Genomic DNA, 72,089 nt, shown 5'->3' on the forward strand with positions numbered 1-72,089 from the left:
CCACTTGGATATTTTTAAACCAAGTGTACATTTTTTTGCCATAAACAGGCATATATATATATATATATATATATATATATATATATATATATATATATATATATATATATATTTATATTTATATTTATATTTATATTTATGTATGTATGTCTGTAAATCTTACCGCAAGTAATACTACATTTGTTGCGTCTTACATCCCCCTTTTGAGAAGAAATCTATTACTTCTAGATATAAGCACATGCAATATGCATGTGAGAGGATGTACGAATTACTGCAATTACAGCTGTCCATGATATGTTTCTCTTAAATAGCAAAATAATAGAAAGATGATCCTTCTCCAGAAGAATCACCAGACACCATATGGACAATTTTAGCCTTTACGAGTATCCAAGGGATCACCAAATTTGATGTGAATTATTTTGGCCACTACAATTATCCAAGAGGATCACCAAACTTGATGTGAAATACTTTGCCCATTACGAATATTCAGAAGGATCACCAGACTCGATATAGACTACTTTGGCCACTACAGATATCCAGAAGGATCACCAAACTCAATGTAAACCATTTTGGCTACTATGAGTATTCAGAAGGATCACTAGACTTGATATGAAACACTTTGGCCACTACAAGCAAGGCTGGACAGGATTTAGGAGCGAGATCTACCATATCGGGAAGTCGAGTTGCAGACCAAATTTTTGGAGGCCATAACTTAGTCATACAATACTCGATTGAGATTACCTTTTTTTTAAAAAAAATAGGTATCTTTTCGAGATCTATAGTTGGTTGAATTGGGATAAAATTCCACCGTTTATACTCCAAACTTTGATCAGGCGTAGCTCTCTATCCGATAAGAATCTGACATAGCGACAAAAGAAAGAGTTGATGTAAAAGTTGAGATCTACCTCCTCAAGATTTTTAGCTTTTTCTAGTCTACTAGTAATGTCTATTTTAGAAAAAAGAGTCCTACTAAATTTAGGAAAAGAAATTTAACCCAAATTGTAATAGGACAGACCACACATTATAAATAAGGCTATGTACCTTTTTTTTTAAAGAATTAATAAAAAAAAGGGACTTAAGCCCTACTTTTAATATTTTTCCATCTTCTTCTAGTTTTCTTTCGAGAGATTCGAGTTGAGCGGGCTGAAGAAAATCTTCCTCTCCTCGATTAGATCAAAGAAACATAGTTATACTCCAAGGAATAATTAGGACATAATTGTCAATCGCTGTATGTTACAGTACCTAATTCTTAAAGTCAAATTAGCAAAAGTATATGGGGGGGAAGAAAAACTTTATGACAATGAGGGTTGACAAAGAGAGGGGTCCTTGGTTAATGATCTCACCAAGATGAGAGATGGAGGGAATTTGGATTCCACATGCAATTTTGTGGTCCCATTTCATGTTTATGACGTGCAGTTATCATCAGAAAGCAGCAAAATTTGAAATGCCGAAAGTACATTAACTTGCTCCCTGGCCTTGATGCGGCTGTCATCTTAAACCCATTAGTCCATCAGTACAAAAGTTATCATTGACCTGGCCTTTAATCAAGATTATTTCCTATAGCATTATTCTTTGTTAGGTTCATTAATTATTGAGTGGACAAAGGGAAATGTGGAGTAGGATACATTCAAGTACAATGGTTGGGTACTACCCAAGGAGGTAAAGTAACATGCATAAAGGAATTAAGTGAGCCCCATAGATTAAATGGTATTATTTTTTTCTCAAATGTCTGTGGACTTTTTTTTTTTTTTTTGGGGATTTCGGTAACTCACGTCAACCTGATGTGAGTTCTACCATTAGAGTCAAAAGAAATAAGAGTACATAAGAGTGGGGGATCAGAGTCAGTCCTTGTTCATAAAACCTCTTACGAGTGGTGAGCAGCAAAAGAGACGACCGAGTCTGCTGCCGAGTTCGCCTTCCGATACACATGGGCCACCTGAAACAATTTACAGCCAGCCACTAAGCTCTGGATATCCTTGAGTAGGGGGTGACCATTGTCATGTTGTCTGGCATCGCGAATCCATTCAGTCACCGTAATCGATCAGTCCTCCTCCAGGATGATATAGTCTGACCCTAGGATTCTTCTTGCATAGGTGACTCCCTCCCACGTTGCTCTGATCTCTGCTCCAATAGCGGTCATGTCTTTGGTGCGCCTATCGCCTGCCACTCCCTTCCACACTGTTCTGAGCTCTGCTCCAATAGCGGTCATATCTCCAGTGCACCTACTGCCTGCCACAATCAACGATAATGGCTTGTGAAGATATATTGATGACTATTATTTCTAGATTGTTGAAAAGGTTCATTATTATTTTAGATCAACAATGTCACGTTCTCTCTCAATTGAGAGTAGCCTTATTCATGGCTTATCTACTGTAGGTAATAAGTGCCTTTTCCAAACTTGGTTCGTAATAAGTAAAATATTTATCCTCAAATGGCAGCTCAAATGCAGCAACTTGAGCTATGCCAAAAACTATAATTAGCTTGATCTATAGCAATTAAGGGCAGTCGATGAATTTGTCAAAGTTTAACTAGAGGTTTTGGGTTCCCTTCTTGGATGATGCATCTCCAAAAATTTAAATCTGAATAATTATAGTGCAGTCTTTATAAATAATTTTCTTTTAGATGCGGTCTATAACTCCATCTCCAATGCAAGCAACTTCAATCACTCAGAATTAATTAAAACCTTCGACTCCAATAAGCTACCCTTTGTATCTTTTTACTTATGGGAGAGGTTACAAAATTGTTCATCATTTTTGTTGTCTAAACAAGCCATATCTTTCTCATGATTTTATTATACGAAACTAACAAGCATTAACCATTTCCAATCCTTGTCGAGGAATCATTCGAGTTCGGCATTTGTTTCTAGGAGAGCCTTCTTTCCCATTCCTTCACTTGCGTTCTAGTTTGAGTGAAAGCTTGGCAGGAGGATTTAGAAGTAACCCCAACTCTTTGTTTTTTTTTGTTTTTTTTGTTTTTGGTAGAAGAAGTTTTTTTGTGTTTTTGAGTCCTGTGATAGCTGATGGAGAAGAAACCAACACGACTAAAACTCTCACCCGTGACCGTTGCATGTGGCGAGAAGATCGGTTATAATCAGGGCATTGTTGGACCACCAAAGGGCCCCAAAGACTGACTCACTCGTCTTTGTTTGCCTTACAAACTTGAGAAATATATAACCTATGCTAATAAAACTTCATGGAACGCAAGAAAACCCCTAATTACGAGGAAAATATTTGACAACTTCCAAAAAAAATAGTACAATAGTATAAACAAGGAATTTTTAGGACTACTATGATTAAAGAATGGTATGTAGATCCAATACTAGTCTTTGTTTCTTTTTGATGAAAGTGTAATTATCGTTTCTTGTGATTTCTTTTACAAGCAAGAAATAATTCTGAGAAGATACTATTGCCAACAAGTGAGTCTTATAAAATGAGATATTTAATTAGCTTACTATAAAATACTCGCACTCGTAGGTGGGACAACTAAAACAATTGTCGCCAGTTGCAACAAAAGAAACGAAAGGTTTACATCCCAAGTACTTGAAAAATGGGATCACAGAAGCAAGAGGTAGGAGGGGAGCAAAAGGAAAAGTACAAAGAATTCCTTGCAATTGTTGAACTTCTGGAGTGGTTATGAGGGAGGGAGGGTGTGCAGGCTGTGGCTATTTAAACCCAGCCTCCCCTCCTTCCCTGGCAACTCCATACAATAACACAAGATACGAGTACATAAAGATGAGTGGCTTCACTTCAAAAGGCCTCATGGTCCTCTTCTTCCTTGTGTTCCTAGTTATGTGTCCCACCTTTGATATCTGTGATGCAGGAAGAGGATGGGATTGGAGGGCAGGCGATAAAGGGCAGTCCGGCGGAGGGTTGAGCCCCACAAGCCCAAGCCAATCAAGAGAACCAAAATCGAGGCTAATTCTGAGTTCAACACCTAAACCAAAACCACAACCAAGCCCGAGCCCGGGTCCACCAGCCCTGCATGGGACGACATTTGACGTGCTAGATTTTGGAGCTAAGGGTGATGGCATCACCGATGACACTAAGGTTGTCGCAAAATCATTATTTCTATTTCCACCTTTCGTTGTTTTAAGATAATTGATAGAGGATATGTAAATATAATTGAGAAGTAGTCATAAAATAATTTTTTTAAAATTAGAATTATTAAATCGATCTCCTTCTATCAGGATCTTGGTAGCTTAGCAATATGATTTTGTTTGATGCAGGCTTTTCAGGCTGCATGGGCAGCTGCTTGTAAGGTGGAGGCATCAAAGATTATTGTTCCTTCTAAATATGAGTTTCTTGTGGGGCCAATCTCGTTCGATGGCCCTAATTGTGGAGACAATATTGTGTTTGAGGTGAATATTATTTTGTTTAAAAAGTATTGTACATGGAATTTTACCTTTCAAATAAAAAAAACTTAAGGAATCTCGTCATAAAAAGATTATCTTGAGATTAAAGGCCCTAGGATCCAATCAGCTAACATATTGGATTTTTTTTAGGATAAAAACATATGGAAAATATTTTAATTTTATCATGGAAGCGTCTCTACATTAGCAAGCCCTTGGGTCCAATTAGCTTTCTACCAAATGGGAGAATACTTTGGTATATAAGATCTCTTTAAGGAAGCCTAGCTACCTTGTTATATATTGATCAGAACGTCGTTTGAAGTTTCATGCATTTATTGATTCGAAGTCAATTCATAGATAAAATATTGGGAGAGAGAGAGGTGGGGTAGGAAGTGCCCTATTGCTTGGTCAATGCCGCCGTTGTAAGGTAAGCAATTGTAGAGGAGTATACGAATCCATATAATTTAATATATATTTAAGTTTTCTTAACTTGGTTTAACCAACTTAATGGTTGCCCTAGTGACCTACGGCCAGGTTGATAATTAGTTTAAATTTGATAACTTTATTAGGAGATAATTAGTATAGCAATTAACTACAAGTTATTTTTCTGCTAACACTTTTTATGTCACTCCATGATGGTAATCAGACTTATGAGGTGACTTCTTTAAACAAGAAAAATTACAAGAGATCAATTGCATACCTGTTCTTTGATGATTTTTTTTTTCTATAGCTCCATGGTGGTAAGTTAAAAAAATGCTTATAGGTTCCCCAATATTTCTTAATTTACTTCAAGATGGATCTTTATCGAGAAAAGTTATTTATTCATCCCTTTCAATTCTTCGTTTATCAAATCTAATAAGATAAGGAACAATTGAGAGGAATGCAAAAATAGATTTATATTAGTATCAATTTAATACAAGAATTGAAAGAGATGCATAAATAAATTTACTTGACATGGTGGAACAATAGAAAAAAAAAATCATGAAAATAGACATATTAATAATTGATCTATCCCAATTTTTTGTTTTAAGAAACTCATCATTAATTTGACAAAACTAGACAAAAATTATCAACGAAAAAGATTTGTCTTGTATTGTTGCTCCAATTGCCATACTTTTTGAAGGCGAAATGCAGACCGCCTCAACCAAGAAGTTGAATCATTGCTACATGTCAATTGAAAACAAAACCACCAATGATCGTGCTTTCGATAGATCCCGTCTCTTGGAGAGAAAGGATTTCAAATTAGATCACTAACTTCCTCTTGTGTTATAAGAAATAAAAAATGGGGGAAGAAGAAATCTTTTAAATAAAACTAAAAAAGTTAATTATAGCACAAGAAAAATATACTTTAGATTAATGAATTTTTAGTTTTTATAACTACTAAATCATGTAGATCTACATTCTATTATTTAGTCGTAGAACAAACAAAATTAAGAATCATCTATTTTCTAAAAGAAATTATGTAAGAAATATCATGACTAAAGAAAGGTATGTATAATTTACTGATACTTTTAGTTATTTTAAATAGTAAAGTTTCAAAATACAATGATAAAACGAACTGTATTTCCTTTTCTTCCATTTCCTAATAGAAGAAAAAAGGATTGTTTTTTAACTAATTAAAGAAATACCATAACTCCCTCTAAATAACTGCTTTATTAATAATAATAACTATTATATATTATTTAAGTCAATAAACTTATATGCTTCAACTGTGTTCGAGTCCTTCTGAGCTAAAACCATGGTCTGTGGCTCAAACCCTTTATGGAACCGAGACTCATCCAATCTCTTGCAGTTGGATGGCGAAATCATTGCTCCAACAGACCCCAAGCCGTGGGGCTCAGGCCTCTTGCAGTGGCTCGAGTTCAAAAAGCTGAGAGGACTCACAATCCGAGGGAAAGGCATCATTGAAGGCCACGGCAACGCCTGGTGGAGTAACAAATCTCAGTTCGACGATGACGCAGTTAAGCATCTCTCCCACCCCCTGTTTCTAAATTCCACGTAGTTTAGAACTGCATGATTTAATCTTTAATCACAACGTCTCTCCGTTATGAATACAGCAACCGAGCAACGAGCTCAGTGGAAAGATGCCGAATGTCAGACCCACGGTAATAATCTGCTGAAGCTCGTTTCCAAAGCATCAGAACTCGTTTAAACACAGCTAAAAATTGTTCTTGCGACTCATGACAGGCTTTGAGGTTCTATGGAAGCAACAATGTAACAGTCACGGGCATCACAATTCAGAACAGTCCACAGTTCCACCTCAAGTTTGATAGCTGTGAAGCAGTCGAGGTTTCTGATATCGTCGTCTCTTCCCCAGGTGACAGCCCCAACACCGATGGCATACATCTCCAAAACTCTGTGGATGTTTCCATTCATGATGTCGACCTGGGCTGCGGTAATCCTCATTCCTTCATTACATTAGTTGAATCTTTATGCTTCCAATTAGTTGAATCTAATTTTGTTCAACCTTCGTAAGTACGTACTTAGTAGAATAAACATTTGCAATGCATCTGGCGGTGAATTGGTGATGCCAAGTGGAAAGACTACTCGAGTCACATGAAGCTATTCCATTAGCATCAGAATTTGCAAAAAAGTCTGAAAAGCATTCCATTGGCATCCTTCCAAATTTTATCTCATGAACTATATTTCTTTTATCCACTGAATTCAGTAGCTTCTTTATGCTCCGAGTTTGCTCAATTTCATCTCTCTAAGGCCATTGCGTTAGCTGGATACCGGAACACTGGGTTGCCTAACATAAATCTTAAATACCTAAGAATAAGAAAAGATATTTTCAAGAACCACAAAAATGAGTACTTCTAGTTTTCCTAATAGTATACTGTAACAGACAAACAGACATGCGAAAGGTATGGCAAAAAGTAAGAAAAATATGCAATACCAATTTGTTTAATCTTCTTCTTGGATAAAACAAGCTTCTTGGCAACACTTTATGAATTCTCAAATGCCATAAATTTTGCAGGTGATGACTGCATCTCCATCCAAACAGGATGCTCCAATGTCTTCCTGCACAACATAAATTGCGGTCCAGGCCATGGAATCAGCATTGGAGGGCTTGGTAAGGATGACACTGAAGCTACTGTCTCCAACATCACAGTCCAGGATGCCAATATAAAGAACACAATGACCGGTGTTAGAATCAAAACCTGGCAGGTAAAGAAATTCTCTGATATGTCCAAAATTTCTCTGAATATTCTTGAATTCTATAGAAAAAAAAAACAAAGTTATCTCCTTAATTTTGTGCCAGTTTAATTGAGTAATATATGAATTTCTGGCAACTTCAATAATAACTCATGATTTTCTACAAAAAAAAAAAAAGAAAACAAAAAGGAATCATGAATTCATATGATATCCATACTTTCTAATCCATTTCTGCATTTACTAACCACTACATCTTTCTTTGCCATTCTAATACATTGCTGCAGGGTGGTTCAGGCTATGCTAAGAACATAAGATTTGAAAACGTGATAGTCTCCGGGGTACAGACACCCATAATCATCGATCAATTCTACTGCGATCGCAGTCGATGCAAGAATCAATCATCAGCAGTGGCATTGTCAGAGATCACGTATGAGGGCATCAAAGGGACTTACACATACCAACCAGTGCACCTCGCATGCAGCGATAGCGTACCATGTTCAAACATTCACTTAAATGATATAGAACTCAAACTGCTAAACGAAGATGAGCACGCTTATGAACCCTTCTGCTGGCAAGCCTACGGGGAGCTGCAAGGCCCGACCGAACCTCCGATCAACTGCTTGCAGAGTGAAAAGACAAAGATCAACCAGATGCATTCTGATCAGGGTTCAAACTGATAGGACCTCATTCCCAGCTATATATGTATAGATGTGTGGTCCTTGTGATTCTTCCGGCCCCCTTCGCAACATTGCTTAATTTCAAGAGACATATGCAAGTCATACTGGATTACCAGGGTTAATAGTGTATGCAATGAGCTCCCCTCTTTAGGGACTACAGTGATCCTTCAGGTTGTAATGGTTCATCCTCATTGCAGTGATTTATGGAAGAATATAGTTTAGTATGTTGGATGCATGCGGCGTCTATGTGGTGTTGTAGGCATCTCTATATACGTATCGATTCAAAGACAATCGAACACATGATCATTTTATGGTTCGGTTGATTCACTATCTATAGCGCACCAAATTGGATTAGTGTTATTGTGTTCGGTACGCTAACATAAACAACAAAGTCTTTTTTTTTTTTTTTTTGTGCACAAAAGGAGGGGTGAGGGGAATTAACCCCACCTGCGTAACCGCCTCCCCCCCCCACTAAAAAATATTCGATGCAGGTAGAAAGTTTCTCATGCCCTCCCCACCAGCACGGGCGAACCCGCATGTGAGTGCTACCACCTCGGTGGTCAAAGTCTCTTTTCAAGAATCCACACAACTAATATAGCACTGTCATTTATTATTTTGGACTTTCAACTGTACCTTGCCAAATGCCTCCTATTAATTTGACAACAACTATAGTTATACTTTTATTACAAGAGAAATTATAGGGTGTCTATTACCGATGCACATCAGCATTGTTGACACCTTTGATCACCTAGGCTAAGAGGTTTGTTATATTAGCACAAACAAAAAAGAGAAGAGGCGAATAGGACGGCTGATTGGGTTGCTTCCTTTGCTGCCCATCACTCCGGAAAGATCTCATGGATATGGTTTGAAATTATACTTTCATTTTTTTTGCTACCTATTGTATCTTGACTTAGTTAGTTACACTCACATCAGATTAACATGAGCGACTATTTTAGCAAACACACACACAGAAGTGGAGGTACCAAGGTAGTTACACTAGTGAACTTAAATGAAATATTTATCTTGATAGGAAGTTATATATATGAATATGCTAACGTTATATTTTCAACTGGTGCCGGCATTCGGGTGCAGGGACTAGTTGAAATTAAGTAATGATCTATACTTATGTGCAATATTCCTTTTGATAGGGCCTTATGTGCAAATTACTCATGTTAAAGCATCAAACTAGTCTCGGCACCATGCGTGCCGAGATTGGTGGCACTTTTACAGTGGGCCCTTAACAATTTAGTACTATTGAAAGGTTTTCATGTGCAATGCACGTGATGATTTTGCAGCCCTCCATATGTAAACTTATGTGAAATATTCCTATTCGATAGGAACTTACGTGAAAATTATTCATTCTAAGTTTCAACTAGCACAGGCCCAACGTAAGCACTTTTACATCATACCCCTTTACCAAGATAAATATTACTTCGAACATTACATGTGCAATGCACGTGATGATTATTTCTCAACGGCACGCGAAGGTGGGCTTTTCCTCGAAGTATTTAAAGAGATGGTCTTCTCTCTCTTCTTCCCCTTCGCTCTTCTCCCTTCTTCTCTCTCCGTGACTCGACCGTTCCTAAATCCTAATGCGATCGCGATGACTGGAAACGAGTTCCGATTCTTCCTATCTTGCGATATAAATCTTCCAGTTACCTTCCGGATCGAGAGATTGGAAGGGAACCTGCCGCAATCTCCAGCTTCATCCGGTAATTTGGCAACGGTTCCTCTCTCCTCTTTCCATATATAGGGTTTCCACCTTCTTTTTATCCTCCTCCTCCTCCTCCTCCTCCTCTCACCTGAAATTATGGTTATTGAAATATCTTTCTCACACTGTTTCTTGTTTTCAGCGATTAGGGTTTATTGAAATATCTTGTTCACAGTGTTTCTTGTTTTCAGCGATTAGGGTTTGGTCGTTGCTGTACCCGGGTTTTAGGTTTTGATTCTAATTCACTCGTTATAGTGATCCTCCTTGGGCGCTTTAGGCGTTTTTTGGTCTGATTAGGATGAAAGGGATTTTGTTTCACTGCCTAGTTGAAATCTTTTGTTTGATTCGCTGGAGTTCACGTGATGGGTGCTTCTTTGACGCATTGATTTGGTATTAACTCGTTATTGAAGTGTTTAATCTTCTTAGGATGAGCGGGACTTGGTTTATTGTCAAGTTGGAATCTTGAATTTCCATTATTAGCGCTATTTGTGCCTCTTTGATGTGTTTTAATTCTTACTCACTCGTTACAGTTATGCCTAGTTCAATATTTTTGAGATCTTTGATATTTCTAGTATGGATGCAATCTTGTTTGATTGCGAAATTGTAATCTTTTGTTTGATTTGCTGTTCGCTTGCATTGTAATCTTTAATCGTTTGTTATAGCGATGGATAAGAGAACCCTACTCACGTCTTTAGTCTTGTGAGGATGACGGGGATTTCATTCCACCATCAAGTCAAAATCTTCCGTTTGATTTATAACAGTAATGATGACGGGTGACTCTTTCATGCTCTTGGAGAATTTCAAGTTGAGATGAATTCCCTATTGATGAAGTATTTTGTTGGTCGACATTCTTTGACTTGAATTATTGGATAGTTTAGGAAAATAATTATATCTGGGAGCTGCAGTAGCAGTAGAGTCCATGCAAATTGCAACAGTTCTACACAGATTATATATATCATTAGGGTAACAGAATCTAATTTTCAGTTTTATTGAATCTATTCTTGAGTGTATAAGTTTTCTTGCTTTGTGATGGTCCACAGAACTTGGCATGGCCACTGGGAACAGAAATGCAGAGCTATATGTTGAATGCACCCTATACATTGATGGGGCCCTTTTTGGGTTGTCCACGAAAACAAGGTTTGCTTATTCCTGATAACATACAAGCAAGGCTTCCTTGGATATATTATTTGGTCTTTACAATCACTGGGACTTGATATAGGACTTAGCTATTTTCTGACCTTTTTGAGATCTTATAGATTCACGTGATCTAACACTTCTTGGTTGTACTCTTGCCAGGCTGGAATCTTCGGGATACCCATATTGCTGGAATGAGCTTATAACATTGAGTTCCAAGTATCGAGACTTAACTTCTCAGGCACAACTGGCATTCACTGTAAGTTATCGGGATCCTCTGTGGATGCTTCTACTGGTACTTTAGAATTGGGTAGCTTTGATATTTTAATGCTGCAGTTCGGTGTTTAGTTGTGAGAAACCTAGAATTCTTCTGAAGGATCCATATATCTATAACTGGAAGTTGGTACATCTGTAGAAAATTTTATCATATAAAACTTCTGCCCGTAAATTTTAATGCTGAAGACTGATAAGCAGTTCTCATTAGTCTGGTCCAGCAACCATTGTTGTTCTTTCTTTTTTCATCATGTGCTACATTCGCTAAAATATGTGATGTGAAAGCACGTTATCAATCCTTTGCATTTATGATATATATTCTATTGGAGACCTTGTCTGAATTAGAAAGAAAAAAAAATCACTGTTGGAAGAACGGCTGCAATAGCTATACCCTTTTTATACTTGATTAAAGCATTTCCTGTTGTGTTTACTAGAAGAAATTATCATGCAAAACCTTCTCATAAAGCTTAATGCTGTATGCTGAGAAAGCATTTTCTATTTCAGGTTATTCAATGATTAAAAGTTGATATTATTCCATTTGCTTACCTGCTTTATTGTTCAAGTTTGTCTTTGGAAAGTTAATAATCAGATCTGTGCATTTATAGTAAAGATTAATTGAAGCTTTGTGTGGAAAAACAATTATTGTCTGTGGGAAGTGGGAACAACATTTGCAATAAGAATTACCTCTTAAGCATTGTTTATTGTTTTTCAGCATAGCAGATTTAAACCATATGATGTATTTGAAACTCTTAAAATTTATGTCGTGTTGATGGCTTGATGCCATCAAGGTTCTTCATTCTCATGCTGAGGAGTGGGGCGTGTTGGGTTTGAAATATCATTTAATACTAAGGTTGAGGGGGTGGCAGCATGTAAGATACATCAAAGCATGCTTGGTTAGCATGATATTTATATGTACAAACTTCATGATCTTGTGATTGAAAATCCTTATCAACAGCTCAATGACGCTTGCTGCTAAGACATCTCTGCAATCCATTGCATTGTTCTGCATCAACCTTGACTGTAAAAATCATTACTGTTTTGTCTCTTATAAATTGCACAGACATTTGTTCAATGTAAAGAAAATAAAAGATCCTGCCTATAGACTATGAATGCATTGTTTTACTTAAACAGTCCACTTTTATGATTGGCTACCTTGTCTGAAATGTAGCTTTATTTTAAGCCTACATTTAATATTTCTCTTTGGGCATTGTAGGTGTGGGATGTCTCATGTGGTAATGGTGTTGGTTTAGTTGGTGGAGCAACTGTTTTTCTTTTTAATAGCAAAAAGCAACTAAAAGCAGGAAGGCAAAAGCTTCGACTTTGGCCTGGGAAAGAAGCAGATGGAACGATCCCAACCACTACACCTGGAAAGGTTTATGAGAGACCCTTATATGAATCCTTTGATTCATTTAGTCATGGCAGTGATGACTAATTTCTAATTGCGACCATATCTTTCCTTATGGGCCTATTTATTTTGCACAATTGCTTGCAGAATTGAATTTTTTTTTAAATGTGTTAATCGACAGGTTCCTAAGCATGAACGAGGGGAAATAGAGCGTGTAGAGAGGCTTGTAAACAAATACGAGAGGGGGCAGATACAGCGTATTGATTGGTTGGACTCTCTCACATTTAAATCTGTGGAGAAAATTAAGGAAAAAGAAAGCAGTAGAAGTGACAGTTCTTGCCTCAGCCTGGTTGTTGACTTTTGCAGTTTTGAGCACAGAGTTGTTTTCCAGGTTAAATTACCTCTATCAAGAACTCTGTTTGAGTTGTATTTGCTATATAGATTTTCGTAAAAAAATAATTCAGTTCTTATATTTTAATAGATTAGTTTTTGCTCTGCATTAAAGGTGTAATCTGGACTATTGTTTGCTTCCAAGTCTGAGAAATTGCTCTTGGTTTGGTTGGACCAAAATAAGTTACATTTTCAGCAGTTTCAGTTGTTTTGATCTAGTTTTCGATAATTTCAGTTGAAGAAAAGCTATCAAGAAATTCTAAATTGTCACGTAAAATCAAGAAAAATAAAAACAATGAAGAAAAATAAAATCAGTCAAAAAGAATTGATATCAATTCAAAGTACGTTATATTGGTTAGAATATCTAAATCTATTGTATTAATAACTTTGCTTGGAAAATCACACATGTAATGTTCAGAAACCTATATTTAAAAGTTTACTAAATATTTAGCATGAAGAACCTCTATATACATTGAATTTGGCTTCATAATTTAGTTTCAAATGAACTGACAATGTTGGATTGAGATTGGGCCTTGGTATGCCAAGACTAGTTTAAGCATTACATAAAGAAAATTTGATATCATCAAACATAAAGTCTTTCCTTATTAGTGATTGATGCCAATTCTATATGTTTCCAGAGCAACATTGTATAACTTCTGAATGAGAATATGTCACATTCAGTTTAATGTATGTTGATGGTTGGTAAGGAGATAAGCAAGAAATGGAAAATGTAGAAAGATGGGTAGATCTTTCCTCTTGATTTGTACCCATGAGTTCCAAGGAAGTTGCCATGCTTGCTGCATTGAATATTGTTTAAAAAAAATTTGAAAATCGATCAGTTCATTCCTAAATTGGTTTTTTGTTGCAGTGCGTACTTGCTTCCTGAATGAAGTTGATATATTTGATGATATTCTGCAAATTTACATGTTTTTTAATTTTAATTGCAACTTAATTTTTTCAATATTTTCATTGGATAATTGGTGTTTAAATTAGTGACTATGCGGTGAGAAAGACTTGCCTACTTTAAACAACTCTGCTATGACTACTCTCAGTTATATGTGTCATTTTTGGCTTCATAAGATTGTGGAAAGCTGCACCATCTGAACTAGCAGCACCAACTGCTTTTGAAATGACTTTGCCGTTCATTATTTATTGACATCTAATGACTAGGGAATGTTTAGAATCATTCATTCTTCTCTATTATGGTGAAGCCTTTGATTTATTTCATGCTGACTCCATCTATGAGCAAGAGATTACCATTGCCTAGTTCAAGCTGCTAGGTTGATATATGCAGAAAACTTCAGTCTTACTGCTAACATTTGGATGTAATTTAATTTTTCTGTTTGGTATGTAGGAGTCTGGAGCAAATTTTTATGCACCATCTCCTGTATCATCAACAAATGAGCTTGTTACCATATGGGATCCAGAAGTCGGAAGAAAAAATCCTTCAGAACACAAACAACTGAAGCTTGCAAGGAGCTTGACTCGTGGGATAATTGATAGGGATCTAAAACCAAGTTCTAATGAAAGGAAGTGAGTTCAAAGTGCAATCCTTCCTTCTGTTGTATCTTGCAGTGTCCATGTATCTATAGCTAAGTATTATGTAACTACTAATTAAGATGTCTTTTCTTTTCTTTTTGTTTATCTTCTGAGGGTCACCGGTGCTATTCATACTGGTATAATACCATATTGTACTGACTCAATTGTACATCTATTGGCACCAGCACAACAAAAATGGGATGCATACCATGTATCAATATGGTACTTTAATCGGGGCATAATAGTACTGTTAGATACAGTGCAACTGGTATGCATTGATAAAATCCTTGCTTCCTGTTGTTTCTAACATAAAGTTAAAGATGCAGCAAACCTGAATCCTAAAATTTAATACAGCTATTTCTTGGATGCTATAAGGGTATTTATGTTGATCAAGTTTAAAAATCCATGCCTTGGAGGGCGAAACTGTAGATTATTTCTAACAATATGATTTACCAGTAAATTAGGCTTGCAGTTTCTGAGGGGCATCTTAATTATCCCGTAGTGGTTGGGCCTTTGTTAATTTTTCCACTTTAGTTTTAAGGCAAAACTGTCTGGAGAACCATGAGTAGTGCAAACAAACAGGAGAAACTTTGAAAGTAAATAAATAATTAAGTAAATGCTTTATGGTATACGGAAGTGAGCAATTTACAAAAAAAATGTTCTTGGTTAGGGAGTATATGCAAGTTTGTGTGTGATGGCTTAATCCTTCCCCCCATTTGTATTCACCTTCTTGTTGGCAGGATTATGACTCACACTTTTTTTTTGTAAATAACTAATAGGAAAGTTATTTAAAAGTAAATAAATACTAAATATCTAAAAGTTTAGATTGTCATGATGTATGGAAGATAGCAATTTCCAAAAGTGTTTCTAGGCTAGGGATGATATGATATAATATGTATGACGATGGTTTATTGACATAAACACGAACACGTGCACATGCATTCATGTTAGTATCTCCCTTGTCTTGATGACATTAACCTTCTTCTTGATTTGATTATTGTATACCTCATGCTTTTTTTATGTTACTTGAGGAGGGCTGTTAAAATCCTTTTTAGGATTCTTTTTTTTTTTTTTTTTTTTTTTGAGAGAGGCTTAAAAGTTTGTTCGAGATGGCAAATATGTATGGTCAATGATGGGGCAAAGTGAGTTCTATGAGTTGTCATGGGAATAAATTTCATAATATTGTTGCTGCTAATACAGATAGTTTGAGATGGTGAATAGGAATGATGTTTCGGATGCCACAATCCTTTTCCTGTTGTTTTGAAGTTTAGGGAAAAAGTTGATTGCATGATATGTGCATGAACATGCATGGGTGCTTGCACAATGAGTCCTTTGGTGGAGTTATCAGTTTTGGACTGTAGTTACCTTTTAGATCTTTGCATATTCCAAGCCCTATCACTCTGAAAAGCCACTAACTTGTGGGCACCAATCTGGATGCTCATCGGTGGCTATTAAGCTATCTCCACGACAACAATTTGACAAAATTGTTTGTGCATGCTTGTTCATGCAAATTTGCATTGTGCACATCATAAATCATAGTCCACATTGTCAATTGCATTGCTATATCTTGAAACTTAGACGCTTTCTGACTGTTCTACAGAACAAAACGTTTATCCTGTTATTTAAACACCATTCATCTTGTGACCACTTGGTTCATGGATAAGAAGTTCCAAAATAATTTGATTTACTAGGCATTCTAGTTTCTACATGACTTGCATAGCAGTGAATGATTTGTCATTGATGCAAATGACCCATGCGTTTTCTTGCATTTTCCACGATGACATTACCTCAGTAAGTCAATAACTCTGCCAGAGGAAATAAGAACATTGCATCCATCCCTACGCATTTTGTATGTATGTATGTATGCATAGCCTTGTTTATATGTTTAGCTAATTTATTTTTCTCTGATTAGAAAGCTATGTAATTGTTTATTTTTAAATCTTATAATTTCAGGTCAATACAGAGAATCCTTAAGTACCCTCCAACGCGCACTCTGAGTGGTGAGGAGAGGCAATTGTTATGGAAATTCCGTTTCTCTTTGATGTCAGAGAAGAGGGCCCTGACTAAGTTTCTCCGTTGTGTTGAGTGGACTGATGTTCAGGTTAGTATCATTATATTCTACTCATAACTTGTATTGAGAAGTCTTCATTGCTTCCTTTCTTTCTTCTTCTTCTCTTTTACATCACTACTGTAGTTCCTTTTCTTTACTGTCTTGCCATTGTCTGGTTCCACTACTTGATTTTGTTATGTTTTGTCCACCACGAGGGAGGTTAGTTGATTGGGAACATTAATCGCAAATGGCACTTGCAAGAAGCCTTTGCATGTATATACACATGATCCTTTTATGTTATTCTAGTATGTTATCTTGACATTATCATCCTGTAGTCAGTCATTTAGGTTAACTGAAGATATACAGTTAGATCTCATTTTCTTCTAAGTTTTGGGAGATGGTTAGTTTGTATCTCTGTCGGTAATATTACTCTGGCATTTATCAAAACAAAAGGGAACAATTGGATAATACAATGTTAAATAAAGAGCGGGGACTGATTGTCTTGCCACTTGTGATAATTTCCTGTATCCGATTTTCTCATTCTAGTTAAAATTCTACTATGTTAAAGTTTTCCTTAAGCACTGTATATTATCAAAAGCTTTATCCTTTGGACATCCTAAAATCTCTCTCGCTCTCTCTCTTGCATGTGCGATCTCAAAAGCTTCATCCTTTGGACATCCTGTAATATATTTTAAATGCATGCTCTAATAATGATGTAAAGTAATAGTATATTATTTTGTATTATGTTTATAATTTCAAAGTAGCTTAATCTGCACAAACACTCCCAGTTGCAGTTTATTGAATGGGCCCTCAAATTTGTCTTAGTTTGATTCCTTGCTTATTTAATGTGCTTTTGAGTTAACGTCTACAACTTCTGTAAAGCCTTATAATTGGACACATCCATTTCTTCTTATTGACAAGTCTTCCCGACACTTTTTTTGGTCATTGTTTGGAATTTATGAGGCTTCCCACGTTCTGTGGGTAACAATCCTGTTTGGTATTTTAGGATAAGATTTGATAGTAATTTCTAAAGGCTGGTTTTCACATGCTTGCAGACTCAAACACCATGACTTGCTTTATATTTGTAATATATTTATTCTTGCAATATTTCTTTGCTAGTTTGATTCATGTTAAAATTTTGTATAGGAAGCAAAACAAGCGATTGATTTGATGGGGCGGTGGGAAACCATTGATGTAGCTGATGCATTGGAACTTTTGTCCCCAGTTTTCGAGAGCGAAGAAGTGAGTATAAGAACTTTTACATACTGTACGTGCTTATATGTTTTTTACATGGATGGCATATGCTACTATCAGAATGACATCATATAAACTGTAAGGAAACCTGGAGTGTTGTGGTGCCAATGGTAAAGATGATATTTAAACTTTGCTAACTTAATGTCTTCTGGGTTGTGTCAGTTTTATCAGACATGGACAGGTCTTGCTGATTCAATCAGTAAACTGACCACTTGTTGGGCTGGTTGGCAAATTGGACCACACGGGCTTAAAACCTTCTTTAAGCCAATCAAATTGGCCTATTTTTCTCTGAATTGGCATCCCAGGCAGGTTTTAGTGAACCATCATAGCAGATTCTGTAACAGAGTTGATTCTTCTTGTCTACGGTTAAAGGATAAATACTACAAATTATGACCATAAGTTTAGAATTTAATATGACCTGATCTTCTAATGATTAACTATTTTTTATGTTGAAAGTGGTTTGATCAACAGTCAAGTTTCTTTGGACTTCTTGTTGGAAGACCGGGACGTATGTTGGTTTGACCTGCTAAGTTTTAATATGGGCTTGTTCATCTTATTCATCCACCAAGTGTTTTTCTTTCCTTAAAAAAAAACCTTTGCTCAACATGGCTATGTGAAGACTTGTCTGTCATCTCTTTGGGTAAACGAGTCTGGAGATTTTTCCATGATTAGAATTATGTCGTAGATTGACCGATCGAAAAAAACCAATTCTTCTTGTTTGGAAATACCGTAATGAAAGGGTGATAAAGACATATTGACACCCTGGCAGTGCCTATTCTTGAAAGACAAGTGCAAGATAAAGTTTGGTATGATACCTTTGCAATTCATCCTGAATTGTCATGTTTCATTTGCTTATACAAAATTTGTTTTAAAAATTTATCATTCAATAATTGTCTCCTGTTGCAATTTACTCCAAACAGGTTCGTGCATATGCTGTAAGTGTTCTCGAAAGGGCTGGTGATGAAGAACTTCAGTGTTATTTACTTCAGCTGGTACAAGCTCTTCGGTTTGAGAGATCGGATAAATCTCGCTTGTCACTTTTTCTTGTTCAACGATGTATGTTGTCCTTCCTATTGAAAATAATTAAATAAATCCCACTTGATGCTAAGACTAATTTCCTGTCTGTAATTTGATATGAGCATATTTTCCTTACCGTCATTAATGCTGCGATCTTAGTATTGCTATTGAATTTTCAACCAAGATAAGTTGCTTTTCAGAGATTAGTTCCTGCAAAATGAACGGAACATTAATGGGTTTTGGTTGGACATAATCGGGTTTGGGTCATAAATGGGCCGACACAGCTAATCATTAAGTGGGTTGAGCTTTGGTTCAAAGGCTTGAGACACTTTAACCAAGTTGACCCATTTAATAATTGGGTTGGTTGACAAAATTACAACCCGAGCCTGAAAATGACCTATTGTTAATCCATTTAACTTTGTTTGCATTTGGTATGGCACGCCCGGTATACACTGGTACTGACTGTTACAGCGTACCATGCTCCACATTGCCTTGCATCTTAACCATCAAAAAACAGTTTCTTCTCACTAAATTTTCTGTTGATGGCAAACTTTAAAATTACTTTTTAACTCTGTTCCTTGTGGTTTCATTACTGCTGAACTCAGCATCCATACTTTTTTGCAATTGTAGTGTGTTCTGGGCTTTTTGTCTTGACTGACCTTACCTTAGTATACTTGCTAGAAGTTGCACAGTTTTTTACATGAAACGTGCAGAAGTTGCACAGTTTTTTGTATGAAACGTGCATTCTCCCTTTTATTTGTACTCGTCCCAAGTATTGAACTTGGGTAATCTTGGAGGCTTGTGTATCTGTATGAGGTCTAATCTTGTACTTCATAAGGTAGTTTTCTTATTTTGCCATTGGGCCTTCTACGTGTATTGGAAGGTCCCATATATTGCCCAGGGTTGCCTTTGGTATGAGGTTGGCACCTCACATCAACATGGCAGTTGCAAATATTCTTAAATTTTGATGGGTTATTCTTCAATCCAACAAAGACTGCTCCATATTGATTGGATAAGGTGTTGTTTAAATTATTTTTTGAATCACTGTATGTACATTTTGCATTCGGGCTGCTTTTTATGTTTTGTCACTGGTGAGACTTCTGACTTTCTTTTGTTTCTAGTGGTTGCACTTACGTTCATTATAGTGTGTCATCCATTTTTTGTAAGAAATGGTACCTCCTCATTTTAGGAGGGGGGGGGGGACCTTATTACCAATATGGGTTTCAATTTCCCCCTCAGAAGCTGAGTTGTTGATTTTGCTCAAATATCATCAATCTCCAATTTTCTTCTTTCATGCACTTTTTTTGTTGGCTAAAAACATTTTTGCGCTTCTACAATTTTGTTCTTCTGTCTTTGACATTTTGATATACAGATTTTGTTTTTTATTATGAATAACACTAAGGCTAAAAGGAGCTTGATGTTCATGAGTAAGTTAAGCTTCCTTCATTTTTCTCGTGAATGCAAAACTATGGATAAAGAAACTTGCATTAATTTATTTTGATCTATCATTTTTCAAATTTTGCAGCATTATCAAATATTGAGATAGCTAGCTTCCTTCGCTGGTATGTAGCTGTGGAGCTTCATGATCCTACATATGCAAAGCGTTTTTACTGCACCTATGACATGCTAGAAGATAGTATGGTAAAAGTATGTCAGTTTTTACTTACGATGTCAACTTTAAATTAAGTGCTTTTATCACTTTGTTGAACTAGATTTGATGTAACTTTGATATATATATGGGGATTGTTGTGTTCTTAACCTATATTGACTCTTTATGCTTTCTTGCATAAATTATTCAGTGTTCTGGTTAATGGTGATGCTGCAATTGCTTTGTAAAAATAACTTGAATTTCTCACACTTGCTGTCTTGAAAATTATGTAATTGCACTTTGTTCCATCAGCCACAGCATTTTGGTTGTTCTCTGAATTATGAGAATATTTATGCAGCCTTGGACTTATGATGCATTTGCAGCATATGGACTATTACCTTCCTATCATTGTAGATAAGGAAGTTCATGCATGTCCTTTTGAAAATTATCATGCATTAGGTTGATGCTACGGAGATCCCAGTCGTTAAGTGGAAGATGTAGTTTTTGATCCTTATCGGCCTCATTTTGCTAGAATTTATTTTGATTTTTGATCCTTATAGGCCTCATTTTGCTAGAATTTCTTCTGACTATTACACCTGAGATGGTGGTCATAGAGCCCAATGAAATGCTTTTGGACCTTATCTCTAAAATCAGCTGGTGGTATGTGCGAATAGACTAGAAAACTCATAGGGTTATCCATTTAGAATAAATGCAAATGCAATATTCCTTATCTCTAAATTCAGCCGGGAGTTTCTGTGGGAAGGTTAGCAAAAGGCATAGGGGAAAATCTATGCAGCAAATGCAAACACTCTATTGCTCCGAGTACTCCAAGAAATATGCTCAAAGCATGAAGCTTATTGCAACTGTGGAAGTTAGGAACTGATGGATGGGGAGCTTGATCATGCATGGTGATGGTGGTTTGATTTTGCCATCATTTCATCAGGGTTTTTTTCATAGATGTCCTACATACTTGATGGTATCTTGATTTTCCGAACATATGACATTCTGGTTACCTGATTCCATTTATGTATTCATAGATTACATCACTGTTACCTATAAACGAGCCTTGGCTTGTCTGTAGTACTTGGTGCTTGGTAGTATAAACCACTAGGAGTTAGAATATATGGAACTTTGTGCAGCTATGGATTGATTGCATCACAAGTGCATGAGTTGGAATATCATGCTGGTATGTCTACATGTCTACGATCTCTACCACAATCACTGTTTTAGAAATCGGCCGTAGCCACTGGTATAGCGGTTTTGGACCTAAACTACTATGCAATGTGTTGTAGTGGCCTCTCGTAGTGTTTGGGCCTATAGAACCACTACATTGTTATTTTTTATTTCAGCGGGTACTGTGTGCCAGAACAGGTTTATATGGGCATACATTAACTATTGGCGTTATGAGAAAGTTTACCAATAAAAGGGATTTGGTGTGACTAGGAAAGGCTTGGTTTGCTACTTTTTTGATCTTGCAAAGTATGATGAGCAAGATGAAGAAGCTAGTGATGGGGAGAATTGTAAATGGTAGAACAAAAATTAAGAAGGAAGATCCAAGACGTAGCTTTGAGCTCCAAATTTTGGAATAATATGGCATTTGCTTTGAAGTTCCAGGAGCCCTTGGCATGTGCTTAAGGCGTGGCCATGGGTTATGTATGGGGCGATTCGATGAATGCTAAAAAGGAGATGGCCTATATATGGGGTGATTCGTTGAATGCTAAGAAGATAGCCTTACATTTGAATGAAGATGAAAAGAAGTACCTTCCAATTTGAGAAATTATTGATTCAAGATGGGATGTAAAACTTAAAGGCCCATTGCATAGGGTAGACTAGTTCTTTAACCCTTACTTCTTCTATGCCAATAAATATAAAATTGAAAACGATGGGCAATTATGGATTACCTGGTTGATTGCATTTTGAAATTCCATCATAATGATCAAATTTTGCATGATGAATTTCAAGGGAGATTCCCTTATATACAAGTGCTACTAGATCATTTGGAAGGGAGATGAGCACTAGACAAGGTCTTGGCCTCAGCTTACTAATGTGTTTATTGTTAGTGATATATCTTTGGGTTCATGTGATATGAATAGCCTATTGAGAATAATGGATGTTTTAATCACCGAATGAAATATATGAATGTATAACTTGCGTAAATAACTTATGATGTTAGATGGTGATGTTTTATATGTCCTTGCTTTTTTTCTCCATTTTTTGCATGAAGTTGATGCAAAGTATTACTTTTTGATATTTAGTAAGAAAAGATATTGATATATATTTTAATGGCCCACTTTGGGTTCGTTGTGCCTGCTATCCGCTGTCTGCCATGAAACTCCCGGGCTGCTACATGCCCGCTGTTCACTTTTTTAATATGGTGATCACATTAAGCAAATATCAAATTATTGGCACGTGTGGCCTACCTTTCGGTATTCAAAATGGAGACACTGTGGTAAGAGTAACAAATGTATTGCAACTTTTGAGGTGAAATTTGATGGTTGGGAATAGGATATTCTTTTAACAATTTGTTAGCTGTCATGTTTACACGCTCTCTGAGTTGTTCTTTTGGTTTACTGTGTGGGAAAATAGTCTTGATGGTTTTACTTGCCTAAAAGAGGTTAATTTTTATAGCAGTTTAGCTGTCTAAATCTTTGTATTTGTACTTTCTTTTAGATCAATTGATCAGAACTATTTCCTCTCAAGAGTAATGCAGTTTAATAGACCACAAAAGTTTTTCTAAAAACAAGTCTGCTTCTTTGTACTTTCAATTCTTGAATCTGAATGTTTTTACAATTTTTCTTTTGAATAGATGGAGGCTGGTGAGGATGGAGATGAAGATGGGTTTAAGTTGTGGCACAGTTTAGTGCGTCAGACAGAACTGACAGCCCAATTGTGTTCTATTATGAGAGATGTAAGAAATGTGCGTGGTGGAACACAGAAGAAAATTGAAAAATTAAGGCAGCTTCTTTCTGGACTTCTTAGTGAGCTTACCTATTTTGAAGAGGTATTTGTTTTGTCTCGTATCCATCATCGCATTGTTTCCAAGTTGATGGCTATGTGGCTGGCCATTTCAATATGATTCTGTATCTCCTCTTCAGTTGTTTATGTTTTTTCCCCATTTTTTTAACCTGAATCTTCTCTGTTTATTGCTAATCTTTCTCAGCCAATTCGATTACCTCTAGCACCTGGTGTACTCATAACCGGGATTGTGCCATCAGAGTCATCAATCTTCAAAAGTGCATTACATCCTCTTCGTCTAACATTTCGAACAGCAAATGGTGGGACTTGTAAATTGATTTTTAAGAAGGGAGATGACCTCCGACAGGATCAGTTGGTAAGTGCTGAAGTATTACTGTTATGAAATGGTTAAACTGAAGTTGTTGCTCTTCGGATTTACATACATTTTGATTGTTCTAACTATCATGCTGCTCTTTTTTGGTCTATATATTGATGAGGTCTGAGGTTGGCAGATGTACTCATGTTATTCCGTACCGGCCCGAACCGAACGGAATGGAGGATACCGTACTGTACCGGTTCGGTACCGGTATCGGTACGAGTAGCGTACCTACACTTGGTATGCCAAAAAAAAATCCGTATGGTACCCTTCCGATATTGTGCTAGTATGGCACCGGTACAAGGTCCGGTGCTAAGACGGCGAATCTTGGATGTACTCCTGTAGGATGGTAGGGTTTATTTTTGTAGAACTTATACATGATATTTTAATATTTTTTTATTGTTTTAATGATATCTGGCAGTAGAGTTTCCACTCTATGCTCTAGGAATTTTTTATGCTCAAGCTGATCTGCCTGGATCTTTATTGCCAATAGCAATATTTTGATGGGCATACTAAATTGCTACGATAATGAACACCTTGCATTGTTGCATGCGCTTTGTAAGCATCATACATTCTAAATGACATGTATTCGTAAGCTGTGGTTGCAACAATGCTGCTCCTTTATTTATTTTCCTTGTGCATTAGTTAAATAATTAACACATCCATATTCATGTCATGTTGCTTCTGCTGTGGGAGAAATTATATTTATTATGCAACTCTGATTAAGCTCTGTTTCTCTAGGTGATTCAAATGGTTACTCTAATGGATCGGTTGCTTAAGCTGGAGAATCTTGACTTACATTTAACTCCATATAGAGTGCTTGCTACTGGGCAAGATGAAGGGATGGTGGAGTTCATTCCATCCAGCTCTCTAGCACAGGTACTGTGAAATCCTTGCAGGATGATAGCTGATTGCCATGGCAAATTGTCATCTATATTGTCTTGGAAAATTCCATGACTAAGAGTTGTAGATTGTGAATAACAATTATTGGAGTCTATGCTCTTTGAGTTTATGCATGGCAACTTGTCGATTGTATGGACAGAAAATTTTGTGACTTTAACAGCTGTACCTTCTGCATAATTCTTATTATGGTGCAGCACTCAGTCTAGGGCTATACTAGCTAGCAGATTTCTAGGGTAATTTTTCGTATAGATTTATGCTTAACCTTATTATTTGCCTCTTTACCAACAAAACAATTTTTTCAACCTTCAATAAGAAGATCGCTGTCCTGCATCTATGATGTTACTCCTGGCATTGACTGGTAAATTATTGTTTCAGATCCTATCAGAGCACCGTAGCATTGTGAACTATCTGCAGAAGTTCCATCCTGATGAAGATGGACCATTTGGTATTACTGCTCAATGTCTTGAAACATTTATAAAGAGCTGTGCTGGCTACTCTGTTATCACATACATATTGGGAATAGGAGACAGGTAGGTCTTCTATTTTTTCTTTGCAGTGTTCTATGTTCTAGTTAACATTCATTTTCCATTAATCGTATTGTGAGTAATTTGCCACTTATACTGAAGGACTTGCATCTTCATATGTTATTCATGATAATAAATAAAGAACATGATAGAATGTGCCACTATAGGCACTACAGTAAAACTAATTTTATTTTATTGCATTTTATGAATTTTGAATGCAAAAGATGCCTACTTATAGTAACATAGGCATTGACATCAACTACCTTGGAGTTGTCTTTGTGAATCCTTCTTTGCTAAGGACTCCTTTAAGGGGTTGCATTTGCTGTCAATTGCATATTTTCCAAATTCTTCCTCAACTACCATTTATGTTTTATTTGGCGTTCGCTATATCTTCTCGGCCTTTTTACAAAAAATACAAAACTCTCCTTATGGGACCCCTCTTAGATTTTGTGCACATTCCACACCAATCCTAGTTGGTTCATCACCACTTTATGATCAATTAGTTTGATTCTTAAGCTTTTTCTTTAGCATAAACAATCTCAATTTTACCATGTGTTTACTTTGACATTTTCATCTTTGCCATGCTCATCTTGCATGACCTTTACCTATGACAAGTTCAAAGAAACAGGCTTAGTAGTCTCCCCTGGGTGTAGGTGATTTTATATGCATTTTTTTTTTGCCATCACAACTGCTTGTAACTCTTTGCGAAATTGAACACATGGCCTTGCTGCACTATCATATGCTTCTCCATCTTAATTTTTAAAAAAAAGACTAGATTCTTCTAATCCGTGCAAATTTTCATTGTTTGACTAAGCAAGAGGGGAAATTTTATTGTCATAGTTAAATATTTTTTTGGAATCAATATACCATCTTGTCATGGCTCCATACTTGATAGTTTGGCTTTTCTTACGTATACCTGCAATCATTTGACATCTTCGTTTACTTCAAAGATCTCTTAAAGCTTGTTAATCATGTTAACCCAGTTTCTCATGATTAATGACCTTCTGGTTGACATCTTATTTCTAACTATATCCTTTTTTAGCTTGGAACCTTCGAATAAATTTATTATCCTGATGCTGCACTCTGCATCTTTCTTTGTAGATACATTACTGTAAGCAAGGCAATATTTATTGAATTTCTGGAAGATATTGAAGTAAACTATTAATCTTGGTTTACAGGCATCTGGATAACCTTCTTCTTAGAGATGATGGGCGCCTCTTCCATGTTGATTTTGGATTCATCTTGGGTCGTGATCCCAAGCCATTTCCTCCTCCTATGAAACTATGCAAAGAAATGGTTGAGGCCATGGGTGGAGCAGAAAGGTACATCATTTACTAGGTGACTTTGATGATAATTATGCATTCATATCTTCCACAATCAAGATATGCTTCTTTCAGCTGTTCCCATCCTTGTTGTCTATAGGGCAGGCTTCACCGATATCATTTGCAAGTTGGATCCATCGTGTTAATATTATAAACACTTTGACTAACACCTAAGAGTTCTGTACTATATTTAGAGATTGATCTATATATCTAGGCAACCAGTACATTTTGGCATGCCAGGAGGGCCTAACAAGACTAGTTGTAAATAAATAACTATTCTGACTAATAGGGATGATGCTATCTAGGAAATTGGCATCCACACTTTCCTTTAGTTGAATATATTATGGTGAACGATTGTTGATTGGAGGAAACATAAGAACTGCCAGACCATCAGAAATAATAGCTGGAAAGGTGGATCAAAGAGATCTTCATTGGGAGAGCGATATCTTGTTTGGAGATTCTGATGATATGGAGAGTGTAAAGGCATGAGCTCCATGATATTGGAATATAACAAGTAACAAAGAGATTCTCAAAAGATGGAGATCCACAGCTATATTGATCAAGAAGACATGAGCAGAAGACAATTAATATAATTTGCAATATTGTGGTTGAGAACAGCAGGTTTAACTTCAGAATGCTGTTGAACTAGATTTAGTTTACCTCTTTGTATATGGTGGTAAGGGAGTGGTGTAGCTATTTCTGAAACCTACAATTTCTTTTTCTTACAAATTGGCAAATTATTTTAAAAATGTTTGTGAAATTTCAGTAACAACGCTTGCGTTTATTTGCACCTTAAGTGTGTTTCTGAGTATTTTTTGCAAGATTCTTGTAACCTTTGGCAATATTTTTGGGGTTATCTATCATATAGTGTGTTATAATCATTTTGTGTATTATTATGATTTTGATTGCTAGTGTGCGTTGAAGGGCCTAGCATGCTTGCTGAAGTACATATGACCATATGATATGACTTCTACAATTTATGATATAAGTTGACTGCATCATAGCTCAGTCTGGTGTTTCCACTGCAGTCAATATTATACCCGGTTCAAATCTTATTGTTGTGAAGCATACAACATTTTGCGGAAGTCCAGCAATCTTATACTGAACCTCTTTCATTTAATGGCCGGTTCTAATATTCCTGACATCGCTTCTGACCCTGAGAAAGGCATTCTCAAGGTATTTCTTCTGTCTATGTTTCCACTTAAGATAGTAGAACAGTTAATGCTAGGGATGTATCAGGTGACAATGGAACTTGTTTGTGACTAGCTTCAAGAGAAATTCCGGTTGGATTTGGACGACGAAGATTCCATACATTTCTTCCAAGATCTCATCAATGACAGTGTTAGTGCATTGTTTCCCCAAATGGTTGAGACCATTCATCGATGGGCTCAGTACTGGCGTTGACTTCAGTTTTTTCTTTGGGTGGAGTACCAACTTTTACAGATATCCTGAAGCAAAGTAAGTTCACTTGTTTATCCAGTTCCCTTCCCCCCCCCCCCCCTCTTTTATGTACTGATGGAGGAACATATCAACCAGTTCATTCTACTTTAATCTGAGTATGTAATATGTCTGCTTGTTCTCCCAAACAAGTCTTTAATGTGTCATATTTTTGCCATATTTTTCTTTTAACCTGGATCGTGCTAGGTCATTTAGTAGTATGCTAATTTCTTTGTTATGTTGGATACATTTCTATTACTGTTTCCCAGGCAAAGCTTTCTCTTAACTTTGGCTTTTCCATTGCTTTATCAGATCTGGAGTCTCCTGGAGCTTTTCCGGCAACTTTTGCTCGGTTATGTATATATTGTACATGCTTCCTAGAATTGGTAGGTAGGAAGGGTCCATTGTATTAATATTATATCAATTCTTTTGTGTAGTATCTTAGTGCATTAATCTGGTTTACACATCCCATTTTATGCTAGTCCATGGCTTTTTGTGCCTTAAAAATGTTTGATTTTGTTTAGGAGCTCTGCCATTTATCTTTTCAACACATTGTTATGTTGGGGGTTTATGAAAGCCATGGGTTCTTGTTGTTCTCAAGGGTCTATTTGACCCATGTGAACTTGTGAACTGGGGGGCAACAATTTTCATGGAGATGGGGGAGCTTCCCCTATCTTCCTCATATTCTGTTAAACAGAAAATGTCCCTCTAAATCTCACTTTCTTTTTCACTTATATCCATATACAATGTACCAAGGTTTACTGGACTAGTACCTAGGCTTGTACTGTGCGCTAGCCGGAGCATACCTAATAAACAGAGAGGGGGAGGGAGAAAGGAGGGGGAGGCAAGGAGCTTCAAAAGCTCCGGATTCGGCGATGGAAATCAAGAAAGGGAGAGATTCATCAGGATCGTTGTTGTACATTGTTGTTGTCGACAGGATCAAAAGTTTTGATTTTAAATAGAGTCGTTTATTACCCATTTTGACTGGTTGAGCTGTGCCCGTAATCCCCATTTTGTTTTATTGCACGCAAACACCATGATATCGCGGTTGTAGCCTTCAATGCCAGCACGGAAAAGTAGCTGGGGCCTTTATTGCACTAAAACACTGCTTCAGCTAGGAGCACAAAGTTTCCGAATGAAACATGTTCTTTTGAACCCACGTATGGTGCGGCGAAGAAATGATGCAGTGCATTCTTTTCCACAAATATCAGGTCATGTATTTTACTATTGTATATTAATAGAGAAAACCTGCCCAAGAAGATTCCAGCTGCTGAGGAATATCATGGCTATGCACCATCTTTGAGTTGGTCTCCAAAAACCCAATCGAGTTTTACTTGGATGCTTTGCTCCAACCAGGAGGGGGAAAAAAATCTTTAATAAAATTCTGCCATGAACTACATGAATCAGCGAAGACTATGAGCAGGTAGTGATCGGGCATCCCGTAACAGCCTAAGAACACCTAACGCTTTGCTTAATAGATCGATTATCCTGCACTAACAACCCATAATTCAGATAAGTAACTCGGTAAGTATTCCATAAAAAAAATACATTGAATTAGCTAAATAGGTGTACGCTACCTCCAAAGATATGAAATTTATATCCACCACAAAATCAAGTATGGTTGATATTTAAATGCTGCTCGTACTAAGAGGAATAAACAGAGACTGAATGACGGCATATAGCGAATATTAGTTCAAAAGATTCTCATTCTGCTGAGAAGCAAAAAAAAAAAAACAGCAAAACTAAATTCTTAGAAAGCAATTAAATCTGGCTCAATTTGCTTCTGTCACAACAATCTGATGCTTTCATTGTAATGCTTCAGTGACCAACAATGCTTTCACTTAAATCCGCAGACATAGTATTGGGTATAATATCGGTACCTTATCAATTTGATATATTACAGTATACTTTTATGCCGAAATAGTTCTCTAATCATTTTTTTTCAATTTTTATCTCGGGACGCCTCAGTACAAGACAACACAAAATTTATATCGACTTGAAGATATATTTCGTACCTATTTTTTCTCGATATAATAATTTTCACTACTAGATAATACCTAGTCCTTAAAATCTAGAGGGCTAACATACGGCAAAGTCAATTCCCTGGTGCTGGAAATTAATGTCACTACTAGTTATACTCACATTAATACAAAATGACATGACAATGAGACACATAATGCATCATTAATCAACAAATTGAAAGATTAGGTGGAACACTAGAAATCCAAAACACTGACATCTTCTTCAGCACCTTCGTTCTCTTCATCTCCACAATCTTCCTCAGATTGGCACTCGGATTTAAAGAGGCAAGGTGCAGCATCCCTTTCTGCCTTTGGCTTTATATCATTCATCTCTACAATCTTAATAATCTTTCCCCGGATGCAGGCTTCAACCACCCCTTCTGAGCCCGCATCAAATGGGTGCAACCCAAGAAGAGTAGCACATTCACTTTGGAAGTCCAAATCGTTGGATGACATGATCAGTTTGGCGATTGTTCTTGAAAGCTCAGGAGCGTGTTTCCGAATCTGAGAATGCAAAAGTGATGAAACAGCCACTAACCAGTGATCACATATTCAGCAGATTAGACCAAATATATATATATATATATAAAGTAAATAAATAAGTAAGAGATAATGTTAATGAGAAGATGGATTTTATAATGGGTTATGAGGTGAAAGATTAAGTAACAATGCATGCATGTCTATATTTTTGCCCTGTAGCAAGTATTCTGAAGTATTTTGAAGTGTTTGCTGTTCCTTTTGCTCATTGCTGAATGCTCCCCCATCCCCACAAAAAAAATCATCCCCCGACTTCCACAGGCATTCCTTTACGACAATACGACCTTAACTATATGACAAATTACTTAGTTATTTGGCAAGTTCTTCCATGATATCAGAACTTGTACACCTCTGTAAATAATAAGATAGACATTTAATTTACATCATCAGTAACTTATACACCTTTGTAACTTTTGCTCATACATAATTCTTTTAAATAAACTGACTGCACTCTTTGAATAATTGCAGGCATGTATAATTTCATTTTCTTTTCTTTTTTTGGTTTAAGTTGTAAACTAACGATATGCCTGCTTATATGCATTTGCAAAGGTATGAATTTTTTACCTTTTATAACCAGTATCAACTTCTCAATCCAATTGTCAGTAAATTTGGAAACAGATAGTTAATTTTCAGTAGTTCCCTTTTCATTATGCCTAAGTTATGCTATTGTATGGTATCTTCACTTAGAAAAAGGAAAAAGAAAAAAGAAAAAAGAGGTTGCACATCTGATAATACTATCTATGATCCCTGACAGAATTAAAAATGGAGATGAAGGGAGGGCTTAATATAACCTTGAGAGCATGGGTACTTAGAAAAAGACCACTATACTTGGCCTTTAAGTCATCCAGTGCGATCTTTACAGCTTTCTTGACAAGGTTTCTGTCAGCTGCAATCCTTTGTCGTGAAGGTACTAGGGTGACAGTAGTCAAGATGTTAAGGATAAATTTGCTGACATGAAGAAGCTAACATGTTAAGTCGAACTCACACAGTTCGGAGATATTTATGACATATGATGCAAATTCTTTATGTTGTTGGATATATTTTGTGGTAAACGTGGAGCGCAATATCCATGCGAGCAAACAGATTGTCCTCCCATTCAAGCACTGCAATGTCATCTCCATCTACAAAATTGCCCCTTAACCTTAAACCGTAATTCTGCCAATCAATACTTGTCAAGGCATGGAGAGCTGGCTGTGAAATTGAGCAAGGCATGAAGTCTTGGAAATACATGACCTAAAAGAACATTTGTTGTTAGACCAAGTACATGAAATGAACTTTTCTCTGCAGTATAACAGTACTAGTGAATTGAAATATAAGCATAAGTTGCACAAACAATAAGATTATACTTTGTCAATAGTGAATATCCCCTTTTGGAAAAACCAACCAACATAAGTACATAACCATGATCGAATACCTAATTCAAGTAGCTTAAAATTAAATAAGGTCAAGATTCAATTCCTATTATAAGTAGAAAAGACAATTTGGCACATGCTCCAATATCAAGAACCAATGCCATTCTACTCTTCCTGATCAGCAACTCCAATTTACCAAGTATAATTTCTTTTGCATAATAACTGAAATTTTCAGAATTATTAAACTAGTAACCCTTAGTCAGCACAATTTTTAAGATTATATGTGAAATTATTTCTTAAAATTATTGACGTGAAGTTCTCTTTTTATTAAAACTAGAGTTTGACACATGCAATGCATGTGCAGTGGAGACAATGACCCTCCCGAGTAGAGCCTCATGCATGGCTCTCGAGTTTCCTTTTAAAGATATATGGATATTCCTACAATCAAGTGCTGAAAAGATGCAAATAGATCATAAATTATTTTAGATGTTTCTATTTTATGATTTTAACCATTACATTTTTCTCATACTAGTTATAATGCATGTGCTTAAACACGTCACAAGTAAAGAAAAAACTTTAAACAATTTTAATTGTTTTAAGAGTATTTGGAATGTAGGAAGTATTTTAAAATTACAAAAAATGGTTAGGATACTATTATCAGTGAGGAAGCAGGACACACAGATTCTAGAGTTGCTTGGTCATTGATCTTTAATTATTTACGGAAATCTATCTATAAAGTTTAATTGATTTCTACTGCATCCTAGATCCTGCAGTCATTGATAGCCAACTGATTAATATAAGAAATCTAGTGTGTTATCCAATGGATTGATGAGCTTAGAAGAGGCTCAAGTAATGGCCATCTTAAGAAGCCAAGAATCAGGGGACACCCATTCGATTGACCTCTCTGTCAGTCCTTACTCGTCTAACTCTCCGACATTATCTCATGATGGTCATGGGAGCTCCCATCCTTCGTGTGCTCCCATCAAAGGATTGAACTCATGCACATTTATTTAGCTAATACAATAGTTCCCTTTCCATATGAATTCTAAAACTTGCTGCCCTCTCATTGACCTGATCTTACCCATTGAATGTTTTAACTGATAAAATTAATAAAATATTATAGGGGTATTTTTGGAGAAAAGATATATTTTTATTATTCTAGAGGCATTCTGAGAGAGGTATTTTGAGAATGGGGAAGTTTTCAGATGGATTATTGGTTTGCTTATAGTAATTAGGATTGTTACATCAAAATTATTGAAGCTTGGGAAATATTGAAGCTTGGGAGGTTTTGATAATACGACATGCTTCATGAAAGGCTGATAACTCAATGTACTTGCTAATATCCTCGAGTAACTCAATGCTCAATAAGACAGCCAATCAACAATTATCATATGATGCTTTCCTTTTCTCACTTCTCAGGTAGGGCCGGTATCTTGCGGCCAGCCACTTTTACTTATCCGTGAATCTGGTTTAGGTGCTCTATCCCTTGACTAATATGCATATAACAAAATGTTGTGAACTAATTGAAAAAGGAGGAAAAATATACCTGCTTTATGTTGAACTTCTGCTAAACTTCCTTCATTACTGTTCGACTGCCTAATTAATCTTGATTAACAATCATGAAACCAAGCCCACAGCCTTCATGCATTTTTTTCTACCACATACACAATCCTTGTCCTTGTAAATGACCCAGCTAGTCTTCACTAACTCATATTTGAACTTTCTATGGGGTGAACAAATTTTGTTAAGTTAGGTATCGGTCCCATAGTGTCCACTATAAAGAGGAACTATCACGTAATAAAAAAGTAGTATGCTCACTGTTGCACAAAAAAACTAACAGTGTCAATCAAGTTCCGTTGTACCGGTACCGGTCGGCGTACCGGTGGCGGCCCGGATCGGTACAAATCGGTACCGGTTTCGTACTGGTTCTCCAACAATAAACTACCGGTACCGGATTCCACGCTGATCCGGTACCGGTCCCAGGCCGGACCGGTACGTACCGGCCGGTACGGACCGGTACGGCAGACCATGGTGTCAATATTACGGAGCATCAATGTGAAGGAAAAGAAGGAACATAATTCACACATACAGAATGGTGAATGATGTATAATACAAAAGTACATGAATTAGTTCATACAACAACTATCTCCTTGAACAAACCAATCAGAGTAGTCGCCTGAAAGACAGCCTCTGAAATGACTAACACGAAATTCAACTTGTTATGAGATACTAGAAAGGCATCAACTTTGAGCTCTATCTGCATATATGACATAAAAAAAGTTTAAAAGCAACTAAAGGATCTCTCCTATGAAGAAAACCTGCGACGTCAAACAGTTCATGCTCCAACAACAGGGTTGTGAAGAAACAGGTGCTATTACAATCGCTGCTTCCACCGTCTGCCCGGCACCTCTGATATTGTCAGTGTTGCTTGCAAGTCCACTTCCAATATATAAATGATCTCTGCAAAGAGAAAGGAGGACACCATATTTATCAACTACAGATAATGCAGAATACAGTTAGTGGATAATGTGAAATGATTTTTCTTTCCAGTTGGCAATCTGCATATATTATGGGATGCCATCATATAGTTGATGATCAGTATTTAACACGGGATAAAGTGTCACCAATATAAGGATTCACGATCAGAGCATCTTGCCTTTGCTGTCGCCATACAAAGAGAAACATAAAACCTAGTTGACTTTAAACTTCTTCCAGATAAAAAATTCTTACTTAGGCTTTATTAATAAAAGACTGAACATGACCCTTCTTTCCTGTTGAGAGGGAGAGAGACAAAACAGGTAAAACTGCTTTGATGAAAGATGCTTAATGATTCAATCCAACTATGGATACTCTTCCAGATGAGCCAATATTGCATCTAAAAGTTTCCAAAAGTTAAACTAAAAGGTAGATGATGTCCATTATGGGCTCTGAGAATATGAAAAATTATAGAATCGGCATTAGAAAATTGATTTAATATGAAAAAAGGAGCGGGTAATGTAAGAATGCAAAGCACCTACATTCAGACCAAAATGGAGCCATATGAAGCTCAAATCACAAAATGATCAACCAGCCATCCAGTATATACAACCGCAACACAATTTTGCAAAATTACCTATTCGTGAAGCAAGATTGACACTTCTTATGTACAACATTTCCATGCTTGAGAGCATGATCTTCAAGGCCAGAAACTAGGCACTTGATAGTTGGCATCGTCAAAGTTAGGTCAAAATCATCAATTGCTTGAAGAATACGATCACATCTTGATCCAAGGTTGTCTACATGCTCAACTAGGAGATCAATTGCTATATTCTGAGATAGCATAAGGAAATTATGTGAATCAACAGATTCAGTTTCCAATAATTGGCATAAATATACAGAAGAAAAAGAAAGTTGGGCAGAAGTTAGAATATTCCATAAAATTTAGCGGCAATCTACTAGAAACACTAACAGACAAAGGCGGAATACAACCTCAACAAACCAAAACAATGATGAGATTAATGAATTAGACAGTCTCCAGATCCTTTGACATGGTCATTAAGGCTCTACAAAGCACTGCATGCAGAGCATCCTTAGTTTCAATGATATCTTGCAAATCTCAACCAGTTAAGAAATTGGTTACTTGTTATGGGGGATGCTCTGTGCTATACATCATGAAACCTCAGGGGTTCAAGGCCTTGTGTCATAGACAAGCTTATCTGCAACCTTGGGGTGATAGGCAGTGAACCAAGCCTATCTATGTCATCAAAATAAAATAAAATAAAATAAAATAAAATAAAACATGTATAAAATCCAGAAGCCATATTTGAGAATGCTTCGCTAAAAAGAAAAAGGAAATTGCTAAGAAAAACCCATCTGTTTTCGAGAACAAATCTAATACAGTATCAAAGTCTCTTTATTTATGTATGCATGCGCAAAGTGTTCCCTCCAAAAAAATAGGTCAAGAAATCCCAGTATAGAAAGAGATATCAAGAATTTCCATTAGAATGGAAACACGCTAAGTGCTACAATATAAATATCAAAAGAGAGGGGAGAAAATAAACTCCCAAAATTTTACAAGCCGAAAACAAAAAAAGGGGAAAGAAAAGGAAACAGGATATTATTAGACGAGCAAGCATCCAGAAATGATCTCTAATTCTCTATGAACCTCCATATAGAACGGATATTCAGAAAAAACTGTTTAATTATCCAACTTTCAGTGTCTCACAAAGATGTTAGATTTGAAGTTGAAAGTATGGTTCTAAAAAAATATTATTGAACCTTTCTGTGTTTCGTAGATCCTTTTATGAGAAATTTTTAACCTATGATCCTACATGTACATAAATATTTTTAAAAAAATAAATTGAAGCAAAACACTTACGGGGAGAATGCCACATGAAATAACATGTTGCAACCACTTAGCAAGTCAGATTTACCCCGAAGTCTTTCCATAGAGTCAATACCAGATTCACCCAGCACTATAAATATCAGTATCAGAGACTGTATGGTTTATGCCATGCACATTAAAACAGGGAACAATTTCATTATCCATACCTTTGTATCTAATATTTGTCTACCTTTATTTTGAAAAAAAAGAAAAAAATTCCATGAAACAATTTCCTTTTCAATTAATTTGCATGTAATAAACTCAAGAACTAAGAAGCATGACAGAAATGGACATACCAGATAAAAATAAATGCATCTCATCTCTAGCACCAATTTCAAGCAAAAGCCTTATAAAATGTTTAGCACCAATTTCAAGCAAAAGCCTTATAGAATGTATAGCACCAATTTCCAGCAAAAGCCTTATAGAATGTACAATGTTTTCCAAGCTATGATTCTAATATCATGCAGTTTCTGTCCTGAAGGACATAAATCACAAATTAGAACAGGAAGTAGTATGTGCAGCCCAATATGCTAAGATTCACTAATCTTCTATACCATAGAATTAGAATAACCAAGTACAAGAAGTTACACTTTTTATCCATTATAAAGTTTATTGTTTTACCTTAAAATCACAAACCAATAATGTATAATATGCAGCAAAGTTAATTTACCGAAAATGGATTTATGTTCCATTTACCTATTTTGAGCAAAAACTCCACTGAATGAGATCAATTTTAACAAGGATAATGTATATCTACCAGAAAATTTGATATAAGTTACACAGCATCATTTTTTCATGACATAACATGTGGTTTGATAAAATAATGAAGCCAGAACAAGCAATATTGAATGCTATATTGGTTCGTATGGCTTACATAGTCAACTCCAGTTGATATCAGTACTCATTAGTTGATAGGCATCACAACTGCCCAAATCTTAGTACTGCTTCATCTAGTTTTTTATGAGATCACATCAAGTGCAACACTTAAGAAAGAAATAAACAGGCATAATCATATATTACAAAACTGGACTGAAAAAATTAAATTATCAAAAGGGACCACTGGAAATTGTTGATTCCAAGCGTGCAGTTTGTATCTATCCCTTGAGCTCAGCAATCATGTAATGTTATCATGAAAAAAGAACATAATATGAAAATCCAAGGAGGCCTTCATTGAAATACAACTGGAAATCACAGCAATTAACACCTAGAAAACCATAAATGGTTCTTTTATAACAAGAACAACATAACAAGTAAGGCAAATGAAACTTACAGGACTTTTCAATACAAGTATCTGCAAAAAGATAAAGGAAACAAGAATGTAAATGAGGGAACAGAAATGAAAAATATGGAGTGAATTTTAAATGCTTGAAATATTGAGTTTGCATCAAGTGTGCTCACAATTTGTCTTGCCTAAGTTGGAACATCACAGATTGCCAGCACTAAGATATCAAAGTCAAGAAGGCCCATCATATCTTTTTACAGATAACCACTAAAACAGGATAATCCCTAATTCCAATGCACGTGGACCTGATCTTTGCAACTCTCCTGAAGAGAACCATTAATATCTAATGAATCTCCCTTTTGGAGAATAATAGCAAGGACCTTTCCCAAAATAACATTGGCTCAACCTTATTTCTCATGTTAATTATACAGGAATATAATTTGTGTGTGAATATGAGTAGTTTTGAAAGTTATGAGTTCCTTTTAAGTTTTAACCTCTCTTGAAGAAGCATCTTACAGTCCTGATGCTTTCTCTTTTAAAATATAGCGCAAAGACCTTTCCCATGAGAAAATTAGCTTTGCCTTATTTTCCCTCTAACTTCACTGAGTTGTATCAAAGATTCAAAACTACTATATAAGTTATGAGACAGACCTTTTGAATGAAGTGAACCATCCATGCTATGAAGTCAATAACATTCTCTTCCTCCAAGGTGGAAAGACATATTTCAGTCCCACTAAAAATGGAATGATAATATAAAAAATTTAACTAAATCTCCTGAAGTGTCAATATCAATCTACTAAAAGTTAAAATAAAAATAGACAAAGAGAATGCAGTAGCTTGCTTGCCTGAATGGCCCCACAGTTTTATGTCTGGAAGGTAAGTTTTTCAACCTTGTTCTGGAAGAAATTGCCTCTCTAAGATTCAAACGGTAATGACGGATATCTTTATCATGGATGCCTGGGGCAAATTTGGAATAAACTATTTGCATGGATTTTTTGTGTATGTTTGCAATATATTCTTGTCAAAAGAATAGATGGCATAATGGAGCATGTTTTGCACATTAGTTGATATGTATATTGAGGAAAGTAATAAATGTCAGCAACAATGCAACATGCAACATCTATTACCATACATAACTATGAGATGGCAATAACAGCAAAGTCAATAGCATATACCTAAAAGATATGTGAGTACCATCCTAACAATTAGAGAATCATCTCATTAATGTCATGGACAACTGACAGAAGTGTAGCATTGGATCAATCTACTGCACAAGTACTTAAGGCTAATAATCATCAAAAACTCCAAAAGTTTCTACATTATGATATGAATTACAATTCAAGAGTATCTAAGTATGAGCTTTAAACAAGCAACGTTTATGCAGAAAGACCCAATTGCACTTGCCAGGATGAATGGCAAAATGCCTAACAATATAATATCTGATCAGGAAACAACAGTAAACTATGAGCGGAAAGAAAAGATGTGGCACTTGAATATGACTGAAGACAAAGCATGCACCACAAAGGTGGATGGGATATCATAAAGATGTGAAAATACTTGAGTCTATGACTTCTTTTCTATCGGCTCAGGTGGTAGGCCCGCTTGGCACTAGCATGCAGCAATTAAAACCTTATTCATCATATATGTCAAGAATTTAAGTCCCAGTACTGGGGCATGCTGGCCACTGGCAGCACAGCATGTGTGTGCTGCACCATGACTAAATAAAAAGAGGGTTAAAGAAGGACTTAATATTCTTTTTAACCAATATATTTTAAAAATAAATAGGAGTTGTGCCAACCTATGTTAGATATCTGTACTGATCTCGCACGGTAAGTGACACATGACCCAGGTTAGCACTTAGCACTTGAAGCTCTAATATGCACAGTGGAACCTAAACCACACCATGTGGCCCAATCATACGTGCAGCTATCATTTCAATAAATTCCAATTTAACAGAAACCTTATTAGACAGAAAAGATATGAAAGGATAAAATGGTTATGTTCATTGAAAATCTAAGGAGCAAAAATACAAGGTTTATTGGACATGTCTGTATATAGAAGAATTATTTTTATTACAATGGTTACAATTGTGATAAGAAAATGAAAGACTTAACATAAACAAGTTATTTCAGACTAAAATATTTGTATTGGAAGAGTTCTGGCAAAGAAACCTGGTGAAGAAACAAACTCACCGGTAGTTGTAATGGAAAGCACCCCATCTGCAGTATTAAAACAGCGAACAGGTGCATAAATGGATAGCGATAATAGCAGTATAGAAAGCAAGGATAACAAGAATAGGGGAGAGTAAAATGATGAGCACATTTCTGAATTTTGTTGTCTTGTTCTTGTTGCTACAAATATGAGTCAATCTGTTTCTATTATAAGGGTTTTTGGGTATAACTACAAATCTGCCCTTGCATGTACATATTGTTATACAACTGTTTTAACAGTAAGAAGTGAATTGTTTGGAAACCTAGTTTGCAACTTGTCAATTGGAATAGTATTTGACATCTAACAATACTTGAATATAGAGAATATAATTCAAACCCACATAAATACAAAAAAAAAAACTGAATTTTATTCTAACACACTGCAATCTGTTGATGTAATACAGTGAATTAGTTTTTCGTGATCGATAAGATACAGCCGTAACTCAGGAATTTCCATCTCTAAAAAGGACTGGCACACCAACCTTGAGACCGAGCCAGTTTTCAGGAAAAGAAATAAGTTGATAGCAGGAGGAAAAAGGATCTCTTCAGTGATGGAGTCAATCAGCCACAAAAAGAAAAAAGAGAAGTAGGAACTTTCTATGCTGTGCCCAAAAATAAGCATCACAACTTAGTTTTACAAGGTAAGGCCCATAGAATTCCAAAACCCTCAAAAGTTTGTGGATGCAATCTGCAGCCTCCGACATACAACGCTTCTCCTTTTTATCACACCGGAGTATAGATCAGCCATGTTTTGTTTGCAGCATATCATTTTTTTTTTCCATTTGCATTTTAATTGCAATTTGTATGTTTTGTGTTTGTTTTACTATAACTTAGGCTCATATGCTCATAAGTCAAAATTCAACCTTGCTCTCTCCTTCTCAATAACACCTATCCACCAGTGAATTATTTAACCCATGCTTCCAATGATGCCATGAACAAAGCATATTCTCACATGAGAAGCTAACTTAATGAAGAGATTTTATAGCATGTCTGCATGGTAAACAAAGGTCAACTTTTCAAGCAAAACATTTTCCAAAATAAGTATGTCAAGGCTCCTAGATTTAGCTAGGAGTGCTTCAATACTTATGCATCAGATTGAGGCCTTTCCAAAAAAGTTAACACCTCTTTTCCAGGTTCAATGGCATCATCATCATTCCCACAAGTCTAGCAAAATTTACAATATTTATTTGTTTCCTTCTACATCCCCAATTCATAAAAATAACATTAAACATTACCCCATTTGTCGGTAGAAAGGGAAAGCGATGGGAGGTCCAAGTCCTGGAACTCTACCAAGCTGCTCCCAACCCCAGTGTCTGAAACTGTCCAAATATAACGATACTTCAGTTACTTCACTGGAAGTTTGGACCACCATATTACTAAAATTTGACCAAATAATGCTAGCTTTAAATCAACCACCATGCCATGCTACCAAAATTAACCTGTACAGGGGTTTACCATGATTGTGTTTCCATCAGATTCCCGAAAAAGAATCTGGATTTCTTTTTTTTCTAAATCTACAGTTTATGCAAGCAAATCTCAAATGAAAAAGGGTAAAATAGTTAAGTCTTACTGATTTCATATATCAATTAGATTGGTGAAGTAAAATTTTTAATTAAACAAGAAAGAACGGATGTGAAGCCAACAACTCGTTCAAACCTAATTTAGTTCGAACATTTTCATCAGCTACTGAAAATAAGTCATAGTTGAACCTTATTTTATTAATATACTCTTTATTATAGTAGATTTATCATAAAAGTTAGAGAATATTAAGCAAGATTCAGCTTACATGGCAAACAACGTGCGAAAAAATACAAAATAAAAATCTGTTAAAGCTCCTTGGTGTTAACGATCTCAATAAAGGATCGATAGGAAGCTTAATAAGCCATTGAAAAAAAAAAAAAACCTAATTAAAAATAATAACACAATAACACAGAATCTTTCTTTATTTTTTTTCTTCTATCCATCTTACTTGAGATTTGAACGGAGGGAGGGTTGGAATTGTGAAAGCATTTGAGAGATACCGACAATCTGCAAAGGCTCCCGGAGAGGCGGCATCTCTGAATCGCCAAAGCGATCAGCTGAGAGAAGAAAAGGTGGAAATCCTTAAAAAAAATTCAAGAAAAAAAGTGAAATCACTGGTGGATGGGGTCGCAAGAAGACGAAATATAGAAAGGGAATGTAATATCATTTTACGATTTGGCATAGTTTTCGAGCAGAAGGAGAAGACATCGAGATTTGCTGTGCTTCGTCCGATTCGAATACGAGCGGAAGGAGAGGAGACCGCCATGGAGAGCTCTATTTATACTACAACTTCTGCACGTGTCAATTTTGCCTGATGCGATTAGTTCAAACTCCTTCTGACATCGTGCATTAGTGGTTACAAGTTTTAGGGTGAATAATTTTTTTTTATATATATATAAAGAAGATATCAATTGAAGAAATGAATATACATAAAGGCACCACAATAAAAAAAAGGAAATGTATCTACTGAACAGGATCACTGATTGGGTCGTCTCTTATGCAGCACACCACTTCGGTGAGGTTTTCTAGACACACGAGAGGTTCCTTCTCCACAATTATGCTAGATTATAGATTCTGCTAGTTGTACTTATAGCAGATTAGGATGAGAAGCCATTGTACCAAAAAAAATAAAGTAAAAAGGTAATATAATAATCATAGAAGTGCGATTTATCTTATACACAATGGCATTTTGTAGCATGTACGATCCCTATAATGTATCTATTCTAAGAGATGGGCTTGTGCACATAGCATCAAGCCCCTAGTTTTGAAATGAATTTCGAGTTACATACCTCTTTTGACGAAGTAAAGCAGTGATACTATTTAATACAATACATAATAATCAGAGATCAACTAAGACTACAAAGTAAACAAAATGTCAAACACATTATTGTCAGCCATTGGAGATATGGGATTTAATTTGAATATTTAGTAGGGACTAAGATTAACCAAACTACCTCTTTCAAGGCAATGAAGGCAGTCACAATTGTCCTCAACCAAGCTAAACAGATCTCTCTCCTAAACACTATTATTCTAAGAAAATTCAATGGTCAATTAATGAACATTTGTGGCACAAATGATCGAAAGCTTGAGTTTGCATTATGATATGAGCATTGCATTATCACCAGATCCTCAACTCATTTTGACCATCTAGGTGGTTCAATCAACTCCAAGTTGAGTACATCTAACTCTATATAAATCTCAATTATTAGTCAAGAAAAAAAGGACAGCTCTAAAATTGAAGCTGCCACAAAAATGAGACAATTGCAACATAGGCATCAATCTCCAAAAAGGACCAAAAGCATCACAAATGTCCATGAAATTCCACACTTCAACTACCACTTTACAAGTGTTTGTAGAGATGATCATTAGAAAAGGAAAAAAAGCGAGCAATGATCATCACCGCATAATTGCCATTTCTAGAACTCATGTTCCAAGATGAGAAAGCACACCATTAGTAATCCTAGTCGCACTTGTCACAGTGCAAACCAAGAGGGGAAGGAAGCTGGATTTTAGCTTGAATGAGTGGATTTAGCAAGGATAAATCCACTCATTCTAGATATGGTGACAAGTGTTTGTAGAGATGATGAAAATGATGAAGGTCAAGTTAAAGTGGACATAGTGTAGTGGCAATTGGAAGCCAACTTTGATTTGAAGAGAGCGACAGTGGGTGCCAGTGATGCAAGGAAGAGGAGAAATAGAAGATTAAAGAGAAAGGGTGGAGGAGAAGGGGGAGGAATAGATGCTAATTATATATCAATTAGCGGTCTTTGTATTAAAATTTTATATAAGATTGCCAGCTATGTTGACTTCATTCTATTTGGAGATAAAAATCATAAATTATCTGCAATTCTCTTATATACCTTAAATCAATTGTAGATCCCTATGTTTGAATATTCGTATGAAGTCGGCATATCTCACTAACTTCATTGAATAGCGTGAGGCAAAAATTATCAAGACGCCCTCTCTTGCACAAATTATATGTTCCTAAAATAGAAGGTTTACACAGGGTGTGCAAAAATTATAGACTTCATTCCATGGTTAATGGCAATGCAAAAAATATGTATAGATTTTATCCTAAATTAATTAAAAGTCTCCAACTTAGTAGGTGAAAAATATTGAGGTAAAAATTATTTATAGGTCTCTTCTTGGAACCCAAATTAACTTGGGTTCTCCAAGTTTATGATTTATATAAATTTGATGCATCATCCCAACTTCATTTGAAGTACCTGATTAAATATGTAATTACTCGTGAGTATTCTATTAGAAACTCATGCAAAGTTGGTAGTTATAGCCATCATTTTAAAGTTTCCTGTAGGTTCCTGATCTTTAAGTTAGTTATTAATGTTAATGTTTAAGTTGTATCCAATGTCAACAAGAATTGTTGTAGCATTTTATATGAAAATTCATATCATGATAAAAGTTATTTATAAATCTCTAAGGCTAAGCTTATTATGAAATTGGCAAGGATTCATCTTATAAAGCTTCGAAAAAAATTACGAGCCAAAAAAACCTCCTCTGTGATTTTACATGATTATAATGTGTACTAGCTTGTCAAGCTACAAAAAACATTAGAATGTGGTATTCAACGACTTGGATTTAGATCCCGTTTACACTTGGGGGGTGGCTAAGTCTAAAGGGACCCCTTCCATTTTCTTGGAAGAAAAAAAAGAATCCAAGCTTGAAAATAGAAAAACTTAAGTCTCATACTTTTTTATTAACAGGATCATAAGCATTTGTGGCTCCTTTTGCTATGATACTTAACAAGATAAAATTACAAACTAATCATTTTTATTTTTTAAGATAAATTACCATTGATTAAAAGTGCTTGCTCAACACCTCCTCCACTAGAGAGAGAGAGAGAGAGAGAACAAAACTAAATATTTTTCCTCTCACATCTCTCAATCAAGTATATATATCATGGAGACAATAAAAATAGAAAGAGAAAAAGAAAATAGAAAAGGGCAAGTAGTCTCTTGTACACTGAATAGAAAAATATGGTGTAGAAAACCTCGGTCCAACTTTAGCACATTTGGGGGACTAGTGGTGCTATCAAATTTTTTTCTTTATTTTCGTCCTAAGCATCATGTAGAAATTGAAATAAGAAAAATGTTTGATTGGATAAGAACTAAAAAAAATGGATAATGGGAGGATGGATTTGCAAGGGAAGGAAAAGGGGAAGTAGCAAGGAAAAATTAGGTAAAGAGTGATGAAAAAAGTGAAAAAGGTGAGTATCTCGGGATAGATTTTGATGTTGTGCCAATATTTTTACCAAACATATATTTATTTCTTACTTTTATTAAGCCTATAAATCTTCACCCATATTTCAACAACTTGTTCTGTTTACACGATTAGCATGTGGCGGAGTAATAACTAAAATCCTAGTCCAACAAAATTTTATTTTATTTGCATTCATTTTTATTCAATACTTATTTAAACATTTAATATAGATAGAGAGATATTTGCCAATATATTACCATGACATATCATAGAAACACCACACATGCTCTTTATATCAAAATAATGAGATATGAAATTAAAATATATCACTCATTGTCTCATAATTTAGTTATTTATCCAAATAATTTGAAGGAAAATAATTGTGGTCTTCACATCAATCAATCATTTTATTTCTCCATATTTTTATAGTAAAAATGGCAAAAATTGTGCTGCAAAATTTTCAGTTTCAATGCCATTATTTTCTTAAACTTATATCTATTAAAAAAACCTCCAATTTGAAGATCAAATTATCTATTTTATTATTTTGCTGCATTCGATAGTCTGTAAAAAGTCACAAATTTATGAGGGGTAACATGACAAAGATAGGAGGCATAGACTTGAAGAATTATAGTAAACATAGAAAAAAATAATTTCATAATTTGAAAGCTTTTACTAATCGCATCGCGTAATTAAACACCCAATAAATCAGTACCATAATTTCACACGGAATACACAAAATCATCGTCAAAATGCAACCTGTGGGTCCCTGCAAGAAGATACGCCAAATAAAATAGGCTGCCAACGCACGGGCTTCTTTTTCTTTGCAGTAACCATACGGACGGTGGATCTGGTCCAAGGACCGTCGAACTGGTATTGATAGATATAATGGTTGACCACCAGATTGATTTGATATCGATTGATTTAAATAAGTGCCGAATCGGTATCATTGGTTTGATCTCCAAAAAGTCAATAAAATTTGGTCCAGCTGATATGGAGGTTGGTACCGGCCCGGTTCAAACCGGTTCAAATTAGTCCAAATCAGTACCATTTTTTTAATACTCGGCCGGACTAATCGGAGACCAACCGTACGGACCGGCCGGTACGGACGAGTTCTTTTTTTTTAATCTGGTCCTAAGTGACCGTACTTTCTTCTTCAACCACTTCGAGCAGGTCAACCACGTATCATTAAACGGATGGCTGCACACTGACTTACGCTGTTCCGCAGCGTGACAGAGTCCCGTTTCTCAACAATTATTTAAAGCTTCGCAGCGGTCCCATGCCGCTCCCAATCCCTCGCATTCTCCCCTCTCCTGATTTTTTTTTAATCTTTACCTTCTGGAACTCTAAAATTCTCGAAGTAAAAGGGTTTTATCTCCCAATCCCCCGTCTATACGTTGCGAAATTTCTGCTCTTTTGAGCTCTAATTCCGATCCAAGAACTGCGCACGTGGTAATTTTCCGTTCTTTTCTTGTTTCTTTCGATCACGAGCTATGTATTTATTGGGTTGTCGCCATATTCGTGCTTTCGGTCGTCTATCGGATTGAAGAATGGGTTTGATTCTTGTTCTTGATTTTTTTCTAAATATTTAAGTTTTTTGTTTATCTACTATTTGCTATTCCGGTTCCTTTGGAAGATTTAATCTTGATTAGGTGGACCCGACTTTTCACTATCTTTTTTTAAAATTGTTTTGGTGTTTTGTTTACAGTGGGTACAGAAGAAGCACGTGTTCTTGGTGCGGATCATATTATACGGAGTTATCTTCCTATATCTGTACCTTTATCAAGCAATCTTAGGATGGAATTGGTTGGATAATGGCTTTTAGGGCAAATTGAGTTTTTCTATATGATTTGTTTTCAGAAAATATAATTTAGCGTATGGCTAAACTTAGGTGGGATTAATGCATGATCATGCTTCAAGAAGTGCAAACCAAACATAAAGCGTGTGCATCTTTGTTGGACCAATCTACTTTGTGTTGTATGTTTCAAGGTTTTAATTTGTCATAAAAGACGGCTGCTGAGTCAGTTGGAGTTAGACAGGAGGTGGATTAATGGCTGGGAGCAGCATCAGCAACAACAAAAATGACAATAAAGGAGAAAACTCAGAGGAGTATAACAAGGAGAAGGAAGAGATGAAGGAGATCTCACTGGCATCATTGAATCCGATGCATCAATCAAGCTTGTGGCCGCAGCTCGATCTCACGAGGGCAGCGATAAAAGGCAACTGGGAGGAGCGGAACCCGACGATCCTGTTGCCCAACCAGTCTGATGACATCTCCCACTTAGCCGTCGATATAGGAGGTTTGCTCTTCCATTTACTCTTTACTGGTTCTGTTGCTCTAATTTTGCTAAGGAACATTACTTTTTTATCAGGATAATGTGCTCCAGGTATATTAAATTGGGTTAAAACCATTATTTTCTTTTCTTTTTCTTTAATTTTTCCTTCCCCCTTGCCTTACCTGTAGAAGAGATGGATGCTTTTGATGTATTTTTATTATATCCATGAGCACTATTACATAGATTACCTGGAATTTAGGTGGTGGATAGTGTTTCTTTAAGTGATTGGTTTCATAAAATTATTTATATTCCAATTAATCACCTTTCAGATGTGTGATATGTCTATGTCTCATGATTAATTTATGGTGCTAGGTTCTCTAATTAAGTTGGTCTACTTCTCACGACATGAGGAACATTCACCTGATGATAAGAGGAAAATATCAATAAAAAAGAGGTTTGGAATCTCTAATGGAAGCAGGAGGAGCTATCCAATTCTTGGCGGAAGGCTCCATTTTGTAAATTTTGAGACTGGGAAGTTGGACGAGTGTCTGGATTTCATTTCATCCAAGCAACTTCATCTTGGAGGTATGCACGATTACTTTTGATTTAACATAGCAGGAAAGGCCTAGAGGCTAGAGTTTTACCGAACACCAATAGGTTGCTAAAGTACTGTCAACAACATCAGAATTGAAATTAAAATGCTCTTCTTCTTTTTTTTGTCCCAAGCAACTATTCGGCACCTCGCTGATATAGGATCACCAGGATAAAGGACATCACGATTCATAACCCATTTGGCAAGCTAATCTAGTGCCATGCCATTTAATCTGAAGTGATGCTTAGAATAAGACACAAAATTCGGTAGTTTTGAAACTCTTTTAGTTTCATTTTGCCAAGAGGATTTGTTTTATTCTTCAAGCTATCAAGAGAGACCAACTGAGAACTGACAAAAAAACTATCTAATTCCATAAGGAAAAAAAGCAAAACACTATCTTTCAGTAGATGCTATGAACTGGTTTTTGGACTGTTTTACAGTATGCGACATTATCAAATTTCTGTATGGTCATCCATTCATCCGATGACTCATTGATACCTTGTTCACTTTTATATGAGCATTAGATCAGGAGAGGGTTTGCATAGGTGTTACTCCACCACTTTTTTGACAACACTTGCTGTGTTTCTAAATAATATGATTTGCATTTTCTGCTTCACTAACTTCTCATTTATGTTTCAATCTCACAAGACTTTCATGATTTTTATAAATTTGTTAATTTTTGTGCACTCCTTTTTTATTGATTAGACTTATTTTACATGACAGGACTTGATTCACCATCATGGCATTCTGGGACTAGACCTCATGATAACCCAATAATAATTAAGGTAACTAACAGAAGAAAGGACATCTAATGTGCATTGCCTGAATTTCTTATAATTAATTGAGCTTCCATTTTATTTTTATATCTTTACATGCATTCATACGTATATATACGTATATGTATGTCTTCATGTACATATCCACATATGGATGTAAGTTTGTGTATATATGCATGTACATAAGTACATACATATGCTCAAGCAGACAAATATACATGTGTATGCTTGAGTTGTTCATCTTTGGTTGGAGTTTGCTGAAAAGTTGCAACATAAATACATGTACATATGTTTGTACATATGCATGTATGTATCTACATATGCTTATGCATATATACATAAACACATGCAAGCATATACGTATATCAGATCAGCATATGTATTTTCATCTTTAATTGAAGTTCCCTAGGACCATGTAAACAAAGTTACTGCTGTCAGAAATTCATGTATTATAATGTTAAGTGATGATAAGTGCATGTTTAAAATTGATAGAGGAACTAATGGATTGATAGTCAGAAGTTGTTTCAACTCTCTGTTCATTTCTCTCATAATGATATGTTGACAAAATTAAAGACTATTGAGTGTTTGGTGGATGGTTTTCTTTTACGCAAACAGCAAATTACATTGTAAGGGAAGATGTGTATAGTAAGAAAAAAAAATTAGAATCGTAAGCAAGATATCCTTAGCTGTTTTTGTCAGCATCTTCTGCAAGTTGGTGAACCGAAAATATAGTCATACCCAAAGTCCGCTGTACCGACCATACCGACGTACCGGTGGGCACCGATACCGGTACCATACCGAACCGAACCGATACTGTACCGGTTCGGGCCAAAAGCCAAAAAAAATTTGAGGTCGGTACGGGTTCGAATAGTCGGAATTGAAAAATATAGCTGTACCGTACCGGTTTCGTCCGATACCGATACGTACCGGCCCGGATCGGTACGGCAGACCATGGTCATACCCTTGGTCCAACAGTGAAGTTATGTTTTATGTAAACAAGTTATTTTGCTTTGAGAATCTTCAGAACTCCTCTGGAGTAAGAACAGAGACACGATATGTAGTTTTAAGAGCAGAGCGATTTTCTTCTAGAATCAATGCAAAGAGAAGATTTATCACTTCCGAAATTGAGATTTATAATTTAGGAAGAAGGAACAAATTTATCATTTATTGTTTACTAAAGGTCTAAGTCATGATCCGGTCAGTCACTATTTGATGAGATAACATATTACCTTCCATGTAATTATGCTCTAACATGAAACCCATAAACAGGTGGAAGGTGCTCCAAGATGCACAAGAACTGATTTATCCATTCAAAATGCGTATCCTGGCAGATGCATAAAAATGTGTAATATTCCATGCACATCTGATGCAACATGTAGAAGAAAAAAAAGATACTCATTGTATTCCTTTTGCATATCACTTCCCGTCAAGTTTGAAATTACAATCAGAAACACTTAATTTGTTTTTTTTTGGGAAAAAAGTTTAAATGATCGACAATTTAATATTACTAGCTATAATGCACATGCAAATGCAAGTAGCTACCATAAGATTTTAGATATAGGAAAAAATTTTAAAAAAATAATATGTATTAGGTACTAATATACGTTGCTTATGAAATTGTTTAAAATTTATTTGCTTTAGTACTCCTCGATGTAGATAAAATTAAGTTTTGCTATGACCAACAAATAATTTAGAAGATATGCAACTCTTATTATATATAAAATCATGAAAATGCTAATTTAAGGAGAGCTTTTCCCCAAAATGACTCCTTCTAAGAGTCCATCAATGCCAGAATCCTTTTCTTGGAGAAGTCTAGGTGTGATTGAATTAAGGAAGAAATCTGGTAGGGTTACTACGAGAATTTAAAATTTAGGAAATTAAGGTGCTTTTATATAGTGTTAGGATGTTAAACTTCTATGGGTATTTAGATTCTCTGGCTTTTGACTTCAGTGATTAATACACAAGCTAATTTCTGAGTTTGAATTATTATTTTTTTGTCATTCTGTATGCGATGTCAGTGTAACAGTTTTTTTTGTACTTTAGTGCATATCTGATGCTCATTGATGCATGAACTGCCATTACTGGCTTGCAACTCATAATGGATGCACTGCTTATTTCAATGTATATTTGAATTATATTGGTCTTAGTAAGGGAGGCTTATTTACTAATTAGATTCCATGAGAAGGCAACAGGTGGTGGGGCATACAAATTTGCAGATGTCTTTAAAGAGAGACTTGGAGTTAGCCTTGATAAGGAAGATGAAATGGCTTGTCTTGTAGCTGGTGCTAATTTTTTGCTTAAGGTATGTTTTTGTTAAATTCTTCCCTTATCAGTTTATATCAAGGTCTCGTCATTCTTAGAAAATTTGAAAAAATGATGATATAATAGTGGGAGATTTAGGTGCTTGACTCTTCTATTTTACCAATGGTAATACTTGTACTTTTTATACTTGATCGTTCTTATGTGATTCTTAGGGTAGACAAAAGCTTGAATAATTCTCTTTTCACTGTCTCAGAATATTTAAGCCAGTGAATTGCATTTTTAAAATTGTAGTATACCATTTGTTCAATAATACCAATCCAGTGGCATGCCATATGTATATTTATCTTGGTGCTGGTGTGTTTTCATATTATACATCTTGACTGCTTATTATTGTTGGATACCATAAACATGTCTATGACATGACAATAGATGGATTCAAAAATACATAATGCTAATATAAGCCTCTTCAAGATGGTTGTAGTGAAACCTGCAATTCTTTGGAATTACGGTTGAAAGAAATTATTTATGGATGATATATTTGTGCCTGAAGCACACTGTATTTGTTTTTAAGGAGTTGAACTGAACTTTGAGAACGCACTAAAGTGAATGCAATAATTCATCATATGTGTAACTTTGCAGTATATCCACTTATGGTTGATTATACCTGTTCAATAAATTTTGCCACTAATGTTATTGTGATAAAATATATATACATTGTACGTGTTGTGCATTTATGATATCTACTCATGTTAGTTTTCCGTTTTTGGTATAGGCCTAAGTTGCTTGGTGGATAGTGAAAATTTGAAGTAATATAAGTTTTTAAGGTCCTTTCACTAATTAATGGCTTGGAGGGTAGAGAACTGAGAGAGTTTTTGACTAGTTATGAGTATGACATATAACACCATATTTCACGTGTTTTATGCACTTGTGGACACTATTTGTTATATCAACCTATACCGTTTGGTACTAGACGTTACCAGTAAAGTACTTGTATGATACTGAGGTTCAACCAATGTAGGGATTGAACCTGCATATACTGAGTGGAACTGATTGTTACTGTACTGGGCATACCATGCCATTACTAGTAAGGTATGCAATACCGGATCAACGAACCTTGCTTATGGAAGGATGGGACTGGACACTGTATTCAGCATAATTTACTGTATTTAAGAAGGTTATCAATACTAGTGAAATGCTCAAGTTGGCAAGTGGAGAATGGAGGCAAAGCATACTAGTCTTTCATGGATCATCATGCAACCAGGCATTTTAAAATGCTTACTCCTTTTCACCATGAGGGACTTTCTGTCAAAGATGCAAAACAGGTTGTAAAACTCCATAGAGATATTGAAGAATGTGGAGGAGAGTTGTGTAATGGATAAGGTAAAAAGCAATGATCAGTTAACGCCACATGCATAGACAAGAGACCACCCACAAATGACAATCCATACTACCTCCTGGGATCTTCAGTTTGCTCACTATTGGAACATGTCTGGAGCACAATCCAAATATAAAAAGTATGAAACTATGAATGTAGTCAGGAATAGTCGAACTGATAATGTTAAAAGTTTATCTTGACTGCAAAACTAGTTCCCTAAAGAGCGAAACCTTGAAATGTAGAAACAATTGAAAGGTGTTCCAAGAACCTTTTTCCCTCCAAGTTACATTGAAAGTGTTGCCATAAATGGGTAGGTAGAATATTGGGTGACAAGGGCATGTTTTTGAGCTTGTAATTGCTCCATGTGAACTAATTGTCAGTAATTATTTTAAGGAAATGCTAGAGGTATGCAAATGATCTTTGGGTTAGTACTTGGGACAACTAGGTGATGAACACTATGAGGATGTCTAAAAATTTTAGGTGACATACAAAAAGCCTTAGAGATGTCAAAATATAAAATAAGCATCCAACTATGCATAGTCTTCATGTTACTTAATGGATTATAGAGACCTCTAATGTTGTTAATTTTGTCTATATGATTATTTGTCACTTTCTATAAGTGCTCATGGTTTTCTTCATAATTTCTTTTATTTTTTGAAGCACTTCCCCCAACCCCTAGGGCAAAAAAAAAGAAAAAAGAAAAAAGAAAATCATAATCCTAGGGAATTCTGGCATGTTATAATTTGGAGGTACACTTTAACACTAATTGTGCTATGTTAGATAGGCAATCCGCCATGAAGCTTTTACACACATGGAGGGCGAGAAGGAGTTTGTGCAGATTGATCATAACGATTTGTTTCCCTATCTTCTTGTTAATATTGGCTCTGGAGTTAGTATGATTAAGGTATTGCTTGTGCCTCGCCCTTTTATTTCTTCCTCTTAATGTGGAAGTTGTTTCTTTTCTTTCTACTCTCATTTTTTGCTTCATTTAGGTGGAGGGGGATGGAAAATTTCAACGGGTTAGTGGGACTAATGTTGGTGGTGGTACTTATTGGGGATTAGGGAGGTTGTTGACAAAGTGCAAGAGGTACTTTTTTTTTCTTCTTTACATATTTCGTCTTTTTATGATGTGTGGACCTTTTATCCTTTGCTCACATTTATCCTATGCTCTAGTTTTGTTGAGTTGTTAGAGTTGAGCCAGCAAGGTGACAATAGCAATGTTGACATGCTTGTTGGAGATATATATGGTGGTATGGACTATTCCAAGGTATTTTATGCACTTTGTCATCTTATCCTTTTTTATGCTTAATTGCATTATCAAATGATTAATTTATTACCAAATTCTATTTTGTTTGTTGTTTTGATATTATTGTTAAACATGATGGTGATTATTATTTATAAATTTAATTATTATGGTTTATTATTTATAATATGAGGGCAAGACTTGGCTCGATAGTAAGATTGTTCGATTGTGACCTAAAGGTTCGAAAAATAGAATTTGCCTCTCCACGATAAGGTAAGGTTACATACATATGACCCTCCCCAAGCTCTGCAATGATGGAACCCTTGTGCACTAGGCCACTCGTTTATTTTATTATTTGTAATCTAATATATAAAATATTTAGGTATTCTTCGATTTTTCAAAATGTTGCTTATGGTGAGGGCGGGCCTTAGCACAACAGTAAGGTTAATCCATTATGTCCTGGATGTCATGGATTTGAAACATTGAAACGGCCTATCTACATGCGGAGGTAAGGCTGCATACATCTGACCCTCCCTTACAAAAGCCTCGTGCACTAGGCTGCCCTTTTTTTCGACATATGATGCATTTTTAATTATCTTTAAAAAGAGGCCATTTATCTAGATATTAGACTGAACAACTGGCATTGTAATCTTACTCGTCCATTTTTCTTTCTACTGCTCTGTTTTTTAGGCCCATAAGCAAATTGGGTTCTGATCAGATCAGGGGAGGTTTAAGCTTTATTTGTTAACTGAAAAAACCTAGACTTGATCTTATCTCAATAGTCCAAAGATAGTTGAGACCTTGACCCGAGCTTTAACCTATTCAAAATTGGATATCTGATCTATTATTTGAGTCCAGTTTTCTTGCTAGGTTAGGATTACAATCAGGGTTTTGTGATATGAGGAGGATGGAGAGTGGAACAACCTAGAAGCAACAATTGAGGGGTGGGAGTGGGGTGGTGGGGTTTAGATCTTGGAGCTTCTTATTGTTCGGTTCTCGATGCATATAGTTGCCTTATTACACATGATGGCTCTTTGTTTTCTCTTGTCAAAGTAATGTTTCCTAAATTTGCTTCAAAAGGTTACATATCACCCAAGTAATGCTCCTAAGCTCCATGAATACCTTTTCTTCTTCTTCTTTTTCTTTTGAGAGAGAGAGACAGCGAGGGAGACCCACCCGCAACATATCTACGTGGGCCCAAATGTTTGGGGATGAACCACCGATTACTTGAACTTAGAACCTCTGGTTGTTAAGCATCAGGGTATGACCATTAGGATATGTCCTAATTCACTTTTTCTGAACCTAGAACCTCGTTGTGAAGCAGAGGGGTGTGACCGTCTGGATATGTCCCAATTCAATTTTTCTTTACACTTCCTCCCCTCCCCTCAAAAGAGCTTACTAGTGATCAATATATTTTTGAAGTTGATTGTGGGCATTTATTGGTGCATTGTATTGCAAGGACTATCTTGCCTTTTATTCTCTTCATCATTAGACTCCTAATTTTGCTGTGCTGGTGCTTTTTTGTCCCTTCATCTGTATGGGATTTACAAGAGCACATGCTAAGATATTCTCATGTAATTCCAGGCTTGGACTTAATTCCATGATCATCTACGTATCCTTTTTGACAAATCATACAAGTTTTAAAACACTTTCTAAACAATTGACCAGCCACTGATTCTTCTCTCTTTTTTCACTTTTTACTTGTTTACCCAAAAGCATGAACATCTTATCTACTCCCAAGGTGATTTGTTTATTGTTGATTTAACTTCCATGGTTATATGGATCCCGCAAGTAAGTTCGTTAGCTAGGCTTATGCATCACAGTTTGTGGTGTATAACTTTTACTGTCTTTTTGCTATGCATTCATTGGGGCAGGAGATAGTCAGATTGTTAAGACAAACTACATGCAGTTGTAAAATGTTGGTAGCACAATTTCAAGTTCATCTATTCCAGGTGTTACTTTGTCTATGCTTCTGGGAGGCTGTGCTCTATTGTCAGCATGTATTTGGTTTATGTTGTGCTTCGTGCATAGTGAATTTTATGCGTTGCTTTGTTCTTCAAACTTTCTCCTACTGCAGATATATGAAACTTGCTATCTGTGAGATGCTTCTTATTTTAGGTTATAGATTTATACTTTGGATCATTTTCAAGCTCATTGCATATTATTGCACAAACAGAGGCCTCTTTTAAATTCGAATAAGTTAGTCTCTCTAATTGTTGTAAATGGTGGCAGATTGGTCTCTCAGCATCAACTATTGCCTCTAGTTTTGGAAGGACAATTGCAGAAACCAAGGAGCTATTGGACTACAGACCAGAAGATATCTCTCTCTCCCTCCTGCGAATGATTTCGTATAATATTGGGCAGGTAAAGTGCCTTGAGTTTTTGTATTATCACAGTGAACAATGTTGTGAGTTGTGACGGAACTATATATGCTATATATGAGCATAAACTTTTCCCACGCTGGATTAGAATATGCTCGAATCAAATGCATTTTTCTATTAAAGTATGTCAGCTTTATTTTGATTGCTGTCTGGACCAAGCATCAGATTTATGTCCAGTTTTGTGCATGATGTAAGAAAACTAGCTTTTACATGCTACATTAGGTCTTTTTTTTTTCTTTCCATTATAAGCCAATTATTTCACTAGTGCTAGGGGTTCTCTTGATATTTTGGGACATTAATCCATCTTATTTATGAGACTCTAAAGTGCACCAGTTGCTTCCAAATGAAGGAAAATATGCATTTTTATACTGAAATGAACCACCCCTTTTGAAGAAGAACCCTCCCAAAAAATAAAAGAAAAAAACTCTTGGAAAAGAGAAATTTCTTTAATATTTTATAATTTATTGTCTTCACAAGGTTTTTACTAAACCTGCTTGTCTTATTTCATTTTCAGTTCAAACGCATGGACTTCCAGCAGATTAGTTTCTGCTGGTCATTTTTGAGAGTTTCATCAGTTTTTGGAGCATCAGCCAAAACCATATATTTTCTCTGGAATTGCTGAAACTGCCTGAAAATACCGAAACCACGAGTTTTTGGATCCAGTTAGCTTGATTGATTACAGCTGAATCTTCAAATATTGTCTTAGACTAAAAATATAGCATTTGAGGGAAACAGTAGTATCTGATCATAACTGAAATTACATCAATCAGTTGCCTGTATAGCAAGAAAGGTACTAGGAGAGATTTTTTCTAGAAACAGATTAGTGCTGCACTTCCTTTCCTGCACAACAATTGATTAATTGGCTTTTTAAATGCATGCATTTTTTATGTGAAAGTTCAAGGTGAAAATATGAACAAAAAATTGACTCATTATATGTAAATAGCTCACATTAATCTTAATCTGGCACATTTATGTGATTTTACATGGGGGTGTAACCTGCTACAGTAGGGGTGGCAATCAGGTTGGGTTGGACCAGATATGGGTTGGATCGGATATAGGATAGGTCAAAGTCTATCAGTCTGAATCTGATCTGTTTATTAAATAGGTAAAAAATCTAGACCCAAACCTGACCATTTTATTAAACAACCTGACCTGACCTACAATGGGTTGAATCAAGTTAAACAGGTTAAGCATTGCCACTACTTCTACTTCTATGGATTTGTAATTGTGGTTTTGGTGCAGAGTGCAGACAACATATTTTGGTGGTCTTAAATTAATTATATTTGTCCTCCCCCCACCCTCCCTCCCTGAGATCTGTAATGCAAATATACTTGTTTATATTGCATAACCTTGCATAGTTCCTGTATGACAGATCTCCTACTTGAATGCGCTTCGCTATGGGCTCAAAAGAATTTTTTTTGGAGGATTTTTCATCTGCGGTCATGCTTATACGATGGACACTATTTCTTTTGCAGTGCATTTCTGGTAATTACTAGAGGGACAGTGCTGCTTGTGCTTCTTATGACTTGCTTTTCTTTGAATTTTGCAGCACGGGATGAGTGTTATCACTGTTGTTTTAGTATATTATTGTGTTTTGCCAACTTATCCTTTTGTTTGAATGATTTCAGTTTCACAATCCATTCTAAAAATTAATTAAAATCATAAAGATATAATTTGATTTTTTTCACTTCAACTGTTTCTTCTCATATTCTTCTGCTGAACATTGACCTTGTCCTAGGTCCAAGGGTCAGGCGCAAGCCATGTTTTTGCGCCATGAAGGCTTTTTAGGAGCTCTTGGTGCATTCATGAGCTATGAAAAGCACGGTCTTGATGTCTTGAGGGCACATCAACTGGTCGAACGGTTCCCTATGGGATTTCCATATGTTGGGGGAAAGATTCACGGTCCTCCTCTGGGTGATCTGAGGGAGAAGGCAAGAATATATTACTTTTCATGGAGTCAGATATCTACATATGCTCCTGCATTTTAAGTTTATTTAGTATAAAGCTTCAAGTTGTCTACTTATATATGCATTAGGATCATTTCTGCACTTGATCTGTATTCATAGTTTTTACTAAGTCTTAGATAAAAGTGGACCTCATATAGTTGTTATTTCTGCGTCAATCATAAGGGGCAAATCTTAATCCTTCCCTTTGCTGTCGGCTATACCTCTGATTATCAGCATTTGTAAAAGTCATGAATATATCATAATATGTCTGGTCTGAGTCGGTTATGTAGATTTTCGGCCAGAAAACTTTAAAGAAAAAAGTCTTTCATTTGTTTTTCAGAAAGTTGCTTTTCATGTACCTATTACAGCTGTAGCAGTGGGTGTGCGCAGCTATATCCAAGTTCACTCAAATTTCTAGACGATACATAGAGTTGTCATTGTTTGGACTTTGGACATATGTTTACTGCCGGGGGTGTGCTTATGAAAACTCTTCTATGGCTTTTCTTGTGATTTTTGACCAGTAGTAGGGGTATGATCATTGCATTCTCTTGGCAGATATCTTGGATGGAGAAGTTTGTGCAGAAGGGTACTGAGATTACAGCTCCTGTCCCAATGGCTCCACCAGGAACTACTGGTATGGGTGGTTTTGAGCGACCTTCTTCCAGGGGCATTGCCTTGAGATCGGATGCAAGTGCTGCATTAAATATTGGTGTTCTTTATGTTGTACCCACATTGGAGGAGTTTCCTTTATTGGCAGATCCTAAGACGTAAGCAGCCACTTGACTTGTGGTTCTACTTCCTAATGTTCTATAATTATCAGTGAGCATTTGATGCAAGAAATGTTGTTTATGTATGAAGTTGATATGTGTTATGTAATATTCTAAGAGGAAGCTTTCTTCCTGAAGTCATCACCACAGACAACTTCAACACCTCCTTTGACCCTGTCATCAAAAATCCACTGTGCTCATCTTTTATGTCAAATCATAATATCAAGGTTGGCAATCTCGGTATCAGACCCCATATTGGTACCATCATGGTATATTGTCTATATGCTCGGTATGGGGTCGGTTCGTTGTACTGATACTCAATATGCCCCTCATACCACAAACTGGTATGATGGACCATGCATAATATACTCTTATGCTATCCATTCCCTCCATTCATGGATTTACAGGTGATGGTAGTTGTTTTGCTTTATCTTCTAATTACAAGGGCTAGATTTTGAGTTAGCAACCTGTTGTTAATTGTTAAGCAACTTAAATTATAATGATGATCTTCATTTGCAGGTATGAACCAAACACTATTGATCTATCGGATCATAGTGAGCTTGAGTAAGTTATTTTGAAATCATGCTGTTTACTTTTAGTAAATGATGGTCAAAGTGGAACTTTTGTTGATGTTATCCATACTAACAAGCTATAGCATGCTGTAGGTATTGGTTTATGGTGCTTTCAGAGCATTTGCCTGACCTAGTGGATAAGGTATGTGCTAGAAAACCATACCTTTTGATTATTCTTGAGAGTTGAGATAATTGTCGATAATGAAATTTACATGTTTAAATGTAGTTCTCATTTTACGATGTCACTGTGAAAATTCTTGTATAAGATATATTCTTTTCACCAGCATCCTGCATATGTCAAGCTCATCATCTTCACATTGATCTGCTTAGCACTATTTTCTTTCTGGCATTTTCCAGCTGTTATTAGCATGGAGGAATTTGGTATTCCTACCATGTACCAGAAGGCTATATGTCCTTTATCTCTAGTGTTTCTTTATCTGAAGACTGAAATATATATATATATATATATATATATATATATATATATATATATATATATATATTTGCTGCTCACCACACAAATGTTCTTCTTGGAGTAACGTCTTTTTCTTGATTTTCTACACCTTTCTTATTTCCTCCTTTAATCTTTCTCACATGATTATGCTACATGTAGTTAAATGACGCAATTGTGTATTCTTTTTAGTATTGCTACTAGTGAGAACTGTGCTATTAAAATTCTATTAGTATTTTTGCAAAATCTGTTTCTTATTATATTCTATTTTTATTTCGTACATGGGAATGAGGTCCATCAGCATTTTGAACTTAATCTTTATCTTTAGAGGGAAAGAAATGCCTAAAAAACAAGTGATATGCAATTGATAGAGAGATCAGATTTTGGACCATATTCCAATCTGCACTCTAAAAGGAACCTGAGAATTCACTAGATAGGATTGATTGGTCAGTTGGAGCAGCAAATCAATAAAATATCAGATTGTCTGTATGTTTGACTCATTACACATGTCAGAAGTTATTTAGTTGTTGAGTTGTGAATTTTTTTTTCTTGCATCATTGGGAGGCTGCACCAGCTCAATTGTGAAATATGCTTTACATTTAATTCTTTGACATTTTCAGTTTGTAATGTAGAGGAAGTAATATATAGAGTAAATACCAATGAACAAAGAAAGTGAATAAATATTAGGTGGACAGCAATTGGTGAAAACTGGGCATAGATGATCCTAAGACTACTCTGTTGAGAGATAGTCGGGAGCAAAATGGAAAATTTGCATAGTTTTGCTTGACACATTAGTTTCATTATTATTGATAGTACCTTTGGTATGGTTCACAGCATATTACTTATGGTTATTCAGTTGGTTTGAATAAAAAGCACCTGCAGATGACAAGAAAACAAATTTTGTACATCCCCTTTCTGTTTTCAAGCTAAAAATTGAAGTGCAATTAGATTACTGAATCGTCACTAGAAGGTGGATTGTGGACATCACAAGAAACTATATCCAAGTCAATATTTACATATTTTTGTTTGATGCATATAACTTTGTTGAGTAACATTTGGCTCCTATATAATTTGTGAATCTTCAAAGCATATATCTGTTTAGGATTCTAATACTTCAAATATTTTCTCAAGTTTTCATTAGAACTGTAATGCCAGTGGAGTTTTCCACTTTTCTTCCCCAATAAAGATGCAGGTCATTCTTCATCTAACATTATTTAAATAATAAATTTGTTTACTAATTTACTGTTTGTCCACTGTCTTGCAGGCAGTAGCAGGTGAAGGAGGAACGGATGATGCTAAAAGAAGGGGTGATGCATTTGCACGTGCCTTCTCAGCTCACTTGGCAAGGTAAATCATGTTTATTACAATTTAATATCAACACAACTTTAATTTCAAATGCTGACCCCTCCAGTCCTTGCTGGTCAACAGCATGTATCTTGTCGAGGTAGTAATGGGCTAATCGTACCTGCATGAGTTTGCATGACACCTTTAATTTATTTTTTAAAATATTTCTTTCATGAAATAGGCATATTATGCCCACCATATAATTCACAGTCCAATGCATTATTAAACTCTTCTGTTGATAATAGTCCCTTAAATATAAAATGCTCACCAAATTAAATATTTCAGGAAGCTATCCTGTTATGAGTTTAATAGATAACTGAATTAAGCCATAGTTTTGTATCTGGAACTGCTATGGATTTACCTAGTAAGGTAAAGTTGGATAGCTCACTCAGAAAAGTCTTGAGTACACTAAATCAAGTTGCTATGTGTGTATTTTTATTGTCTTTGGCTTTTATACTTGTATAATTAACATTTAATATTGCAAAAGATTTCCGTATACTGATTTGATTTTTCTGGAGGAGAGAATGTTATGAAATGAATCCTTCTTTATAATTGTAAGTTTAATATGAAAGCAACCAGAAAACATTATTCTTCTCAATACTATCCACTAATTTTCACCAGATATGTTATCTACACCTTGTTATAGGTTGATGGAAGAGCCTGCTGCTTATGGGAAGTTTAGGCTTGGCTAATCTTTTGGAGCTAAGGGAAGAATGCTTGCGAGAGTTTCAGTTTGTTGATGCCTATATTACTATAAAAAAAAAGGTTAGTTAGGTGACACGATAAAGAAAAGGAGTGTTTATATTTTTTTATATATATTTTTATTGGGCTATTGCTATCTGTAGATCTGTCTGATGCTAAATGGAGTAATGTTTGTCATTTGAAGAATAAATACTTCAATAAAATATTTTCCTGTTAAATTTATACTAGAGATGGTCATGTGCAATGCATGTGAGATGACCTTAGACAGAATCAGTGATTGCTGGTTCCTCTCAATGGTATTGTGCTTGACAAGAGAAACATAATATAAACTAGCAGTTCAGAAATAACTTAAAGTGTAGTAGTACTCGAGGTGGAGTCGCGGTTTCCAAAGTCCGTATTATATATAGAGATGCATTTGAATTATGAGTCGATTCTACTGAAATAATTGTTAAATATCACAAAGAATGCATTGCCACGGCATTTTAACGGATACTTACTAATAGCAATATATCTGGAAAAAGGATCGCTTGTGTTGATTCGTCAAGATTTTAGCAAACATGGAGTTAAATCTCATGGTACACTCTTGTGGCATTCATTGGCTGATATGTACACAATATGCTGGCATAGGGTATCAGCTGGTACCAAAACAAAAAAGAAGGGTGTAAGTTCAATACCTAGCGGTACAAGGTTGATATGGCTTTTTTGGGGTGGTTTATGACAGTACGGGCCAGCTCACCCATGATTCGGTCCTGAGGAATTGCCTAGTACTGGTTCCTAGCTGCTACAGTACGATACAGGTAGTCAAGGACAGTATTTGAGTTCTTGCTAGCAAACCTTAGGATTTTAAAAATTATTATTTTTCTTTGAAACAAGATCATAAAGTCATAAGTCATGTATGAGAATTTCCGAGAACGTGTTCTCTTAGGCCTCTTGATTCTATTTAGTGAGTCCCTTCAATGATAAAGCTACAATTTCATGAATCTCGATACTTATCAGTCATTATTAAAATGAGGGGAATTTGGTCTCTTATATTACCTTTTCATTTAAATTTCATAAAAGATGCGTTGGGATTTGAAGTAGAGAAAAAGGGCTTATCCTGATTTCTTTAATGCGGCCTTTGCAAGCTTGGTTCCAAAGTCCTAAAGATAAGGTGGGAACATGTGATATAACATATGTGATCTGTATGGAAGGAGAGAATAGGAGAATTTTTTGGGTTGGTGGAAGGCAAGACCTATTCACAGGAATATGTTCCACCATCATCTTTTTGAGCTCTTTATGTTTCCTAGTCATCAGAAGCTTTCTGGTGTGAGAACTTCAGCTTGAGGTGTCTTGGAATTCACAAGAGGTGATCTCTCGGCAATTGATTAGTTGTTAATTCCCATTATCAGAATCAGCCTGTGCATATATATATATATATATATATATATATACATACACGCACGATATTGTTTCCTACCTTAATATGTTTCCTATCCTAAGGATAATATGCACATTATATAGAGCCATGGGGATGAATTAAGATAAGTTATCCGATGTTGTTCTCACATAACTGTACATATGCAATACATGCAACTGAATTGTATTCTCTTGATTTCTATGCGCTGGCATCAGATTTGGAGATTGAAGACATGCATATGATCTGATCTCCTGACCCTTTTTTCCCCCCTGGCCTAGGGAAAATGAGGCTTCTCTTGCTGTTGTTCTCACATAACTATACATGTGTAACACATGCAACTGAATTATATGTTCTTCATTTCTATGCTCTGGAATTGGAGTTGAAGTTTGAACACATGCATATGATCTGATCTCCTTACCCTCTCTTTCCATGGTCTAGGGAAAATGAGGCTTCTCTTGCTGTTTTACCAGACCTTCTTATTGAGCTCGATGGTATGAATGAGGTGTGTGCACCAAATGTAAATCCTCGTACATAAAATTTTGTTATGGTTGCTCAACATGTTTTTGCGCTAGTTAGGTTTTTTTTTTAAATGTTTGCTCTTCAATGTGAGTTGGTCTGTTGGTGGTTGGACACGATATATTGGCAAATTATACAGGGAAGAAATAATGCTCTTATTTCCTTTGGTATCAAGTTGGTAGAAAGCATTGTACTACAGCCAAACACTCACAGCCTACAATGTCACACTAAGGCTTTGTTTGGTTGCCGATAAAATGAAAGAAAGCAAATAAAGTAATGAAAGTGAAGAAAAATTATTTTTTTCTACTATTTGGCTAAACTAAGAAAACTAGATTAAAAACTATAGAAAAAGTGATTATGATATAGGAGGGTTGTCCTTATCCCTTGCTTTTTGTTGTTTTCTTAAAATCACTATCTAAAATAAAATGTTTAGGCCCCTGACAGAACATGTTGGCCTGTTATTATTCCTTATTTTTCTCCTTAAAACTTTCTTCAAATTGCCAAACATCAGAAAAGAGGATTTCCATCCAACCTTCTCCTTCTCTAGGCATAAAACATGGCTTGATGGTTTATTAATATATGCATTTGCTAAACTAGAATGATATTCGACTTAATAGTCTGGTTGCACTGCCAAGGGTTGGAAGAATGCAAGCATACATGTGCTGAATACTTTTGGAGACTTGAGAATTGAGATACTTTGCAAGCTTTTCAATGGAAATATCCAGAAGGATGTTTAGGTGGATAGATACACCTAAAAACTTAGCAAACATGTTTGAACAGGTTATTCTTTGATTTCCAAGTCATAACCTTGATCATTTATTTTTCTGGATGAGGAAAATACTCGATCCATATGATATTGCTTGTTGTAGGTATCACCATATTAAATATGCCATTGGACTTTTTTTTAAGGATGATGTGTTTTCTCTGGAGTCATTTAATTATTAGTAGCATTGATCTCATTATAATGATATCACTCAACAATCAACATACACATGGTGATCAAAACACCAACCTGGAATGGACCTGTATTCAACAAACAAACCTGTTTCCACATAACAAATAAATTACATTTTCATTTTGTGAACCTTGTTGATTAATTAGTTTGAATCACTTTCTAGGAAGATTGGCAGTCTGATTTTATTGATCTTACAAAAGTTTCACAGAAGTCACAACAAAATCACAAACCTTAGAGGTAGTTCTAAAACCTATTGTGAAATTGTCTCTGTTATCATCTTGCATTCTATTTAGATTAGTGTGGGAAGTGTTGGCCATGGTAGGTACCTTTTCACCCTGATATTTCTGTGTTTAGCTAGCATTGTGCTTGGCAATTGGGTTATGTACACCTATATGACATGCCTCATCCGATCGATATGGGTCTGGTGTTTTCTTCCAACTCCACCAAATGTGAGAAACATGTAGGATAGGAATGCCCTAGATATGTGAGCCCTAGAGGTACCACTAATCTCCAAGGTGGGCTTATTTTCATTGTTACATTTGCGACTAAGTGCAGTATTTATGTATTTATTTGACATTTATCAGCATACTTAGTAAAAGACCTAGATATGGCTGCAGAACATTTTGAATCTAATTCATGCTTTAACTGAATAGCATGGGTACATCAAATAATTGTCATGAAAACACATTGATTGTTCTTGTTTCATCGATACATCCTTATGTGTTAAATTGTTTTACTTGAAACTTATGCATTATATTGATGACGTTTATTCACAGTTTTATTTGCATATACTGTTATTTGCCTATACTGTTAATTATGTATCCTAGACCACTAGTTGGTAAAATAGAGGCCACATGGTGATAGCTGAACATTTTCCCTAGTTGCATTCAGAAGTGACATATGTTGTACTGACTAGTCATACATTTTGCTGTTTCGTAGGAGGAAAGATTACTTGCTCTCATTGAAGGTGTTCTTGCTGCAAACATATTTGATTGGGGATCTCGTGCTTGCGTTGACCTTTACCACAAAGGAACTATAATTGAAATTTACCGAATGAGCCGCAAAAAGATGCAACGACCTTGGCGGGCAAGTTCTCTTATAGTAACAAATCTCCTGTCAAAAAATGAACTATACTATTACACTGATAGTTTATATTTTATTTCTCTGCTAGTTCCTGCAATGGCATGCGTAATTTGTTTTAATCTTTGATTAAGATGACCATGTTTTGGCCATTGCTTCAGCTAAATTGCACCTACTGTATTAGGTGGATGACTTCGATATGTTTAAAAAAAGAATGCTTGGTTGTGGAGACAAGAAACTTGCACCATATAGAAGAGCATTACTCTTTGTGGATAACTCAGGTGCTGATGTTGTTCTTGGAATGCTTCCATTAGCTCGAGAACTCCTTAAGCGTGGAACTGAGGTGAGTTAAAAGTAGTCAAGAATATTAAGAAGTAATTTCTTGATGCTTTTAGAATTCCTAAATTATTGAGGCATATTGTGCGTTATCTCTCTCATATGGCTTAATGCTGCAATTGTCGATGGAGGTAAAGTATCTAGTATGCCTAATTGATGAGAAATAGATCAATAGGAATAAAGTGGTACTCTTTCCAATCATTCTTAAAGTAACTCTAATGGGATATACAATGACTATAATCTCCTGAAATGCAAGCAACTAATATATATAACTATGAAGAATCCAATAAATGACAAATTTATCCGCCTTGCAACAATAGAATCCATTTAGATAAATGCAACCATGAAATACTTCTTCAATATTCCTCATTTGTTGGAACACAAGGCAACCCTGCTACATGCAATATGTTGCTGTTGCATATTGATTACCAAGAGTCACATTTGCTTTAGACAAATTTTTATGGGGTATGAACTAGTCATTGATCGAGTGACCGAATCTATTGGTTTTTCAGTACATTATCTTAACCAAATTCAATCATCTTAAGCAACTCTTAACTTCTCTGAACTGATGCTTCTCTTTGTAAGCTCCATGCTGGAACTTGGAACTGTGAACTTAGAGCAGGTGGTAAAATATTCCTATATGCAGGTTGTTCTGGTTGCAAATTCCTTGCCAGCTTTAAATGATGTCACCGCCAATGAGCTTCCTGAAATAGTAGCTGAAGCGGCTAAGGTATTCGTTGAAACTCTATAGACATGCTGCATGGCATCTATCGTCATCTTATGAAACTAAGAATCTTTACAATTATTTTGAAAATTTTCCCCATATCTTCAACATTTGACTTATACTTTTTAAATAATTAACTTTTCTCCTGAAAAACAGCATTGTGATGTCCTTCGAAAAGCTGCTGAAGCTGGAGGACTTCTAGTGGATGCAATGGTTAGTATTGACGATGGACTGGTAGGTAACTCAACTTCAATTCCTCTTATGGTTGTTGAGAATGGGTGTGGGAGCCCATGCATAGATTTCCGGCAGGTCAGCTCAGAGCTTGCTGCTGCTGCAAAAGATGCAGATTTGGTACGCAGCTCACTTTTTTCAAGTATCAGAGACTCTACTTCCATGTTTTCTTTTTGATTGCTTGTAACTTGTTTATATGTTGCTGATGTTAAAATTGTTGCCTTTTGTGATGCAGATAATTTTGGAAGGGATGGGCCGAGCTCTACATACGAACTTCAATGCCTTTTTTAAGTGTGATGTCCTGAAGGTATGACTTTGCCACAAACTATAATAAGATAGAGCCTGTTTTTATCCTGTTATCTTTCAACCCTCAGGAAAAGGCTGTGTTAGTCTAACTTGCCAAAACATCATTTATGATAGCAAACCGTGGCCCAATTAATTGTTGCATGTGGAATATTGTCCTGTCCAAGCATCTAACATTTCCCTTCACCATTGATCTTAAACTTGTTCAAAATTAACAGCAAGCCAAATAATCTTATCTGATAATGCAACTCATGCATCATGCTCATGGTGGCTTGATCCATCTGGTTCATGGCTGGCTAGCATGAATGGCAGATTTTGCTTTCATGTATTTTTTTTAATATTCATCAATACCTGCTTTCAATAATAACATAAGTGGTTTATTTTTCAGCTTGCAATGGTAAAGAATCAGAGATTGGCTGAGAAGCTTTTTAATGGAAACATATACGACTGTGTCTGTCGGTTCGAGCCTGGTGGAGAACTGCGATGATACAACTCCAGCTGATTTTGTAACCATAACTTATTATCCAGTAAGATCATTATATTGCATAAATAAAAACAAAAAAGAACAGCAGCTTTACTTATCCTTCAATTTAAAAGGAGAAATCAATAGGAGCATGCATCTTTAAGGATTTTCTCACAGCTTCCATCCAGATTTTCTGGTGATTGCTATTAGGACTTGGGCATTTGGGATTTTCAGTGCACCTGAATGTACTATCTGAAAGGACGGACTAGTAACCTTACTGTCTTGCAGATTTTCTGGTGATTGCTATTAGGACTTGGGAATTTGGGATTTTCAGTGCACCTGAATGTATTATCTGAAAGGACGGACTAGTAACCTTACTGTCTTGCCATCCTCATCGTAGCATATGTAAATTAGTTATGCTCTTAATGCCGGTATATTGCTTATATTTCCAGTTTCTGTTTCTTTTAACTTCAAATGTATCAGATTTTTGCAAATGCTCCCAAATTTATAGTCACTACATATGCCATGTGACAAAATCTGGAAAAAGCTTCATACGCATCCTAGTAACTCAGGGAACATGCACTTGTAGCTTGCGAGAATGCTCTAAAACTACTGTGGGGCAATGGCATAAATGCCATGCTTCATATAAAGCATAACCTGTCATATACATCGTCTTCATATTCTACACTACTTATGGTGCATAAACTTGTAATGATAATTTAAGACCTTTTTTTTATAGTCCATCCAACATGATCTACACTGACGATGGATTATATCAAAATAATGGCGGCAAGTGGGCCAGGTTTTAGGGATGGGTGCAACCCAAATCCAGTCCATATTTGGATCAAGTCAAAAAATTGAACTCAGAACAAATCCAATTCCCTTTGGGTCCGATTGGATCGGATTTAATATTAATTCAATTAATCCATTGAATTTTTTTTGGGTCAAATTGGATCAAAAATAATACAAACACAAACCATAACAAAAATATGCAAATTGATTATTTAATTTGTCATAAACAACTATGCAATAAAATTAGTAATTAACATGTAGACATTATCTACAGAAGATTCCACATAAGATTTGATTGATAACCGCATGTAATTATAATCAACAACTTAAATTATTAACAAACTATATTATGCTACATTGCAAAACGAAAACTAATTTTTTATATTCGAGGAGGGTTATGAAATATATTAAGGTCCGCCGAACCGGTACCGGGATCCGTACCAGTTGACATCCGGTACGGTTCAGTTTCGTGCCTAACCGATACAGGTAGGGCGTGCCGGTTTGCAGACCGACACTTTTTTTGAGTTTTCAAAAAAATTTAATTGGTAATCACTTTTTTTGAACTTTTGCTATGAATTTAAATCTAATTTGATATTTTCTTGATATTTTTTTATGTTTCTATGATCCTGATTCAACCTATATGATGCATCTTATTGTTTTAAAATGACACAAATTATAAAATGAACAACAAAAAATATTCTCAAATCAAGTAGTGACAAAAATCAAAAAATAATACAATCAATTAGATACATTTAAAGTCCAACATACATACCGATATCTAAAATCGGGTCTGAGTGGTGATGCCTCTCGTAGATATCCGAATTATCAACATAATCAGGAGGTACGTCAGCCCATCTCTTTAATCAAGCGGCGTTGTAGTTTTGTACGTTCATTCCATAAGGAACGCACGTCGAGTTATAAGTGAAAGTGAATTCTAGGTTCTTCGGTGTTAAGCATGCGGATTTTTTTTTTTTTTTTAAAACCATGGCTGAACCTGATCGGGTTGCCTACGTACCCCTTCATAAGGGGGATCAAGCCATACGTAGTTCTTTTTAAGTTTTAAAACGCAGCGGAAAAATCGAATCAAACAATTTAATTCATGCATGCTTACAAGATCAAATCTAGAAATCAGCACCTTAAGAACACATAGGATTATGCCGGAATCGTTTAAACAATTATGCTAAAACTTTCATGCATGATTAACTATCAGATCTGAAACTTAAGAACTCTATTCCGATTAATCTCCGAATATCCATTGAATGGATTCTGGAGATATCTCCGTGAGGAGCCCCAAAAGAGGGTAAAACCTCGGGGAATCAGACCTAGATCTTGACACCATAATAAAAGATTAATGTAGGATTAATACCTTTTATGATGGATGAAACTTGTGGATCTGATCCTCGACTTCGCAGCCACGCACACGAATGGCCTCTACGAGAAGTCCACGCGAAGTTCCTGAAGAGATCCAATCCTGCGGAAGTGCTAGCTTGCGCAGAATTTCTTGAGGCTGAAATTTGATCTTCCAAACACTATCAACTTTTGATCCGCCTTCTTGGAAGAACTTGGAGGAAAGGTTTAAAGGGATTGAAGAGGACTTAGATCTGATCTAAAGACTCTTATCAGGGACCCCTAACACTAATGGCGCGATGGACTTAGAGGAGGAAGAAGTCAGCTAGATTGAATGCAGAATTTTTCCATGCATGAACTAGGGTTCCTCTCTTTCTTTTCCCTTTTTTCTTCTTCTTTTTCTCTCTTTTTTCCTTGAATTCGACCACCAGATGATGGAGGTCCTTTTAATGTTGCTCTCCTACCTAACTTCATGCCAACCATCCCATATTTGTGGAGGATTTTGTGGGGTTTTGAATTTTGAATTCAAAATTCAAGTTCATGTGCCATTACATGATGAAGCTTGATCTAATCTAAACCATTCATCATGTTGCCACTTCCCTCTTTCAATTTCGAAATTCCCATGCCCCTAATCAGATTAGAGGGTCACGTGGTGATTTTGTGGTGATTAAATTCGAAATTCAACCTTAATTAGAAGTGAGATAAAGATAAGGATGGCATATGTCATGAAGAGAGAGAATTTGATCTTATCCAATTCTTTTCATGAATTTATCTCTCCATTTCGACCCATCTAATGATGAAAGAGGTCCCTGATGTTGCCAAGTGTCCCATGGCACCATTAAATAAATTAAATTAATTTTTAATCATATTAAAAATCAATTTATGGCGCCATGCATGGATATGTGACAAGTGGATTTCAAGATCCGAATAGTTTCAGATCAAAACCCATTTAATTTAATTAAATCCTAACAATTAGAATGATTCAATTACCATGGGTTGAACCTAATCCAATTAGGTCAATCCCTAATTAAGCACAAATTTAATCTAATTTAATTTGGTCAACCTAAGTCCTCTTGATTCAGACCTAATCCAATCAGGTCAAAAACCCTGATTGAGCCCAGAATTGAATCTAATTCAATTTGGCTCATCCTTAGTCTAATTACTCAATCCAATTGAGTTCATTAGCAATCTAATTACTAATTAATCCTCCGATAATTACTTTAATTATTTTATAAGATAATTTGCCAATCGAATTGACCAAATTACCCCTGAATGATTCTTAATCATTCATCAGCCTTCTTGATCAATCAGGAATCTTCTATGCGTGTGACCTCATAGGTTCGAACCTAAGCCGGTAGTATAGGAACGACTTCCTACACTAATCGATGTGACCATCTAGCAATGGTACCCGACGTCCGAATAGGCCGAATATATGCGAAGCAAATATTCTGGAACCCTGAACTATGGTTACTGTATAATTCAATCCCTTTGACTCTTAATGCCAGGATGACTTAGAGCTCACTGTCAACCCTATAATTAGTACATCCATTATGTGATTAACTTTAGATATCCCGTGACTCCTCACTGGGATTACCCTGGCCAAGGTTTTGCTAAATTAATCACAAGACATTATTCCTGTTTCCAGGAGGGGTCAATTCCATCTTGACTCACAACTGACTACGCAAGTACTTGACTGCACCCAGTGACCTTCCGTCACTGAATTAGAAATTCAGGTAGTCCGGTACCAAAGTACAGTGAGTTGCTTGCTAGTCACAGGTTGCGGTCTCAGGTCAGAGGGCCAAACTTATACCCATATCCACTCGGAATATCTCTCGACAGTAGAGCATTCCGGAATTGGTCACGTTCAGTGAAATGTACTCCTACACTTCACCTGTATGGCATACCAGTGTCTCCACACTCCTTGGTTAAGAGGACAACCAACGTATATGTCACACAACGACCTAATCTCGATAATGTTGTCGTCCTAGTAACAACATATCATTTGGTCGCGAACAAGTTTAAGGACTCAAAGATAAATCCTCCTTTATCATAACATAAGTCCTAAGGACTTCATCATATAAGAGTTCATTTGAAGATGAAATGATGAATCATGCCAAATAATACTTTATTAATTTGTCAATTTATTTACAATATTCAATCATCAATATGCTGACGATTGACATTTAGGATACAATTCCCAACAACTCCCACTTAGCCTAAAGCCAATCGGCACAGTATCTAATACTCATCTTCGACTTGTGTTCGTTGAACTCTTTGATGCCGAGGACTTTGGTAAATGGGTCAGCCAGATTTTCTTTGT

The 72,089-nt window shown here is 35.9% G+C and overlaps 4 protein-coding genes across 9 annotated transcripts; 3 read left to right on the forward strand and 1 right to left on the reverse strand.

The window, feature by feature from the left end:
* Nucleotides 1–3,664: 3,664 nt before the first annotated feature.
* LOC103702002 (polygalacturonase At1g48100) lies at nt 3,665–8,414 on the forward strand. Its single transcript, XM_008784265.2, has 7 exons — nt 3,665–4,046; nt 4,226–4,357; nt 6,141–6,308; nt 6,406–6,453; nt 6,536–6,743; nt 7,326–7,516; nt 7,789–8,414. The coding sequence occupies exons 1-7, from the start codon at nt 3,732–3,734 to the stop codon at nt 8,179–8,181; spliced, it is 1,455 nt and encodes a 484-aa protein (XP_008782487.1). The 5' UTR covers nt 3,665–3,731; the 3' UTR covers nt 8,182–8,414.
* Nucleotides 8,415–9,708: 1,294 nt separating this feature from the next.
* LOC103702001 (phosphatidylinositol 3-kinase, root isoform) lies at nt 9,709–28,570 on the forward strand. Of its 2 annotated transcripts, XM_008784262.4 has the most exons (18): nt 9,710–9,893; nt 10,933–11,029; nt 11,189–11,285; nt 12,513–12,671; nt 12,826–13,035; nt 14,389–14,567; nt 16,527–16,674; nt 17,770–17,865; nt 18,798–18,933; nt 20,420–20,541; nt 23,289–23,483; nt 23,643–23,813; nt 24,555–24,692; nt 25,092–25,246; nt 26,419–26,562; nt 27,591–27,738; nt 27,829–28,020; nt 28,312–28,570. In XM_008784262.4, exons 1-17 carry the CDS (start codon nt 9,785–9,787, stop codon nt 27,964–27,966), a joined length of 2,442 nt encoding a protein of 813 aa, XP_008782484.1. In that variant the 5' UTR covers nt 9,710–9,784; the 3' UTR covers nt 27,967–28,020; nt 28,312–28,570. The 2 variants fall into 2 exon arrangements, with proteins under 2 accessions (XP_008782486.1, XP_008782484.1); XM_008784264.4 differs by lacking the exons at nt 27,829–28,020; nt 28,312–28,570 and having other exon boundaries at nt 9,709–9,893; nt 27,475–27,699.
* A 1,521-nt stretch (nt 28,571–30,091) lies between these two features.
* LOC103702062 (type 2 DNA topoisomerase 6 subunit B-like) lies at nt 30,092–41,981 on the reverse strand. 5 transcript variants are annotated; one of them, XM_039127050.1, is made up of 11 exons: nt 41,898–41,981; nt 41,674–41,782; nt 40,940–41,023; nt 39,687–39,713; nt 38,146–38,451; nt 37,543–37,563; nt 35,022–35,218; nt 34,228–34,369; nt 31,597–31,790; nt 31,349–31,478; nt 30,092–30,524 (listed from the first exon to the last, which is right to left on the reverse strand). In XM_039127050.1, the coding sequence occupies exons 5-11, from the start codon at nt 38,164–38,166 to the stop codon at nt 30,216–30,218; spliced, it is 1,014 nt and encodes a 337-aa protein (XP_038982978.1). In that variant the 5' UTR covers nt 38,167–38,451; nt 39,687–39,713; nt 40,940–41,023; nt 41,674–41,782; nt 41,898–41,981; the 3' UTR covers nt 30,092–30,215. The 5 variants fall into 5 exon arrangements, with proteins under 5 accessions (XP_038982978.1, XP_038982980.1, XP_038982982.1 ...); XM_039127052.1 differs by lacking the exon at nt 40,940–41,023; XM_039127054.1 differs by lacking the exon at nt 37,543–37,563.
* A 4,189-nt stretch (nt 41,982–46,170) lies between these two features.
* Nucleotides 46,171–68,073, forward strand: LOC103702000 (pantothenate kinase 2-like). The gene is given in 24 exon segments (XM_039127055.1): nt 46,171–46,391; nt 46,929–47,239; nt 47,588–47,800; nt 48,531–48,592; nt 50,769–50,885; nt 53,005–53,124; nt 53,213–53,307; nt 53,394–53,487; nt 55,696–55,827; nt 57,217–57,329; nt 57,583–57,775; nt 58,346–58,557; nt 59,077–59,121; nt 59,223–59,271; nt 60,845–60,927; nt 61,571–61,601; nt 61,603–61,686; nt 63,459–63,524; nt 65,433–65,579; nt 65,758–65,916; nt 66,556–66,639; nt 66,790–66,984; nt 67,100–67,171; nt 67,556–68,073. Coding segments are annotated over 23 exon segments (2,715 nt in total). The 5' UTR covers nt 46,171–46,391; nt 46,929–46,989; the 3' UTR covers nt 67,655–68,073.
* Nucleotides 68,074–72,089: the final 4,016 nt, after the last annotated feature.

This window comes from Phoenix dactylifera, chromosome 6 (assembly GCF_009389715.1).
Source record: "Phoenix dactylifera cultivar Barhee BC4 chromosome 6, palm_55x_up_171113_PBpolish2nd_filt_p, whole genome shotgun sequence".
NCBI lineage: Eukaryota > Viridiplantae > Streptophyta > Magnoliopsida > Arecales > Arecaceae > Phoenix > Phoenix dactylifera.

Coding starts and splice junctions, on each gene's coding strand:
- LOC103702002 (XM_008784265.2), top strand. CDS start 3,732: ATGAGTGGCTTCACTTCAAAAGGCCTCATGGTCCTCTTCTTCCTTGTG. Junction 4,047..4,225: donor GCATCACCGATGACACTAAG/GTTGTCGCAAAA, acceptor TGTTTGATGCAG/GCTTTTCAGGCTGCATGGGC. Junction 6,454..6,535: donor TGCCGAATGTCAGACCCACG/GTAATAATCTGC, acceptor GACTCATGACAG/GCTTTGAGGTTCTATGGAAG.
- LOC103702001 (XM_008784262.4), top strand. CDS start 9,785: ATGACTGGAAACGAGTTCCGATTCTTCCTATCTTGCGATATAAATCTT. Junction 12,672..12,825: donor CAACCACTACACCTGGAAAG/GTTTATGAGAGA, acceptor GTTAATCGACAG/GTTCCTAAGCATGAACGAGG. Junction 16,675..17,769: donor TTGAGTGGACTGATGTTCAG/GTTAGTATCATT, acceptor AATTTTGTATAG/GAAGCAAAACAAGCGATTGA.
- LOC103702062 (XM_039127052.1), bottom strand. CDS start 38,166: ATGGTTCACTTCATTCAAAAG. Junction 34,370..35,021: donor CAATCTTGCTTCACGAATAG/GTAATTTTGCAA, acceptor TTCTCTTTGCAG/AGATCATTTATATATTGGAA. Junction 30,525..31,348: donor TAAGTACCCATGCTCTCAAG/GTTATATTAAGC, acceptor TTGCATTCTCAG/ATTCGGAAACACGCTCCTGA.